We start from the raw sequence: 72,089 nt of genomic DNA on the forward strand, positions 1-72,089 counted from the left end.
ATGGTTGGATTTTGTTTCTTGATCCATTCTGCTAGTCTGTTTCCTTTGATTGGTGTATTGAGACCATTTATATTAATGGTTATAACTGGTTATTGTCGGTGTCACTCCCGGCCGGCAGGAAGGACACACAACAAAGTCTGGCAGTGGACAACCTTTTCTTTTATTTTCCTTCTCCGTACAGCCTGCCCGGGAATCCTCCTGGCCGAAGCCTCTGTTGGTCCGCTCCCCGCGGCTCCTTGCGTGCTTCTCCCTACAGTCTGTCCCGAAGCCTCTACCGGTCCGCTCTCCGCGGCTCCTTGCGTGCTTCTTCTGCTTCTTCCGCTTCTTTTTTTGGCGGGAGAGGCACTCACTTTTATAGGGTTCAGTTGTTGCTAGGCAGACTATCTTACAGGGCGGGTTGTGAAGCAGGAGATCTTACAGGGCGGGTTGTTTACCAAGCAGGAAGCAGGAGATCTTACAGGGCGGGTTGTTTACCAAGCAGGAAGCAGGAGATAAGCGCCATCTTAGCACACTCGATGGGAGGGGTAATCTAGCTCAGGCTTTGCTCTTTCCTACAGGCCTCACGTCCGCCAAGTAAGGCGACCGGGCTCGGCCACGGCTCCCAACAGGTTATATGCTGGTTTATTGTTGACATGTTATCTCTCTGCTATTGCATTGTTATCTTTCTGTTCTGTTTAATTATCTGCTTTGCTTAGTGGTTTTTTCCTTTATCTAAACAGTCTCTCAATACCTTTTGCAGGGTTGGCTTCGTGTTCATGAAGTTTTTCAGCTACTCTTTGTCTTGGAAGTATCATATTTCACCATCGATTTTGAATGATAGTTTTGCAGAGTACATCAGTCTAGGTTGGAAATCATTTTGCTTTAGGATCTGGAATACTTCACTCCATGCTCTTCTTGACTTTATTGTTTGTGATGAGAAGTCTGCTGTGATTCTGATAGGTTTTCCTTTATAAGTGATCTGTCTTTTCTCTCTGACAGCTTTTGATAATGTATTCTTGTGTTGGATTTCTGGGATGGTGATTATTATATGTCTGGGTGTAGTTTTATTTTTGTTATGACTATTTGGAGTTCTATAGGCTTCACTGAACTCGATGTCGGTTTCTGATCTCATGCTTGGGAAATTTTTAGCTATTACTTCTCTAAATATCCTCTTGACATCCTTTATATTGGCCCCTTCTTTTTCATTAATCCCTATCAATCTTATGTTGTTTTCTTTGCATCATCTTGCAGTTATTGAATTGTAATTTCCTGACTCCTTGTTATTTTTAAAAGATCTTTCCTTTCCTGTTCACTAGCTACAATCCTGTCTTCAAGGTCTGAAATTCTCTCTTCACTTTCATTGAGGCAGTTTTTACAGCTTTCAGTGGAATATTTGATTTCCTGTATATCTCTGTGCATCTGCTTTATGTGTTCTGTTTGTTTCTTATAGTGCTCATCTAGGGATTCTAGCTTTTTTTTTTAGTTCCTCCAATTTTTTTACTGTGTTTTCTTTAGATATATTCAGAATCGCTTTCATTTCTTTTATCATTTCTTCTTTTACCTGGGAGATTATTTCGAGTTTGAATTCCTTTAAAGCTTCCTGGAGTTGCTTGTTTATTTCAGTAGCTATTATGTCTGATATTTGAGGTGTATGGCATATATTTTTTTCTATATATATAGCTCCTAGGGTTTTTGAGATGGGCTGGAGGTTTGAGGTTGTAATTTGGTCTTTCATTTTGTCATTTTCCCAAATTTCTGTGTTTCAAGAGTTATTCAAAAGCTTCCTCAGGGTCTGCTGGAAATCCACTTCTATGTTTGCAGCTCCTGGGACTCTGGCATCTAGTTCCCCCAGGCTCCTGGGCCTCTGGAACCAGTGGCTATCTTCTGCCTGTTTAGAACTTCATAGTTCCAGATAAGCTGAGCTCCAGGGACACTATGTGCCTGCCTGCTTGCTGGAAATGCCACAGTTCTCCGAGCACAGCCAAATGGGAAGGTGGGTGTAGGCGCCCCAGACCCACTTAGCCACTTCACTGCACCCAGAAGGCTCAAGGGTCCCAAACAGTCTGGGCTTGGGGCAGAGTGCACTGGGCACTTAAAACAGGCTGTGGGGCCTCTGGAACTGGTAATGCCTGCCTGCTTTCTGAGAAGTCCACAGTCCTCCAGGCACATGGGTAGGTAGATCTTCTGCCCCAAGTATTAACCAGCATCCCTAACTCTCAGCCCAGGGGCATCAGGAGCCTTTTCTAGTCAAGCATTGTAGTTCGCAGAATGGCCAGGAGGGGAAGAAGGAGCAGCGAGTTAACTCTAACAAGTTTTGTAGGAAGGCAGCAAGGAAAGTGCGGCTTTGATAAGAAGGAATAATAAAGGAACATGTTGAATTCAAAGAATTTTCATAAATGAAATTAATATCCACCTCTTGTGCTCTTTTATGCTGCTTCTCCTTTCCTCCTCCAAGATAAATACTATCCAGAGATTAATTTGTCCTGTTTTTTATCAGTGATACATATGCATGTGCATTTATATCTGTGTATGTGCTCTTACAGTTTGTACTTTTTTAGGGTCTGACTTCTTCACTTATCTTTATGTTTGTGAGTTTTACACACTGATCCATCCACAAAGCCATTACATCTATGACCTGTTTCATGTAGTTGTAGATGGATTTGTTCTCATGGTTCTGTGGTTCTCATCTTCATTTGTCCCTTTTCCTGGCTGGTCTCTTCTACTCACAGGTTGATGGATTTTGGGTAATTGCTAGTTTGGGGTAATCATGAGTTCTGTAGCTATGAAACTCCTACATGTCTTTTGAATATATATATGCATCTTTGGGCTATATACCTGAGTTATCATATTTTTTCCATATTATCTGATATTGTGAATGTATTTCACATGTCAGGGAGCATGTTTGTGACCTTGGAATGATTTCTTGTGCTTATTTGACTTTTGTTGTTTTTTGAGAGGCAAGCCTTAAACTCATAAACTCAAATGATATTCCTGCCTCAGCTTTCTGAGCAGCTGGGTCTCCAGGCATGTAGTAGCATGCCAGGCTAGATTTGTCCTTAACCTCTTCCTTCAGTAGTCTTTAGGCACTTGTGTCAGGCACATTGCTAAGTAATACAAGTGATGTTAAAAATCCTAGACACTGTTGGGCACATTGCTCAGTGGCAGAGTTCTTGCCTAAAATGTGCAGGGCCCTCAGCTTAGTAACTCATAACACCTGATTCTCACAACCTAGAGTGAAGATAGATTTTCAGGTGTGTACCTGACCACTCTGATCGTGATTCAGTGCAGGAACTGAGCACCATGGCCTGCGTGATGACCCAAAAGTCTTCAGGTTTTCCAGATCTTTAACTGCGCATGGGGTGAAGGGAAATCAAAGCACAAAAACTGACAGGGAGGTGAGCAGGTTGCTGAGCTATGATGCCTGACCATGCACTGCCTGGAAAAAGGAGCTTTCACTTTACACCAAGGACAGAGAGGGACAGGTCTGCCTCCCCCACTGAAGGGTCTTTGCTACTTTCCATTATCACCTGCAGTGCTCAGTACAGTGCCTAACACACAGTGAATTGTTGCATTAGCTTCCAAGGGATTGTTTAAAGAACCACAAACCAAATGGTTTAAAACAGCAGAAGTGTATTCTTTAAAGTTCTGGGAACTCAAAATCAGAGTCAAGGTGGTAGCATGGTCATTCTCCCTTTGATATCACAAAGGGAGACTCATTCTTCAGCTCTTCTGGTGACTGCTGGTCTCCTCTGCATCTCTTGATTTGTACCTGCCCCACTTCTTTCTCTGCCTGTTGTCACAGGGCACTTTAGCCTTGTTCTGTGACTCTGCTTGTACTGAGTGTGAGTTTTAGTACATCTGTTTTTACTAATGCAATATTTTAGCTTTGAGTAATCTTATGAAAAGTTGAAATAATATCTAAGATTTATCGAAGTGATGTTCTGGTTAAGAGACTGACTCCTTTAATATTATGCAGTCCCCTGGCACATTTAAATCAGCATCATGTTTAGTTATTTGTGAAAATTTTAGGAAAAGAGAGTTTTCTTGGCCTGGAGTGATATTAGCAAAAGCCCTACAGGGTAGAAAATGCACTCAGAGCAGGTCAAACTGTGGTGATAAATAAAACATTGTTTCCTTGTTCTGGTGGCCAGAAAATTCAAGAGGAACCCCAGCTGAGAATCACTGCCATAGATTGTTGATTCAGGTAACACCCATTTCTTTAGTGCTAATTAGTAGTGTTAGCTATTTTTGGTTTAGGGGTAATTTTGTATTTGGTGATTCATTAAAAAAAAAAAAAACTTTTATGTTTTTGTAGATGCCAAGTCTTAAAGACCCAAAGATAACTATGAGGAAAAAAAAGGCAAAACTGAAAATAGATGGTGGAGATCACCCCAGGAAGCCTGAAGAGAGACACTGGAGTGACTGCACAGGGTGGGACAGCACTGTGCACTCTGTGTGGTGAAAGTGCTGGGCACTGTACATCAAGTGTCACATGGCACTTTGACACCAACCACAAAAGCACTGCTAAACTTGGTGAAACTGAAAGGTGAGAGTGTCTTTTTTAAAATTTTATTTAAGGAGAAAAAGAAAAAAAAATAGAAAAAGGGTACAAGTTATACGGAATTTCAGAAAAAATAAGCAGTAGTAAATCACTAGTTAATAGATTACATATTGTCATCTTAGAAATCACTGTTCAAGTTACAAAATTAAAGCATATAAAGTGGACTTTCAAACAGTGAGAATGCAAACAGTTCTGTTCAATGATCCAACAAAACTCAGTAATATGATTATCTATCTTATACACTTAAATATACATGCAGTTATATCCTTTAGAGCACTTTCTTTTCCTCTTTTTTGTACAATGACAATTACACATTTTGGGTTTTATTATGCCCACAGTTCTTATTACTTTTTTTTGAAGAGAGCAAAACCAAATGTGACATAGCAGAACAGATTCAGTCAAATCAAAAGGATGGACATAACACATAAAACAAAATACAAGGTGATCAACAATGGTTACCATACTGCCTCTTGCTATCTTAAGAATTGCCTATATCATGAGTTATAATAAAATTGAACAAAACAGTAAAGAACAAAACCAATAAAACCAAAACACTGGAGACATTATAGGACTTCATAAGAAGATAATAGTCAACCAGAATGGGCATCATAATGAATCTTATTGTCTTCACAGTTGTTGCCTATACTCTCGAACTTGGTACTATCAAGCAAAACAGAATGGAGGAAAACCAGTCAAAACAAGATGGTGAGAGGGTTTCAAATCAAGTTAATAGGAAATCAAAGTGGGTTACGATAATATATCCTGCTATTTTTTATTTATTTTTCCATTAATTAAAAAGATAAATTTATATAATAAAAAAGGAGATTGAGATAAAACAGGGCATAATAACAAAACAGCACAGGTCAAAACATAACCATTTAAGCAAAACACTGTTTCAAAACAAGATATCCTGACATAAAAGTAGTTACCATAATGTCTCTTTTCTTGAGATCTTTTGACTATAATTTAGTATACTCTAGTATCGGAACTATTCCTAGTATCTTAGTTGTTGTAATTATCATTCTAAAACAAATAATCTGATAGCTGCCTGATTTTAGATTTCACTGTGTGTTGCAAAATATGGCACAGTGTAATGATCTACTTAGGTACAATGGCATCCCATGGCAGAGCGGAAGATGAGTCCAGGGAGATCTGCAGCTTGGATGAAATAAGACTGTTTATGAATGAAAAGGGGCAGAAATATTCACAGGTCACTGATGTGGCCTGGCATAACTATCTGATGGTTTTCATAAATTTTATGCTACATACACTTGAGTGTACTAAAGAAAAAACTGCAAGGTGTGGGGAAAACAGGTGAAAGGATGTCTTGTGATATCAATACATTTGAGAGAAAACTGCACGTTTTTGAATAAGATCTTCAAAGTAGGCACCTGAATTATTTTCCAAATCTAAAAATGCATTTAGAAAATTCTACAACATTTTCTGACAATCCTACAAGCCATCAGGAAACCTACAAAGAATTTGCTACAATTGTAGTAATCACAAAGGACAATTATAGTAACAGACTTTCACAGTTCTGTGCAATGGAGACAACACTGCAGGTTTTTTGTTTGTTTGTTCATTTTTATTTTTTGAGGCTATGTCTGGCTATGTAGCTCAGACTGGCCTCGAGCTCACTTTGTAGGCCAGGCTGGCCTCAAATTTGCAAGGATCCTCTTGCCTCACCTCATCAGTGCACAGATTATAGGCATGTGCCTCTATACCCAGCTCACCCTGTGTTTTCTTATTTCTCCAGATAAAGCCAAATTCAAATTTGAAGAACTTGATTTTTCATGGTAACACTGGTTAGATTTTGGAAGTATAGAAATAGAGTTTTGGAATTTCAAGAAAACCCTGTCTGGAAAATTAAATTCTATGATATATGAGCAACACTTGAGAAGATGGAGCATGAAAGGATGGTAAAGGACAGCAGTAGTTCTGAAAGTGAAATCCTGAGAAAAACTCCACAGATGAGCCATGCTGGGCCCAGGAAGAGCCCACCAAGAAGCCAAACAGCCAGGTTTTCTGGTAAGCTGCACAAGTCATGTGGGCCCAGGAAAAAAGTCAGCTTCTCCTGTGAGCCTACAGGCACGCGGGCTGGGAATCAACACCCCCCTCTCCCATAAGCAACTGGCTGGTTGGGGGGACACTGAGCTGATAGCAACTGAGGTCCAAAAAGCAACTGAATGCTTCTATTGTTTGGTTGACTTTGCAAGTCTGGGACCAGAGGTCTGAGCATCAGTTGGGAGGATACCAGCATTCAATATAGCAAATATGGGAGATTTTCTTCTGCCTTGTCTTTGAAATCCAATCTTGTTCCAATTGTTTTGCTTTGTTCTAATTAGTTTTGCTTTATTAAATGTTCCAGTTTGATGGGTTTTATTCTATTTTGTTTTGGTTTGATTTCGCTATATCTTATGGAATGGACAACTATTGTGAAGATAATGAGACTATGGTAGCCATTGTTTTCCTAGTATCCTGCTTTGAAGTTCTGTCCCAGTTTCACTGCTTGTTTCGATTGAGTTTATTCTGCTTTGTTTTGCTTTGTTGAATTTCATTATCTTTAAAGTGAAAATGAAATCCTTGAAGTGTGGAATTTTGTGCCAAATAGTTTTAAATCAGCCATGGATGGTGGTGCATGGCTGTAATCTCAGCACTCGGGAAACTGAGGCAGAAGGATTGTTGCAAGTTCAAGACCAGCCCAAGGCTGCAAAGTGAGCTTGATGCCAGCCTGAATTGCATAGTGAGACTGTGTCTCAAAAAAAAAAAAAACAAAAAACAAAAAACAAAAAACAATTAAGTAAATGAAAGCCCTGTGGGTGCTTGTTACTTTGGATTATCTTATACTTGTGAGCCACTGTTTTCAGCTTTGAATTATATTAAATCTGATACATGAAACAGACTAACAGATGACTTGAATATTGCACGTGTTGCTCTGATACTAAGGCAGTATGAGCCAACCTTTGACAAATTATTAGTATGCATACAACAGTAAAGGTAACATTAATTGTGTGAAAGCATACCAAATGTAAACTTTCACTTTTCAATAAAAGGTTGTTTGTATCATTGAAAGTTTTGTGATTGTGTTTTTCTTTCAAGAGAAAATATGTCAATGGATGAGGTGTTTTTTTTTTTTTTTTTTTTTTTTTTTTTTCTGAACTAAAACCTCAGTTCAGTATTTGGGTCTAATTGCACTGTTGTCCGTGCAATAAGTGATTGGGTTTTGGGTTGCATTTTGGGCCCTTGGTCTCTAAAATCTTTCCTATCACTCCAAGTGGTTCATGAGGCCCCAGAGTCAAGGATTCCATCCTCAGCTATCCTGTCTGGCCTCTGGCACTCACTGGGGTCCCAAGCATGGACAGGGCCTTCCAAAATGGTCTAGTTCCTCCTTCTCACCCAAGGAAGGAGCCAGAGACCAGATGGAGTACCTAGGGTCACTCCTCCATGACCCATACAGACATGCCCAGAAGTACACTTTACCAATCCCTTGGACAGCTCTGAAGCCCAACAAGTTGACAATGAAGATTAATCATCACATAGTAGAAGTTTTGTGATGTTAAAATTATAGGAGATTTACATATTTGCAAATATACAGTATTTTTGGGTTTTTTACACCTTTAAAATTCTATTCAAAGTTAAAAAAATGTTGAATTTTATGTGGTAGAAATAACCCTTCCTTAGGTAAATTTTATAAAATCAACTCAAAAAGACTGAAAAATATAAGAACAGTGTTTAAAAATACTCACAGGAGAGCCAAAAATCTTTGCTTTGAACACCTACTATGAAATTCAGTTAAACAATTTCTGAGTTAAACATTCAAGACCTGACATATTCAACTTCACACTTAAGTACCTTCCCTGGGGAAATCTGTGCTATATCCATAGAAACACAAGAATGACGGCAGAAACCTTATTTTTAAGATCAAGACTGAAAACAACACACAGGACCTCAGCTGATGGACGCATGAGGATCTGAGGTTCATCCACACAGTGTGATGTGATGGCTCAGCCACTGACAAGGAGCAGCACATGGGGAAACCTAACATGGTTATGAGGATTGAATAAACCCTACCAGCTAACCAAAACAAAAACAAAAACAAAATAAAACAAAAACATCCTGCATCCTGTGTGGTTACAGACATGTCACCAGCAGACACGTTGCTTAGGATGGAAGGAAGCAATGGTAAGGAGCCATAAGGAAAATGTGAAGATGACCTATGCATCACTACGGGGATGAGGGTTTTCAAGGGGCTCATGTGTGTCAAGATTCTCAGGGGTTTGTTTGTTTTTTAGTTTTTATTTTGTTTTGTTTTGTTTTATTTTGTTTTGTTTTGTTTTTGGTACCAGGAACCAATTTCAGGACCTTGTGCTTGTCAGCCAGACACATTGCTACTAAGCTATATTCCTGGCCCAGGTCAAGATTCATCTAATTTTGTACTTCAAACCTGTTAGTTCTTTCTATGTCAATTATAATGAAATAAAATTGCTTTTCAAAAACACTTCTCATCTGAGTTATCCAGTATAGCTTTTGTTTATTTATAGATTTATTCATTTTTTGTAGTGCTGGGGATTGAATCCAAGCTTATTTTCCTAATTTATTTCCAGACAGGGCCTTGCTAAGTTGCTAAGTTGTTTACTTGGATCTTGAATTTCATCACACTGCAAGGTTGTCCTAGGGCCAGCCAGTGCCCTGGAAGTCTCCACTGCAATCAAGTGATTCCCAACACCAGGGCAGCACTGGGCTAGGGCATTTGGATGCCAAGGTGGCCAGTCAGGTGAGGGGCAGCCCTGCCTGACAGAGCTGAGCAAATTGTCCCTCTGGGGATGAACCTCCAACGGGTCCACCTCACTTCCTTCTTCAGGTCTTGCAGCAAGGAGATCACTCAGAGGCACAGCAACACACTTGAAGCTTTGCTCAAACTAAATCTTTTAGCTTCCCTGGAGGAAATACTTGAAAATGCACAAGTTTTGGAAAAACAAAGCTGAGAACAGTGCTCTGCATGTTGTATAAATAAACTGACCATTTACAAGACATGAAATAATGCCTGTGGGTGGGTCTGTTATGGCAGAGGTGTGAAAGACTTATACATGCAAGTTTCACAACTGCAAAGAAAAAACTCCAAATAAATGCTACATGTACATTATTTCACTTTGGAACTGTACTACAGGAAGGAACATCCCAGTGGCAAGCTAGATTTATAGAGCCACCTCAGTAAACCCAGGGCAAAACCCACCACAGGATTCCACCACCCAAATGTCAGTGTTCAGCAGCTCTGCTCCCTGCTTGAACTGCTGCTGGTTGACAATTTCAAGGTGTTTCCATCTTCACAAAACATCTCTGCCTCTCTCTGCTCATGGCTGCCAGGGTGTGGGATCAGAGAGAAAGAGAATGTGCTTCAAGGACACCAAGCCTCAGTCCCAGAGCAGAAAGCATTTGTAGTGATCCTCTAAAGCACATGCTGACCTCAGTTAAAAAGCAGAGAATCTACCAGCAGTGTTAATGGGATTTTCAGTTCTGCTCACTGTGAAAGAACCTGCAGGTCAGAAAGGTAGTAGGCAGCTCAAATAGATTGACTCTTTCTGCAAAGTGTCTAAAGAGCAAAGCCAAATATTTCATTCGATGAACACACACAATTATGGCCAGTTACCAACTCAGGATAGTGTACACATCCAATCTTAGGACTCTGGGAGGGGGTGGGATAATGAATGAGGAAAGGTTTCAGCCTGGCCTGGGGAGCTCAGAATCTTTGTGAGACCATGCTTTAAAATTTGTAAAAAAAAAAGTTAAAATTAACAAATTTTACAAATGTATGAAACTATAGATCATTAAGACATTCAAGAAATCACTGTGCACAGTTCATTAACCACTGTTCTTCTGTCATTATTTTTCTGTGTAATTTTTTTAGCCTTTTATAGACTTAAAAATGGCATTTTATGTGGTCCCTATTAATATGTACTTGAGTTACATTAAAATAAAACAAGAAGGTGTTTTGAAAAATAGCAATTCCTTGCTCAAATCCTACTACCATATATAAATTTAGTACAAAAACCAAAAAAAAAAAAAAACCATTAAATTTTCTTCATACTAAGCTCTCCGAATCCTCAGAGGCATATCTACATTCATCTCAGTTAAAATGTTAAAGAAACTGAAGCAATTCAACTACCTGGCAGTAGATCAATGTCTACTTGATGGTAAACCCAATGATAGGTGTGCTGACTAAGTACATATGCAAGAAAAATTCACAAAGAATGATTTGTCAATCTATAGACAATTTTTGCCTCTGTTTTTAAAACATCTTTTACATTTTTTAATTTTGATTTATTTTTGAGACAGGGTTTTGCTATGAAGTTCAGGCTGGCATTGAACTTACATTGTAACCCAGGCTGACCTTAACTCACAGCAATCCTTCTGTCTCAGCCTTTTAATATCTGGCATTACAAACATTTACTATGAAACCTGCCTCTCTTTTCCTTTTAAAATTTTCTCCAAGACAAAAGTCCCCATGATTATGTGATATTCTCATAGTTTATCAGCTGAGTATTATAAAATGAAATCAGAAAACACTGAAAACACACTGAAAGAGACTCAAAATTCTCACCAACACAAAACATAGTGTAACATAACATAACATAGTAAGGCATAACACACACAACAAAACAAAGAAAAAAAAAAAAAAGAAAAAAGAAAACAGGCTCAGCAGTGTAATGGCCAGTCTGACAAATGTGAGGTTGTGAGTTCAATCCCCAGTAACAAAAAGAAAACAACCATATAACTTTAATTTTAAAAGAATGCTTCCAAGAGTTCCTTAACAGTTTCTAAATTAACCATACACAAGAAATATAATCTGGCAATTTCACATCTATATACTTTTCTTTGAAATAAAAGTGTATCTCCACTCAAGCCCATATATCTGAATGGCTTTGGCAGCTCACTTTCAAGGGTCGACTGGGAAACAGAACAAATGGCCATCAGCAGAGGAGTGATGAATGAGTGAACAAGTTAAAATTGGTGGGTTCAGCCCCATAATAGTTTGTGGAGGCTCCACCACCAATAAGAAGCAGCACAGGGTGAGCCCACCACAGAGAAGCTGCTTGAAGGAGACCAACCAAAAAGCATTGAGACTGAACAGGCTTAGTGCCATCACCTCTAGGAAAGGCAAATGACCAAGCAGGGACACAAAGCCCATGGTCTGTTTGGCATGGGAGGACTGGGAGTGACAGTAGTGGTTAGGACACAAGTTCCCCAAAAGTGAGGCTCATGTGTCCTTCTTCAGCATGGGGTGATGATGTCAATGGCCTTGCAAAGCCTCCCCTTGCACTCACCACACGCTGTGCTCCCTCAAGAGATGTCAGAGTACAGAGCACTACAGTGTGTGGCTGAGTTAAACATCTAAGGATGAATGAGGAATCATTCATAGACATGTGAATGTAAAACTTGCTAGGAATCCTCCTCCCCTAAACATACGGGGGTTATAACATGAAATATTTACATCCTTCAAGGAAAATTATTATGGATATTCTGGGAACAACCCCGGGCTCTTTAATGAAACTGAAATGAAACCAACAAGTTCAGAAAAGGAAGTCACCATAAACCTTGAGAGCTCTCTAAATGAAGACACTGTGCACCTAACTCTCAAGGGAAAGGATCTTTTGCATGGAAAAGTATACTTGGCACTGTGCCTGCCACCTCTGAAGCATCTACATGTTTGTTTTATTAAAATCTTCAAAGTGCAGCAAAGTCTAAAAATACACACAGTTTTTTTAGTTTTTAAACTTGCTGTTTCTAAGGAGGACACAGATTATTTCCACAATAAAAACAAAGGAGGCATCAGAGGGGGAGACCAAACTGGGGGCCCCAGCACATGATCTCACTTCCTTAGCGACAGGTCCAAACAGAATTTTGATGGCTCTGGTCACCAGGCACCTTGGTTTGGAGACAGTTGGCCCTCACAGGCAGTTGACTTGAGAGAGTGAACAGGGAACATCCTGTGCTGCTTTCCCAGGTCTCCAGGCACCAGCATCAGGACCCCGCATGGGGGAATCAACTTGGAATGTATGAGAGGATAATTCACTTGGCCCAGATAGTTCACGAAGCTCACCTGGAAACACCCAACTGTCATGAGTAACTCAGGTCAAGACTCACCGGCCCCGGAGGGCAGTTGGGAAGGGAGATCAGACCTGTACTGCTGCTTACACCTGTGCTCCCAAGTCTAGAGCCTCCCTTCTTGGCTCCTGGCAGGTGCTGCTGAACAAGATGGGAAACCCACCCCAAACTAACCTGGCTGGGATGGAAAACCTGGGCTCACTGAAGCTGAGACCTTCAGTCAGGACAGTATGCCCTGCTTCTGTGGAGACTCTGGGGAGGGCACAGGGCACTTGACACAGAGAAAGCCTCCCATATTTGTGGCCTTGTGCAACCCTGAGTCATGCAGAAGTAAGTTGGTTGAGACAGAATGGGAAGCTTCGCTGGGGGGACTTGTGCCCAGACCCTCTGTGACAGGTACTGGAAAGTTCTGGGGCCTGCAAGGAGCAAGGACATGTGGTGATCTTTTCTCCTTCTGCTGAGTCAGGGCTGGTACCTGACTGAGCTCAAGACCTACTTGCAGAACTTGTGCCGGCTCCACCTCCAGTAACCTCACCATCTCTAGGATCAATGTAAAAACTATGCTCAGCTCAGTACCTGTCTTCATGAATTTCAAAGCTGGGGCTGCTGCTGGCTCCATGGCAGGCATCCTGAGCTCTACCTAGGCCTGAGTCCTGCAAGTCCTTGCTTTCCTTTGCCCTCCCCTTGTATCCCTTGTATTTCTTTCAGTTTTGATTTGTTCTCTTCAGTGCATAATTTTTCTAAACACTAAATTGTAAGATTAATTTAATTAACAGTTAAGATTTCATTAGTTTCAACATGTTCAGTTCAGTAGAATGTAAGCACATTGTTAGTTTGTACAATCTTTACTTCTGTGGAGTTCCATCTCTCTGCTCAGTGTTTGACCCATTCATAGGCCTGTATTCTCCTGCTAGTCTCCACCCAACTCTGACCTTTCTCTCTCTGTGATTTCTACTATAGGTCTTTCATATCAGTGCATCAGATTCTGTTTGGCCAAACATTACTGGAGGAGACTGGCTGCTATTTCTCCTTGTTATAAGAGAAATTCCAAGATAGACAAAGTCTACAGGGAAAATGTAGAGACCATTGTGTATCTACACATCCTTTCATGTTGGAAAAGCTTTCCCATGATTTCAGTGATAGAAGAGAGACAGGAAGTTCTGATTCACTGCATTAAAAAAATGTAAACAAGAATAATGTACAAACCACAACACGAAACTTTTCCTTACAATCAACAGTCAGATAGATTGTGTATTACAGGTGTAAAAGGTGTCTCATGTGTCAATTTTGTGAGAGAAGTAACAAATTCTTCTAATTTAAAAAGGAATCACCACACTTGGCCAACAAATGCAGAAAACTCTCAGCCTCCCAAAACTGATTCACACAGGAACAGGTCCCTGAGATGTGCTGTGTCCCCATCTGAAGACAGGTTTTAAGGCATGTGCTGAACAGCACTGGGAAGAACATGGGGGGCAGAGCAGAGCCCTGTCCCACAGATCCCATGAGCTCTACACAGGTGTCCCTGGACTTTGCAGAGCTAAGAATATAGGGTAGTCCCACACTGAGAGATGCACCACTTTTCAAGACTTCTTTTCAGGGCTGTCATTCACAGCACTGTTAGAAGCAGGATGGAACTGGGAACCTCCCTACCCTGCACGTAGACAGTGCAAGGCATCAATGTGGGCCACAGGAACCAGGGAAAGTTGCAAGGATGCTCAGCTTGGCCTCTCTGAGCCCAGCAAAAGTTTCCAAGGAATGTGATCATGAAATAACCATGGATGTCAGATGAATGTGTGTGTGTGGAGGGTCTCAGTTTTTACAATGAAGCAACTCTGAAGTCAAAGTGCATCCACAAGGAGATGTTCATGAGACAGACAGAGTGAGAGAGGCAAAGCAAGGCAGAGCTTGGGAAACTTGCTCATCATGTAATGAAGCAGAGCTACAAGGACTGGATATGTGAAGGCTTTTCTTGGTTTTACTCTCAATGTCCTTTATTGTACAATGACATCTTTGGGTGGGGGGAAGTGCAACAGGGAACCAACAGGGACCTGGTGAAATAGATAAGTATACCCAGTTTTCCTTTGCTGAATCTGATATTTATAAAAGAGACAGCATACATTAATGTCATAAAAATAGCCTCCAATAACAGAGGCATTCTTGGGCTTGTCATTAGCAGGCTCAGAAAACGGAAGAAGGATGGGGAGAAGGAAGGGGTTATCCATATAGATGTGGAAATGGAGTTTTCCCTTAGTTGCAAAAATGGCACCTGAGACTCCTTATGTAAACCAAATAAAGGCGCACTCTCTTGCCAGGGTATGAGCATGGGGCAGGGAGGCAGCACAGCGTGAAGGCTGGGTTGAAAGTGGGCCAGGGCTCAGATATGGGAGAGGAGGTCACAGGATCCCAAGCAAGGCCATGAGGTCTCTGATTTTCTTCTGCAGTTAAAAAAAAAGCAGAAAACCACACAACTACCAAGTGAGAAATGTATCTGACAAATGGACTCACAATAGACACATGTAATATAAGTGTATAAAAATTTTAAAAAGTATTTGCGTGGTAGCTGTAAATGTATTTATGGCTATTTACATTTAAGAAGTATTTACACATTAGCTGTGTACCAGGCAGCTGCTCCACAGATACGAATGTTCTTACTGTTGTTTCTCTTCATGAAAAATCCCTCAGTGTAGAAATAGTGAGGACTTAGGTTGAATATGCAGTCACTGAGATAATGGAGTTGACACAAGGGGAGAGACAATCTCTCTTCTCCTCCTGCAAAGAAAGAGAACTTGAAGACTGTGTCACTGGTGGAGTCAGGCTTTGGCAGCTCTGGGCATGTCTGCAGTCTCAGTAACCCTACAATGAAGTGTCCAGGATGATCCAGAACCATGACACCTCCTACAAGGCAGAGACCATGGGTGAGGTGGAAGTAGGAGAGCTGTGTGGAGCGTGCTGTGCCTGGCTGCTGGAGGGAACCCTGCAGCATGGCTTTCCCAGGACCAGCCAGTGCACTGGGTGTCTCCATTGAAACCCAGTGCATCCCAACACCAGGGACAGCACCAGGCAAAGACACCTGAATGCCAGGGTGGCCAGTCAGGTGAGGGGCAGCCCTCCCTTACACAGCTGAGCAAAACATGTCCCTCTGGGACTAAACCTCCAGCGGGTCTGACTCACTGCCTTCTTCAGGTCTGGCAGCAAGGATGTCACACAGAAGCACGGCAACACAATTGAAGCTTGGCTTAAACTAAATCATTTAGCTTCCCTTGAAGAAATGATTGAAAATGTACAACTCTGGGAAAACAAGGCTGAAAACAGTACTCTGCATGTTGTGTAAATAAACTGACCCCTTACAGGACCTGGAAATAATGCTCATGTGTGGGTCTGCTATAACAGTGATGTGAAATCTCAAGCATGCAGGTTTTACAACTGCAAAAGGAAAATTCCAAACAAATGCTGTATGTATAGGACTTCCCATTTGCAAAACAATACAGCAATGTGGATCACAGCAGCAAACTAGTTTTACTGACACTGTGTCAGTCTTCCCTGAAGAAAACAGAGGTGTCACACCACTAAGCAAGGACACCATCCCAGTGGAGCCTCCTGCCAGCCACTTGAGGCTGCATTAGCCCATACTTCCCCACTGGGGGTGGGTGAGAATGGGGTGGACACTGCACTGACTGGTAAGAAGGCCCATATGTCCTTCTTTACAGGTGATCTACACAGGTAATGTGGGAGGAAAGGCCAGGCCTCTCACTCTGCTGCCTCCCTATCTGCCCCAAGTCCACGTCTTCTGTCTTTGACTCTTCATTGAAGTTGCACTCCGAGGTGAATCTTCAGCCCAAGCTTTTGGATCAGCTGGTATCTCCTAAATCCCATGAGGCTGATCCCCATGTTAAGGAAAACTGGGGTGTGGCCTGTGGGCTTTTGGGGAAGGCATGGGCCTTGGAACTTAGTAAAACATTCAGATGTTGAATGTCCAAGAATATGAGCCCCTCAACATTCAATGTGGTGATGCAGACTTGGAGGTTTTGATGGGCTGTGTTGGTGCACATGGCTACCTCTGTCAAGCAGTGGGAAAATTTTGCCCCAAGAAGTCCATGGACAGTTGGTAATCTTTTCTCTTCATGCAACTGTAAGGCCAGTTGCACCCCATGCAGAAGTTGTACCCAGGGAGCTCTTTCCAGCTCCACCTGCAGCTCCCTCACCAGGTCTGGCCCCACAGCAAGAGCTGGCACCTGGATTCAGTTCTCCACCAGCTGCAGAGCTGGACCTCCTGGTGGCTCCCCAGCAGGAGTCATCTCTTGAGTTCTACCTGCAGGGAACCCTTGACCCACACCTGCCATTCCCCTCTCTTTCAGATTTACTTATCAGTGTATTCATTGCTATCCTTATTTCCCAGAGTTATGGCAGTGATTGAACCAAAATAAATAAAGTATAAGATTTTAGCCATGTTTAAAATAATCAGCCTGATAGCATTCTATGTATTCTCAATGTTTTGCAAATTTAACCACTGTCCAATTCCAGAAAAATTTCCTCCTCAATTTGGTACAGAAAGGTGTTTTCTTTTCTTCACCCTCCTGCTCCATCCCAGCTACCACTCATCTTGTGTCCTCATAATTTACCTTGGCTACATTTTCCAATTAATGCAGTTAAGTTTTTTTTTGGCAGAGGATGCTGGATATGAATTTTTAATCTTGCTTTTTTGTCAGAAGGCAGAATCTTAAGTAAATGCCCTTGGTTAGTCAATCACAGAATCAGTAAATTATCCAGTATTCTTTTCTGGGGCAAGAAATATATATTATGGTTAAATACACAATGCAATATGAGTGAATAATTAAGGACATAGTGACTGTTGTTCCACCCAGGAACAGTGGCCCCCCACTGAGGTGCTCCTCTTTCAGTCTCATTTTAGGGTCAGCCTGAGTGTTTTAACTGTTGGGCGTGGAGTGTGTGTCAGGGAACAGCTCCTCACAGATTGCATGTAGGATGTGGAGACACAGTCCTGTCATCCTCTATCCCATAGGAAGCAGCCACCCTTATAAATCTTGTTTTTTGAGTTAGATTCCTAGCAGTAGAGTTTTTTGGTCACAATCATAGAACCTCTGGTCGGACCAGTTCTTGTACATGGATCTGGCAGATACCCAGTGTCCAGGCACAGAACTCCATGGTGACCTCTGGCAAATGCAGCTCTACAGGTTGTGCATCCCCATGACATCTCAGCAGACAGCACAACAGCATGACATGGCCTAACCTCTGCTTCTTGAAGATGGATGAACATTGCCTACAACTTGACTAACTTTCTCTTAAAAAATACTGATGCTCAGACCATTTGGGACACTAGGGGCTGAAGGTTCCCAGGGGAATTTGGTTCCATATTGCCCAAAAGAAGTTGAAGAATTCTCTTGATTCAGCTTCTTCACAAGGTAATAAGTTTTGTATTTGTTTTTTTGTTAAAGAAAACAAAACAAAACAATAAAAGGGCAAAAGTAATACAGAATTTCAAAAAAAGTAAGAAATCAATAGTTATTAGATTGCATATTGTCATCTTAGAAATAGTTGATCAAGTTACAAAATTAAGCATACAAAGTAGACATTCAAACAGTGAGACTGTGAACAGTTTTGTTCAGTCATACAACAAAAACTTAGTAATATGTTCATCTATCTTACAGACCTAAACACACTTGCAGTTGTGTCCTTTAGAGCACTTTCTTTTCCTCTATTTTTTTCCAATAACATTTAGACATTTGGGGTGTTGTTACTCCCACAGTTCTTATAACTTTTTTTTGGAAGAGAATAAAACCAAATGTGACAAAACAAAGCAGTCACTCAAAACAAAGGATGACCATTGTACATGATGTAAAAACAGAATACAAGGTAATCAACAATGGTTACCATAATGCCTCTTGATACCTTAAAAAGAATTGCCTATATCATCAGGTATAATAAAATTGAACAAAACAGTACAGAACAAAACCAATAAAACCTAAACATTGGAGACATTTCTGAAATTCAAAAGAAGATAATAGTCAAACCAGAATGAGTATTATACTGAATCTTATTGCCTTCAAAGTAGTTGCCTATACCCTCAAAATTGATACTATCAAACAGAACAGAATGGAGTAAAATCAGTCAAAACAAGATGGTGAGAGCAATATAGGGCTTCAAATTGATTTAACAGGAAATCAGAAAGTTACTATAATATATCCTGCTAATTTTTAAAAATATTTTCCCTTAATTAAAAAAATAATAATAATACGTAAAATTTTTTTTAAAAAGGGGGGAGAAAAATTTTGAAAAAGGGGGGAGATTGATATAAAAGAGGACATAACAACATAACAATACAGATTAGAACAGAACAACTCCCAGAAGAACTGAAAACATCATACCACAGTGATATATGTGCACCCATGTTTATAGCAGCACAATTTGTAATAGCCAGATTTTGGAAACAACCTAAGTGTCCATCAACTGAGGAATAGATATAAAAGTTGTGGTATTTTTATACAATGGAGTATTATTCAGCTATAAAGAAAGATCACATTGAGATATTTATAAATAATTGGGCACAGCTTGAGACCATACTCATAAGTGAAATAAATCAAACTCACATGTATGAATACCGAATAGTTTCCCTAGTGTAAGAAATAATATAAATACATAAAAGTATGTGGTAATCATGATTCTCCATTATATGGCTTTGAAGAGGTATAAAGTTTTCACTTGTTAATTGAAATGGTTTTATACTGGGCTGTTTGAAATCATTGTCTGTGATGATATGAACAGCTATTTTGAAGAAAACGAGACATCATAATAGCTAGTGCTGATTTAATATCATCTGTTTTGAAGTCCCATCAAACTGTTGTTCTTCAGTCTCCATTGCTTTATGATGTTGTATCTTATTGGATTTTATTATATGTGATAGTATAAACCAAATTTTATAGGCAAATAGATAATATAGAAACCATTGTTCATTTTCTGTTAGCTGGTTCTAAATACCTTGTAACACTTTCATCCTCTTGAAGGTTTCACACTGTCTAGATACGTTTCAAGTTATTGTATACAAAGTTATACTCAAATATTTCAAGGAAAGACACACTATGGTAAGTACTATTAAGTCAGGTTATCTTGTGGTGAAACTATGTTACTTAAATTGTTAAATTTTGTATTTGTATAGGAGGGTTGAACCCAGGGCCTTACTACAGAGTGATATCCCCAATCCTTTTTAGGTTTTGATATTTCAATTTGACCCTGGGTCTCACTGTGCAGCTAAGTTGTTCAGTCTGGGCTCAAATATGTGACCATCTTGCCCTAGTCTGGTAGAGCATGGGGATTACACAGATTCAAACCTCAACCAGTTTCTCTAGGTATTTTTAAAAACCAAATGCAAATCTGCTGCTATGGTCTGGCTGACCACTTTTAGACCATGGTTGATTGGTCTCTCTCTCCAGGCTGTACGCAGGGGTCATTCTATGAGAGGTCAATAACTTTCTGCACTTCAGGATACAGCACTTCAGGATTCTTTCTGTGGAATGTCTTATATCTCCACTAGTTGAAAATGGAATACACTTTGGTAAAAGCAGTTCAGTCAAACCCTAGAGACAAGAGGTTTTTCTTTTGTTTTGTGCTTTTGCTTATTCACTCTTGTTAGCTACTAAGTGGTAACTTAAACATTATACTTTATTAGAAGTAGTTATATCTTCATGGAAACTATATCTATAAATGGTATTTTACATATCACTGTAGTAAAAACTGCAAAATACTAGTATGAAACCTGTTTGTTTTTCTTCTTTCCAGACTATATTGTAGAATGCAAAATAATAACAAATTTCCAATGATTGTCAGAAAAATCATAAAACATACAGTCCACTAAAAGTTATTGAAGAAGGATGAAATTTATTCTGTGGCTTGTGTATGAATAATCATTTGACAGCAAAGTATGGAAAAGTCAGTGTTGGCAGGATGAAAGAGAGGTAAATAGCAAAGATACATTTATCAAAATTTATCACAAACTAAAACAATATCAAGAGTGCATAAATCTAACAGTTAAGAGTTGTTTTCCAAGGCAAATGTTGGGCACTATAGTATCATATCATCTTATGCTTACTTGAACTTTGGCAATATTCTTTTAAAGTCCCTCATGTGACATATCTGTATACTTCAAAAGATAAGGACTTTCTTTTATATCTTCTAAAGGAGTAATAAAAAACTTTTTTCTATTGTGCCATTTCTTATCTAGAAGTGTTCATCCATGCTTAATTATTTAATCTATTAAATAATTCATCCATGTCCATCCATGCTTAATTATTTAATTTATTATTTTTCTGGATTAATGAGGCACGTTACCTACAAACAAGTACATCTGTGAAGAGACCTAAGAACGGCACCAGAATCAGAGACATAACACATCTCTTTTCTTTACTCAAACACACTGAACTAAGGGAATCTCCTAGTATTTTCCTTAACTTATTACTTAAATCTCATATCATTTTTAAGATCATGTTAAAGCTTTTGTGTATATTTCTGTATGTTAAACCTCTCCAGATGTAAAACTCTACATTTTCCAAACAAGTAGAATGAAAGAAAATTTTGAGGGTTAGCAGTTTTCATGAATTTTCTTATCATTCAAAGACAAATCTTCCATCACAATGCAGTAAAATTGATCTGATTCCCAATTTACATTAAATTATAATCCTTGTACACTTATCATACTCAAGTCCATTTGAAGAGAAATTGTGTGTTGTGCTCAGTATATTTATAATGGAATAACACAGCATGTAAAATGATTTCACTTTTCTTTAGCTTTAATTTTTCTGGTGTTACATGAATAATACATTAAAATCATTTATACATATAAGATGGAAATGTTTTAAGAAGGTAATAAAGTACAAAAAACTAATTCAACAGCATTGTAGAATTGTGACTGTGATAATCTTTGAATACTACTAAAATATTAAAATTTTCTTCAAAATGTATTTTAATTAAGAGCTGATATTATTAAGAGATCTAAACATTTCTCTTGAATAACTTTCTCAGTGATTCCATCATTTGTCTGTTCCTCAGACTGTAGATAAATGGATTTAGTACTGGATTTATAATGGAATAAAATAGAGAGACGATCATATCTTTATCATCTGCTTGTGAAGATGTTGGATGCACATACATGAAGAGAAGAGGGCCACAGTATAATGATACAGAGAAGAGATGGGCTCCACAAGTGGAGAAGGGTTTGCTTGCACCCTTTTCAGATTTCATTTTTAAAACTGTAAGGAGAACAAATGTATAAGACACAAGAATAGTCACAATGCTGAATATTTGTATTGAACCAGAGAAAATAAAAACCATTAGATAATTAATGGCAGGATCAGTACAGGATATCTTTGTCAATGGAATTACATCACAATAAAAATGATGTATGATGTTGGAATTACAGAAGGTTGATCTAAATATAAAACTTTCATGAACTAAGGCATGAAGAAAGCCACCTACAAAAGATAAAACTAATAGCTGTCTGCATAGTATAATTGGTCATAATGACTGGGAAAAGTAAAGGTTTGCATATAGCCACATAGCAATCACAAGCGATGGCTGCCAAGAGAAACATTTTGTGGTTGCACTGACTACAAAGGAAAAAATTGTATCATGCATGCAGGGAAATACATCATCCTATATGTATCTAATAAGTTAGCTAGCATTTTGGTGTCACAGTGGATGACAACCAAGTATCTACAAAGGCTAAATTCCCAAGGAAAAAATACATAGGTGTGTGAAGGTGAGGCTCCTTCCTGATGAGAGTAATCAGACCCAGATTCCCAACCAGGATGATGAGGTATATTGCCAGGAATGCCAGGAACAGGGGGATTCGCCATTCCAGGTAATGTGGGAGCCCTGTGAGGACACACTGTGTCAGCAGTGTTGCATTTTTCATTTCCACATCCTCACTGGAAGTTGTCTGCAATGAAATGTAGTTTAAAAAACTCTAAGTTACTGAGGTTTTCCAGGGTGAATATTGTAGAAAAAGAATTGTGATAAAAATCACTTATCTAAAATGATAACATACATTTTTCAGAATAAATATAACTTCAGTGGCAGAAAAAAAGCTTGCAGGAATTGGAAGGAAAATATTTTGATTAATTTAGTTCAAGAAATGTACCCAAAATGTAAGGTTTAGAGAAAATAAGAGATTATCTTCCAAATTTATTGAGAACCCTTGAATATAGTAGTAAATGCTATATCTTACACATTCTGAGCTGAGAGTAAAGCAACTTGAAATTTCATGCTTATAGACTGAATTGAATGTCATGTTAAGGAATTTGAAATTTATTTCTCAAGTAGTGTATATATGTTAAGATTTTTTAAACTATGGAATAATATTTTATTTGGTTAAAATATTTAGCAGTATACATAACAGATACAGGAAGACAACACTGAAATTAGTGATAATACTCAGGATACTATTGCTATTGCCCAATACTTATCAAACCATATTATTCATCTCCATTGCCTAGGGGAGTTCACTGAAGAAAACATAGTCTGAGGTATTACTTGAGAAATAGTCAAAAGTTCAAGAATGAGTTAAGAATTGTATTTTTAAAATGTTCCTCTGATGTGAGCTTAAGAGTTATGCCTTCTCCATATATGATGTGGCATTTACAATAATTAAGAGAATGGAGAATCACTAGGATTAGGGTTCACTCTGGATATTAAAAGGTGGACAGTGAAGCAGAGACTGTCCCTTGGTTACTGGGTAAGTGATCAGTAGGAATAAAATTGTGAAATTGTCAGATTTGTAGAGGGAACATTTAGCTAAATGTATTAATCTATTAGATACTAACTGAAGAAATACCATGGATGTCATTGGAGTGGTGTGGCTGGAGGGATATAATGGGTAATCTGTACCTGAGCAAATATACACAAAGAAAAGAGATGCAGGCAAAATGGTGAAGAAATGTTATTAAAGAGATTGGTAATTAGAATGTGGACAAATGTCATTTATTACAAGGCCGCATCTGAACATTTATTTGCTTAGCAAAGGCTACCATTAACTTGAGAACCAAAAAAGGAAAAAGCTTTCTATACCATGCCCTATGCACTTAGATTGAGGGCCTTTTATCTAGATTTGTACAATGCAACTCACATTTTAGGACTTCCAAAATGCAGACATGTAGAGAAATATATAGAGACAAAAATGAAAAAGTTCCAAAAGCAATAATATCAAGATTCCAGCAAATACAACCCATCTCCTCCTCAATAGCATTGGTAGTGTGAGTGGTGACATCTAAGGCAATAGCAGCAATAGCAATCTGTTTTATGATAACATTGGGGCCTAATTTGGCTGCCCATGGGTGCCTTGTTTTCTTTTTGTCTACCCATTTCAAAGTGATAACTGTAATCTCTCTAGAAGTTTTTACTTTGAGCCAATTTCAATTTGAGAAACTCAACTATTGTTGGTAGCCAAAGCATTGCATAGGAAAAAGTGAGGCAAGATATAAGATAAAGAATCATGAGTAGCCTGACCCCCCAAACAGAAGGAAAAAAAGCAGGGTCTTGTGGACAGAAAGAGAAAATGTGTACTCCAGTAATACACGAAGTAAATAATAACACCCAGTACCAACACAAATGTTCTAATAGATGTGGAATTAGTAAAATTATTGGATTGTAGAAATGAAGAAATTTTTAGTGACTTCACTAACAGGAGTTTCTGTTTTGTAAAAAAATTAAGATAAGAGAACATTTGAAAGTATATAGGCAACAAGTAGCATAACAATAAAAGAATGAAAGAGGATACTCCATATTATAAAAATGTTTGCTATTTTCCTATTGTATGTAACCAAATTTAACCCAAAATTCCTGCACAGAATTTAATAAAAGTTTTAAAATAAAGAAGACAGGAATAAATAGAGAAAGAAACAGGACAGAAGAAGTTTGAAGTGAATTTGGGGTGAGTAAACAAAAATAAGACAGAAAGAATAAAGAAGACATCAATGTAGATAAGTATAAAAAATCAGGCATGAAAATATGTTTCTTTATAGTGATGTAACCAAGCTCATCATCTCACAAGGTTTCTGCCTGAATCAGAGGCTTTTAATGTCCCTTTCTAGATCATAGATTTTAAGTGATTTTTCAGTTTCCACTTTTGAGTACATCAACGTTTCCCAGCAAAAGTTGTAATCTGAATACAAAATGTGCTTCCTCCAATTTAAAAAAATGAATCAAAAAGAAATAACTTGCACTCTAAAATAGGAACTTTATAAACAAAAGCTCCAAAATTATACATTGAGCATATTTTTAATAGGAATGGAAATCTTTCTGTGAAATTCTAAATCACAACATAGTTAAAAATAATCATATTCAGTTGTGTGTGGGCACTGATTAATGCATAAAGGGAGCAATGTTAGCACTTTGTCATATTTTAATCTGCATAAAATAATAAAACCATGAAGAGTGGGTGAAAGGTCTGCCAGTATTTAAATGACATCTTAAAATGTTATGGCTCATAAAACACAATGAACCATTTTATAAATTGCAGAAATATTTCTTCTGTAAAAATCATTATATCAGGAATGCATCAACCAATCCATCAAACCTAGGTTTAAATCATTTAAGTTAAAGATCACCATATAAATTCATTAAATCTCAAAATCCTCTCAAGCGATATTGTTTGTCAAATTTTCCACAAAAGTAAAATAATACAATGCACTATTTAACAATTTTCATCTGGATCTTTTGGTATCTTGTACACCCCATTTAAATTATTAAAAAAAACACAATTTTAAACTTTTGTAAAAATAATTTTTAAGGATTATTTTTAGTTTACCTATATGTTGAAAAAAAATCATTGGAGATCTGTGAAAAGTATGAGTCCTTACAAAACAGAAAAAACTACAATAATTCAAAATGGAAAATAACAATTATTTTCATGTCTCACTCTTAGGAAATGCAGTTTATATAAAATGTTTTTTGCTTTGAATACAGGTGTCACCACTTATATCACTGTTTTTTTAACAGATGGAGGAAATATGGAACTGAAATTCTCCTAAGAGTACCAGAGCATCCCGGAAGGAAAAACTGAAATCATTCTACTGAGCTTTGTAAATATGAACCTGAACAAGAAGTCTAGGTTTTCCCCAGGTGTCACAGACTTCTGGAATCATAAACATCAAGTTAACATAGATAGTTACATTTTAAGAACTAACATTGCATTGTCACCCAATATTATCCATCTCAAGGATAATTCAAGTTTAATTATAGGAACCAGAGTGCATCAAAAATGTACTGCTGTGAAGGCTTTGATTGGTATGGTTCTGTCTAAGCTAATCAAAGCATGTTGTGAAACTGAAGATACAGGCTGCTTACTGAAACTGACTCAAAGTATATCTGTGTTCCTCATAAAAACTCTTCTCAAGCCTAGAGAAATACATAGCTTTTCCACTTTAAATTAAACTTGATGAGAAGAACTACTAGTTTAATATTAGAAGGAGTAGCTAAAGAAAAACAAAGACATTTCAAGGGACGGTGATCAATATCTACCCTTCTCAAACACAAAGCCCAATAATGACCTAGAGATTTTCTTAAAATGCATGCTTCTTTCAGTAGCTCTGGGACCAAGTTCTGGAGTCTTACTTTGTAAATATTCGATACATGTTGAGCCACCACCTATAGCATCCTGATCATTGAAGGACTTAGATTACAAGAGAGTCTTGATGCTAGAGAAAACAAAAATTACAAACATGACTAACCTGCAGAATAAGAAGTGAAAGAAGTTAGATGGCAACATAGGAATCAGGACTTAGGATCACCAAAAGCATGGGAGGCCAGGCCAGCACTTTTTCTTTTCCCCAAGTTGAAAGAAAACCACCTGGGACTGTGAACATGGTAGTAAAATATTCAAATATTCTTTTCATTGTAAACGAAAGACTTGTGAATAAACATTCATTTAGAAAAATAAAACTCAATATACACACTATGGAATTTATATTAGATTTATGAAGACTCTGATGTATAATTATCTCCACAGTAAAATGTTTTTGTTAAATAAAATATTTAGCTTCCATTCATCTCATGAATGAAAACATAGGGGAAAAAGTCATGCAAGGTGTTGTCACATATTACTGTATATCATTAAACTTACAACTTACAGTCAAAATACAGTTTGCAATTAATCCCCTCAAAAGAGTCTCTCTTGCTAGTGACACATTCATGCAGTCATCATTGCTCTTTCTAAAACGGTTCTGAAAGTTTTCTTCTGAGTGTCTCTATGAGATGTGATCAAACACATAGTTATATTCACTATAGTGAATACTGCTTTTAAAGGCAGTTGAACAGAAAAGCAGGTTCATAAAAAATACAATGTATCCTCATTCTTCACTGGAGCTGACACTGCAACTTTCTGTTTATTAGTTCAACAGGAAAGCTCAACAACCAATCCATGCAGTATTACATTGACACAGATCTTTTTATTGTCACACCAAGTAATAAACTGTGACTAATTTTGTTATTCTTTGAAAGTAAAATGAATATATAATAGGTTTATAAAAAGTTACAAATACTATATGACTAGGTAGAAAAATGAAGACTAGAATTGTCAGGAATATTTTCTTCTTTGTGCATGTGTCTCAATATGTTGTTTTCTTTGCTGTTGTATTATGTAATCCTGTAGAAAGCACAAGGTCTTGCTGCCTCTGGGTAGGCTTCATCTGATGCTTTGACAGACTGAAAAAAAATCTAAATAAATTTGAATTCACTGCTTTCCCATGTGGTATTTAATGGGTAAAAACTGAAATATTTAAACACTTTAGAAATAAGCCTAGATATGGAATGACAACAACTCTACAAGAAAAATTACAAGAGATTTAAAGAAGAAATTGAAAATGCTGTATAAAAGTGCCTTGTAATTTACATAAAAATGAAACAAGAGCCCACAGATTGGGTGAAATAAACACAACTCACAATATCAAATATCACATTTTGTCTCACAGGAAGAATGTAAAATAATTTTATAAAGAGAAAGAGATGATCTGAAACTGTAAGAAATACTATTAGAGAAAGATGTGGGGCTTAGTAGACTCAGGAACAAAAGGGAAGGGTAATGAGAAAATATGTTATACTCATGTAAACCCATGCCAACATGTAACCCACAACTCTATATAAGTAATATGCAGCAAACAAGAAAGATATAATATAATTTTTTTTGCTTTTTAAAAAAAGTTTTTTAATAGGTAGCAGGGATCGAACTCACAACGGTGCACTTGCAAGGAAGGTGCTTATGCCGCTGAGCTAAATCCCCAGCCCCGATATAGTATACATTAAAAGACAGAAACCACTATCATTAAAAAAAAAACATACTGTCACCATTACTATGGATATGTCAGCTTCATTTGATTGAGAAACAGGAAATGGAGACAGCCACACCCCCTCTACACACCTGCTGCCACTGGGACGCTTGCTTTCCTCAGGGAACCAGAACAAGCAGGGAGAAACAGCCAGATACACCCTGTGTTTCTGCCACCATTAGAGGAGTCCTGAGAAGGCCAAGAGAAGCAGCAGCAACACAGCCACACACCTATGTCCATCAAGGAAGCCCCAGTGTAGTTGCATGGGTCTGGAATCCCTACACACCCATGCCCCACTGCCTCCCCAAGAACTAGGGTTTAGAGAAACCCAGGTGGCTGGTCCATTCTTCTACACCATGGAGGGGGGGCCAATGTGGGAAGTGCTTTGGACTCCACAACCAGCTTGTCAGAAGGAAGTCAGGAAAATTTCAAAGTGAAGTAGCAAAAGGCAATCTCCGAACTACAGTCCACACAGAACAAGTCTAGGAGATACAGTCATAGAAGACAATGCAAATCACGTACCTGAAATCACTGAAAGGAGAGCAAATGAAATACAGAAACAAATTCTTGAGGCTGTAGAAGTAATCAGATCAGAAATAATATCTTAGGTAAAAGAAATCACAAAGGGAAAGAATTGCTAAATATATCTCGAGAAGACACAAATAAAAAAAGAGGAGCATAGGAAAATGAAGGAAAATTTGAATGAACACATAGGAAGGAATATAATGCATAAAACAGACTCAAAGAAATTAAAAACTTCCAGCAAAAACTGGCAAAAGAGATTGAAGAAAGACCTTCAGACCTTGAAGTCTGGATTGCATGTAGTGATTGTGAAAGGAAAGATCTCTTAAAAATAACAGGGAACCAGGAAAGAATAATACAATGGTTGCAAGACAAAACAAATAAAAATTTTAAGAATGATAGGTATCAGCAAATAAAGAAAGAGTCAACAAGAATAACATAAAAAGACTATTTACAGATGTAAGAGCCGAAAACTTCCCAAACATGGAAAAGGACTTGGTATACTGATAGGCAAGGCATATACAACTACAACTACCCATAACCAAAATAAATCTACACCCAGAAGAGTAATGATCAAGATCTCAGATATTCCTCACAACACAATATGAAAGGCTGTTAAATAAAAGAGACAGATCATCTAAAAAAGAAAATTCATCAAGTAACCTTCTCAACACAAACCATCAAGTCAAGAAGAGTGTAAAAGGAAGTGTGAAAATCCTGAAAGAAAACAACTTCCAACCCAGTGCTTTGATATACCTTGCAAAACTATCTTTCAAAATTAAGGGAAAAATAAAATACTTCCATGACACATAACAACTGAAGGGATTCATGATCGCCAAACCAACCCCAAGAGAGTGCTGCAGGATATTCTAGAGAAAAATAAAGATGACCACAGCTCCAGTAAAAGCAACAAAAGGGGACTGCCAAACAGGGCAAATAATTGAATAGAGGGGAGAAGTGGGGAAGCAACAGCAGGAGGTTAGCATGGCACTGACAAGCCAATGCATGCAAGTTACAACAATCATTAATGTAGATGGCCTCAGTTCACCATAAAAGGAAAAACAGGGAGAGTGTATCTAGAAAGAAGATCCATGAATATACTGTGTACAAGAAAACTTTTAACTCAGAACGAAATTCACAAAGCAGAAGTCGAAGGAGAGAAAACAGTGTTCCATGAGACAGAAAACCAAAAAAAAGGCAGGGGTGTCCTGCCCATCAATCACGGAATGGATAAGAAAGATATGGTATTTTTATGGGAAGTTACTCAGTATAAAGAAGGATAATTTCAAGGGTCTTTAAATGGATGCAACTTGAGATTATGCTTATGGGAGAGATGTTTCAAACTCATATGAGTGAGTGTTCTGTTATGGCCATACCATAAAAAACTGAAGGAGTAAATAGGTCCCAAAATGTACAATGGATATTGTAAAAGTGACAGCATAGGAAGGCTCTAAAATGGAAGATGATAATCATTGTTGATTTCCTATTATTTTATTATGAATTACCATATTGTTTTCATTGTTGCATTAGTTTTTGTTTTATTCTGTCTTGTTTTGTCTGATTTTATTATTTCACATGGTGTGGGCAGTTATTTTGAACACAACAAGAGACATTACAGTAACCATTGTTGATTTCCTATTATCTTGTTTTGAAGTCCTATATTGCTTTTATTGTTCTATTCCAATTGGCTTTATTCTATTTATTTTGTTCAGCTTTATCATCTTTCAAATGAAATATATTAAAATAAAACAAAAGAGAAACAGAAAATTAGTAGAACGTACTCCTGATTCATAAGAGTGCGTTGTGGTGGCCTGACCTAGATACCACATGTGGTCCTTCACCTGCTTCCCTCTGGCTCTATTTCTGTGCTTTTCTTGCCACCACTACGAACTAAGCAGCTTTGCTCTATCATGCCCTCCTGCCATAATGTTATTATCTTGGAGCCTGATGCTCACGTAATGGGATTTCCTAATACATGAGCTAAATTAAGTCACCTTATGTTTCATGAGTTGCATGTTATGTTCCAGTGACAGGAACACTGATTAATATAAAAGAATACTACTTGAGAAAGTGGGCTGTTGTTGTGACTGTATCTGGTCTATTAGTTTTGAAGCCTTTGAAACAGGTTTGTAGAAGGAGTATAGTAAGATTTGCAGATACAGTCTAAAATATTCTTAGTAGATCCTTATTCTTGATTCTTGTCAGAGAGCAAAAGATCAAATGCTGCCAGAAATGCTGATAATAATCATCAGATTTGGGGAGTTTCAGTGGAGAGTAGAGACTCCAATGGCTTTGGTCTATATGCCAGCTGTTTTACACTCTGGCATAAAATTTGTCTATATTTTATGCAAGACCTGAGACTATTGTGAGACATTGAGATTAAGGACTGTGGACTAATCAGTCTGTTAGGAAAAGTTTCAAAGAAGCACAACATTCAGGGTGTGGCATAGGTACTGCTGGTTGCCATTAGCCAGATTTACAGTGAGTATCAGAGATCAAAGCCAGATCAGAGAAATTTAAAAGGCGTAAAATTTGGCCCTGAAGATAGCATAGGTAAAATTGAGAACAAAACTCAAGGGTACTAAAGAGATTATTTCCTTTTTACAGAAATAAAGTTGTTTTTCCAGAATAAAAAAGAAAGATGCCACAAGAGTATTTCAAACATCAGCAAGGCCTCAGCCCCTAGAGGCTCATGTGTGCAAAAATGTCAGTGTTTTTTTTTTTTTTTTTTTTTTTTTTTTTTTTTTTTTTGGTATGGCCACTCCTTAGGTCCCTTTCTTAAAATGGCCTTATGATGAATGAGTTGCCTGTGCTTCATTTTACTGTGTTCAGTACTCAAGATACCTACCATCTGCTGCAACCATGGTTTAATAGACTATGAACACTAGTTCTACTGAGAGCAGAGATAGGTTTCTTTAGTATGATGCTGATTTTATGAACATGCAAGCTCTAAGTGTTGTGGGTTAAAGAAATGTCTGTGCAGATTTCAATGAAAGGCTGGTGAGGCCAAGCAGTGGCCTGAGAGGGGAAGATATAAACCTGTGGGAATAAAACCACAGATACAGTAGCAATCACAGGAAGTTGAAGATAGTAGGAATGTGAAATGTCTACTACAGAAAGCTACAGGCTGAGGGGAGCAACTCAGTAGAAATGCTATGTGGGCTGCAATCAGCAATGTCGTAGTGGTTACAACAGTGAACACTCTTGGAACTCACATTTTACGACGGTGTGCCTTGCATGCCAGATATGAATCAACAGTGCTTGATGATGTTAGCTGTATTCTAAAGTGGCTTTGATTCAGTTCTTTTCTATCCCCCTTCTGAATTTGGAATGGAAATACTTGCCTTCCGGCACTGCATCTTGTGATTGCATAACTTGAATTGCATTTTTAGTGTCTCACAACTAAGATTTGGCCTGTATCTTAGAAGACACTTTGAATTTTGAGAAACTCTGGAATCTTTAAAAATTTATAGCTGGTTATCTATCTTATACACTTAAATAGATTTAAGTGTTGTGGGTTAAAGAAATGTCTGTGCAGATTTCAATGAAAGGATAAAATAGATAACCATATTACTGAGTATTGTTGGATTACTGAACAAAACTGTTTCCAGTCTCATTATTTGAAACTCCACTTTATATGCTTTAATTTTGTAACTTGAACAACTATTTCTAAGATAACGATATGTAATCTATTAACTAGTGATTTCCTAATGTTTATTTTTTCTGAAATTCTGTATAACTTGTACCCTGTTTCTGTTTTTTTTCTTTTTCTCCTTAATAAAAAAGAATTAAATTGTACAATGAGGCAAAAAAATAAAATAAAAATAAAAATTTATAGCTGGGATTATAGCATTTTTTGTTATAAATAGTGTATTTTTTATGTTAAAATTATAAATCTGAGATGTCTTCACTTGTGGGTTAGCAATAATTAGGTCTGATATGTGTTGGTGTAGCAACAATGAGTTGTCTCTATTTATCCCGGTATGTTACTTCATTTGATTAAGAAACACCTAACAGACCTGTAGAATGTACGCTTTCTATGAACAAGTGAGTCAAAGAAGAGAGTGACATAAAGAGAGGTGCGTAAGTTTTGGGGGAATAGTTGGAATGTTATTATTAAGTTAGACTTACTCCCCAAAAAGCTTTCTTCTTAGCAGAGGTATGCTTTCTGAAAGTGGATTTGTACAGAGTCCCAGCTCAGGAAAAACCTCTTGGTGGTCATATCAATATGGCATGCATGACCAGGAATTGAGAAAGGAAGGAATATGGAAAGGAGATATGCCTTTCCAGGTTGTACCCACAGTGACCTTAATCCAGTTTTGTGTCATGTTCTAAGAACAAGTCAGCTGTATTTCCAAAATGAATCCAGTCATTTTTTAAAAGCTCTGCCTCTGTCCGTTGGAGAGTTTTAGTGATCATTCTTTCTATTTTACCCTGGGGGAAAGATTTATTTAGCTCATAGTTGGTAGAGGTTTCAGTTCATAATCAGCTGGCTCCAAGACAGAGTTGCACATGACAAAGGGACAATAGTTCATAGTGGTAGAAGAGAGCAAAAAACAAGAAATGGAAAGAATAAGCCTCTTTCTGTTTCTTATAGAGTATGCAGGCCAGGCACCCTAGGGTGGGTGTAGTACTCACACCCTTAATCCTAGCATTGGACCATGAGTCAGTCACAAATTCTAGATTCATCCTTCTCTGAAAAGCCCATCCTCCATGAAAGCATGGGAGGATCAAGAGATGCAGGGTGGGGATAACAAGGGAAAAGGGATGAAAAAGGAATTAAGATGTGTCATATATATGTACCAAATACTGCAGGGAAACTAAACATTGTATACTGCAAACATGTACAAGTTTAAAAACATTAAAAATTAAGAAGATTTAAAATCTACCTCTTAGCAAAAACAACTATACAACACAGTATTGCTAATTATAAACATCACATTTCACGGTAGGCATTCAGAAATTATTCACCTAATATAATTAAATATATTAATTATATATACAACAATTCCTCATTCCACTCATTCACTGCTCCTGGAAAACACTATCATACTCTGTGCTTCTATGAGATTCTTTCTTTTAGTTTCTTCATATAGGCAGGACCATGGAGTGTTTGTCCACTATATCTTTCCTACTTCACTAAGAATACTTTCTTCTAGGTTCTTCAGTGTTGTGTGCAAATGGCAACATCTTCTTTGTCAAGGTTGAGTACTGTTTTGTTAGATGTATATATAAATTTAACCTTTCATCTGTCAAATTACATTTAAGTTGTTTCCTTATTTTGGCTATTGTGAATAATGATGGAGTTAATATAGGAGCGCAGATCCCTGTTCTGAAAAAAAAACTTTAAAATTTTTGTGGATATTTAATTAGAAGTGGGACTGATTCAGTGCTCCCAAAATCCAGCCATGGTGGGACTTCACAGTTTATTCACCCACCCCCTTGTAAGCATCCAGGTGTGGGCCAGGAGGAGAACTAGTGCTCCTGAGATCTGGCCATGGTGGGACTTAGGTCATTTATTCACCCATCCACCCCTCTTGGTAGGCACCCCCAGCATGTGCCAGGAGAACAACTGGTGCCCCTCATAAACCTACTGTAGGCTCAGCTACTAGGCTGAGAATCAAACCCCTTGCCCCTATTTAGCTACTGGGGATAGACGTCTCAGCATCTCTTGAGAAGGATGACCATATGCAATACAGCAAATATAGGGGATTTCATTCTAACTTCTGTTTGAAGGCAAAGATTGTTTTCACTGTTTTGTTTTGTTTGTTCTATTCAATAATCTCGAATGGTTTTATAATATCCTGTTTTGGTTTGATTTCACTATACCTCATTGACTGGACAACTGTTGTGAAGATAATGAGCTATACCATAGTACTTATTACTACCTTCCCAGTATCCTACTGTGCAGTATCCTACAATGCAATTTCACTGCATTGTGTCAGTTGGCCTTGTTCTGTCCTGTTCTGTTGAATATTTACTATTTTAAAAATAGAATTTTAAAAAATCACAATCTCAAAAAAGAAGTAGTGGGACTGATCAGTCATATAGTAGTTCTGTTTTTAGTATTCAGTTTTTAGTTTTACAAAAACCTTCACACTATTTTCCGTAATTGCTATGCCTACTTACATTCCCATCAGTAGTGTGATCATTCTTGATCTAAACCATAATGATCAAATTAGGTAAAGGGAACATTATTATATGTAAAAAGACAGATAGATTTAAATCACTAATAGAGGTACATTTGGTTTAGTAGGCAGATCACACAGACTTCAACCAATAAAATAGTATCTCAGTTCATCAAAAGCATTGAAATTGTATCATGTTTTTACAATTCAAGAGGTGAAAATATCACAAGAACTTTATAGAATGTACAAATACATGAAAATTGAACCACCTGTGCCTGGATGGCCAGTGAGAAATTTTATAAATTCTTGAAAATTATGAAAATGAAAACACAACGTAAAAGAATCCATGGAATCCTAAAAAGCAATATTACACAATTTTAGAAAGAAATATTTGCCTTAAAAAAACAGGTAATTCAAAGCACTTTAATGAAATATACAAAGAAACTAGTAAATCAAGAGCAAAACAAATCAAAACTATTAAAAAGAAGGAAATAATAGAAAGTAGAGTAGAAAAGGAAGAAATAGAACGTATGGAAATAATGTAAATATTGTTTAACCACATAACTGGCTATTTGAAAGCATGAACATTCAGCTAGATTAAGAAAAAAGACTTAAGTAAAACATAGATTAAAAAGTCAGTAGTCTAACTGATAACTCAGAAACAGAAAGAAACACCAAAAACTACACATAAAAACTATATGCTGGGGGCGGTGGATTTAGCTCAGTGGCATAAGATCCTACTTGGCAAGCAAAGGTTGTGAGTTCAATTCCTAGTACCAAAAACAAAACAAAAAAGCAAATATAACCCTCCACCTCAAAACAAAAAAGCTAGAAGCCAACATAGAAATTAATAAACTTTATGATCCATAAAGCCGACTAATACTGAACTCTATATGCATAAAAAAATGAACAGAAAAATGAGTAATAATAGTACTCCATCTATAATATAATCTTTAGAAAAAGAAGATTGACGTATAAGTCATTTGCTGTTGCTGGGACATCCTACTCAACAGCCATGACCTGAATAAAGTGAGCTTCTAAAATTGTTGTCCTGTTCAAATCTGTCTAATTCGTACAGATGTTTATTTGGCTCACAGTTTCCACTTTATTTCGTCCTAAGTTGGCTGACTTCAAGGCAGAAAGGTAGAAGGGCTTGGCCTAGGGTAACAATTCATCTCAAGTAAACCCAGAAACAGAGAGAGGAGGGAGGAGCCAAGAGTGATAATGCACCATTCTAGGTCATTCCCCAGTGACCTGCTCCTGCTAACGAGATCCCAGCTCTGAATAGGAGCTTCAAAGGACCTTTTATATCAAAATATTAACAGTCAAGGACTAGTTGGCAACTCAGATTAATTTTATGAAGCTTCAAAGGAAAGCAAGAATCAGTAATGTTTGAAGTACCACAAAATATTGAAAGGCATGGAACACTTCTCAAATCACTCTGAGATGCCAGATTTACACTGATACCAAAATGACATCAGAATATAACAAAAAGTAAATCTTCAGATTAATATCCTTGCTGAGCACTAATGTAAACATCTAAATACAGTACCAGCAAGCTGACTCCAAGAGTACAGCTAATGGTCATACACTGTGATCTAAAATTTATTCAAACTATGTAAGGAAGCTTCAACCTATGCAAACCAGTAAATATAATTCATTATACCAACAGAAGGAAAAACAAAAAATGTGAACATTCAAGGTGCCACTGTAAAGGCACTAACTGAATTCTCCATTTCTTCATGTGGAAAACCCTAAAAAAAAAAAAAAAGTAAGAAAGAACACATCTCAAAACAATACAGGGTAACTATACAACAACCCATAGGCAACTTAATACAAAATGGGAAAAATCAAAAGGCACTGCCTCCAATCTGTGGAAAAAGGCAAGGATGCCTGTCCCCCATTGTTATTCATGAATGGTCTGGAAGACCCAGCCAAAGCAAGAGAAGGAAGTAAGAGTCATCCAAAGGGGAGAGGAGGAAATCAGCTTATCCCTACTTGCAGGTGACATGATTTCATATGTACAGAAACTTAAAGATTTTTTCAAAGGGGAGAACTAATGAATTCAGTAATAATATAAAATAAATGTGAAAAATAAAAATTGTTTTATATACCAATAACAAACTTGCTGAAAAGAAATCAAGAAAATACTAATAATCTTTTTTAAAAAAATTAAATACTTTGATTAATTTTAATCTGAAGACTAAGATATCTCCGACATGAAAAACATAATATACACAAGACAATTTGAATATGACAAAAAAAGTAATAGAGACTCTATATTTCTGGGTTAAAAGAATTAAAATATTGTACAACTCAGATATAAGGCAATCCCAATCAAAATAAAGATATAGTTCTTTACAGAAATGGAAAATATAGTCCTAAATTTTATATGGAGCACTAAAGACTTGAAATAGCTCAAGCAATCCTGAACAAAAGAGAAATTCACATACGTCGCAACTCATCAACTCAAAACATGCTATGAAACTGTGCTAAAGAATCCAAGTGATGCAACATAAAGCCAACATATAAACTAATGGAAAAGAATAGGAAATCTACAAATCAATACAAATGTGTAAGGCAACTGATCTTTGACAAAGACACCTAAAATATACATTACAGAAAGGACTGTTTTTTCTATAAATTATGATGTAGAAACTTAATATTCACATGCCGAATGAAACTGAGCCATTATCTTTCATTATACATTAAAACTAACTCAAAATAGATCAAAGGCCTACATGTAAAACTGGAAAGTACAAAAGTATTATAAGAAAACTTGCAGAAATGATTCAAAATATCAGTAGAGACAATTTTGGAGATAGATTCTTCAAAGCACAAATAAGAAAAGTAGAGATCGATTAAGAAGGGATAATATAAAACTCAGTCTTTAGCACAGGAAAGGAAGTAAGCAAATGAGCCAAGAGATAATCTGCAGAGTGTGAGAAAATATTTCCAACATTTTGATATGAGATAGGATCCTAGAAACTTACACATTACTAAAACTGAACTGAGAATATTTAAAAACCCAGAATAATCCAGTAACAGGCACTGACCTTCAGACAACAGTAAAAACAGTCAAAAATCTATCAAGAAAAAATCCAGGTCCTCATACACTCACTGCTGAATTCTACTAAGTTTTAGAAACAATCTAGTGCCAACATTCCTCAAACATTTTAGTAAAATTTAAAATGAAGAAATACTCCCAGAGACATTCAGGAGGTCAACATTATCCTGGTTCCAAAATCAGAAAAACAAACAAAAGTTACAATACAAATCCTTTAAAGAACCTAGGTGAAAAATGCTAAACAAAATACTGTTGAACAGATTGCAACAAATCATTTGAAAGACCATACTTCATGCCAAAGTAGACTACATCTGAGGGATGCAAAGATGGTGGACACACAAATAAATAAATGTAACCCACTGCATAAAGAATAGCTGAAACAAAAATCATACAATCATCTCAATAGATGCAGAAAAAGCCATTGAAATATCCAATGTCCATTAATTAGAGTAATTATGGACTTAATATCTGATAAAAGTCATTTGTTACAGACCTACTTCCAACATGATATAATAGAGGGAAAAACACAGAATTTTTACTATAAAATTAGTAACAAGACAAGCATGACTCATACAACTAGTGCAACTTTACCCAAAGTAATCAGGCAAGAGAACAGCAACAACAGAAACCATAAGAACAAAAACAGTAACAAAAAGACACGTACAGGAAAGGAATAAGGTCGTTAAAATATTAGTCATGGATGATATGACTTGCTACATAGTGGACCTAAAAAATTCTACCAAAACATATAGAATTAATAACCAAACTTAGCACTCTAGCAATAAAGTAAACAATTCACAAAAAACTCAGTACTGTTCTCATAAACCAATAAAGAACAATTTACAAAAAGAATTCCATTCACAACAGCAACAAGTAGAGTTACATACTTGAAATTTAACCTAACCAAGGAAAACAAAGACATCTACACTGAAAGCACTAGAACTCTGCAAAAGAATACAAAACAAAAAAAAGAAGAAGAAAAGACAAAAAGACATCAGAAAATGAAGATTTCCCTTAATCCTGGTTCACTAGAACAAAGCTAGACAAAACAGATATTTTGCCAAAATTGATATACAGGTTTCTCACAACCTCAATTAAAATACCAAAAGCATTTTTAAAGAACAAGAGAAAACTATCCTAAAATTCATAACAGTCCTGAAGAGATTCGAATAGGTAAAGTGAACTTTTATATAAAGAGTAAACTAGAGACATTACCACCCTATATTTCAACTTATTTTACTAAGATACAAACCAAGCATATTAATGGCACAAAAACACACGTACATCAGTGTAACAGAAGAGATGATGCAGAAAAGTGCCAAGCACATTCAGTTATGTATTCTTTCACAGGGGTTTCAAAAACAAACACTACAGGAAAGAGAGCCTCTTTGATAAATGCTTCTGGGAAAACCAGCCACCCACATGCAGAAATTTGAACCCAGATTCAAATCACTCACCATGTAGTAACTCAAATAAAAATGGATCAAATATCTAAATATTAAAACAGAGACACTTATCTGCTGGAAGATAAAATAAGCACAAATCTTGAGTATATGAACTTAGTATAAAGACTTTCTGAGGAGAATTTAACTTGTATACATAATACCATCAAGAATCCTACTAACAAATGGAATCATATCAAGTCAAAACCCATGTATACAACAAAGCAAAAGTTAACAGACTAAGGAGAGTCCTCCAGAATAGAATAAAAAGTTCTCTGCTGAACCAGATAAAAGACTAATATCTAGAATATATGAAACACTCAAAAAATAAAAAATAAAAACTGGCCCCTCAAAATACAAGGGCCAGGCAAATAAAAGCAAAATGAAAGCATGTACACTCATCATTACAGGAATATTGGATGGCAAATAAAAATAAATAATTGTTCAACAACTGTGATAACTAGAAAAGTGCAAATTAAAACACTGAGATTCTACTTTATGCTCCATGAAAGGATACCATCAAGAAACAAAATAACAAATGCTGAGTGGGAACTGCAGGTAAAATGTAACCTTTCTACACAAGAGGAGGCAATGCAAACTAGTACAACTGTTATGGAAATCAGTATGGAGTTTCTTCAAAAACTGAAACTACAAGCTACAGTTGACCTAGCTGGTCCCCATCTCAGTATCTTCCTAAGAGATAAGAACATCATGCTACACCGGAACATGCATGTCCATGTTTATAGCGTCAAAGTTCATGACGGGTAAATATTAGAAACAGCCTTTATTTACATCAACAAAAGAAAGGAAAAGAAAATGAGAAATTTTCACAATGGAATACTACTCTTTCATAAAGAAAGATAAATTTGTCACTTGTAGAAAAATGGATGAGCTTTAAAACAATGTTAAGTGAAATAAAATGAACATATGAGCTTAAATATCACATTTTCTTATATATGAAAATACCAGAATTTAAATGAGAAACAAAATAAAATTCAGACAATACAAATTGTGGAGATAGCTCTTTCTGAAGTAGAAACTGGGTTAAGAGCTAAGGGTATGGGGAGGGAGAGTAGACAAAACCTGGACCAACTACCTAGAATGAATGTAAGCATTATGTATTACAAATATAATCTAATAAAACTCAAGAGAAAGAGACAGAGATGAAAGGAAGTGGGAGAGTGAAGGGAAAAGGACACGGATTAGAGCAAGAGAAAGAGAGACCCCAACTAACATTACTGTACTGGATTTCCTATATTCTTCTTGAAAATTAATAGGCAATACTATAATAGAATTGTTAGTTATTGCTCCAACATAAGTCTCACATAAAATGCACATTTTCAAAATTTGAATGCAAAAGTACTTCAGCCACCAGAATATGCTGAATTATATACAAAATGTTTAAAATGATGCTCTAAATGTTGGGAAATCTTGACAATTAATATTTTGCAATTGATAGAAATCCTTCCCATTATTCTACTGAAATGTGCTTATAGTCTTGATTTGCTATCATTACTGTAGTGCTTCATTACAGATAAAAAATTATGAAGCACTGTAGTCTGCAGTTCAACCTTGAAATATATGTCCTGCTGAATTCTTAAACTATCTGTCCAAAATACAGACAAATGAGAATATTTGCATATTGTTGTTTAATCATAAACTAGAAGGAATATTGAAACAACATTTAGAGGGATCTTCAGCATTGCATGATATTATATTTTCCTCACTGAGTATAATGATTGTCCAAGTGGTGTGAAATCAATGACATTAACAGTGCTGACTCAGATATCGTGGCTTTGTGTTCAATTTTTCTGTTTTGGCACTAGCTTTTTAGATGATTCTAATGTTCACTAAACTTTGAGACCCAGTGTCTTAAAATGCCACTCCTGAAAAAAAATTAGATCAGAGAGGTTTTGACCCATGCCTAATTCATAGATATATTTTCCTATCACCTGGGTAATTTTGTTAATTTCAGAGTAAACATTTTAAATCATAATAAAAGTTCACATTGTATACATATAAAAAGAATTATGAATTCTTTTGAATATCCAAGTTAAAATGAACATAACATCACAAACATATTCTTCTGTATCATCATCACTTGCTATGAGATAATTCTAATCCAATGTCAGCAGAATTTTATACAATTTATCATGTGTAAATACCAATTAAATAATACCTTGGAGTTTCACAATTTAATGGAAAACAAAAAATGTTGAATATCTTGTCAAAAATAAGTGTTTGGCATTCTATCTTACATTTAAGAAAATGGTGGATAAAAAGAAAAAATGAAAACCGACAAAGAAAATGAGACTACAAAAAAGATAAGGATTTTGGCAAAGTCATGAAACATTAAACAATGAGTTAAAATCAAAAAGCAAAACAAAGACAAGGACTCTGTAGAAATGATGTGTATGAGGAAGCTGCACAGAAAGTGGGAGCTTCTGAGAAGCCCTCAAACTTGTTGTACATTTACTAAAATTAAAGTAAAATTTGAGAGGTTACAGACACTGCCCAAACATTCTTTTTTGATATCCATGTAAACGTAAGGAAAAGAAAATTAAACTAATACACCTTTGTTATAGTAGATGAAAGAACTCCAGTTGATTGAAAATATTTGACCTCTGTGCTATAAAGGTGAATGAACAAAAATAATTCTAGGTAACTAAAAGAAAATGATCATTACAATGGGGACATTATACAACAGTAAAAATCAATCAACTACAGCTGTGCAAAAATGACAGCTGGATGGATTTCTGAGTTGACCAAATTAAAGGAACAAACAATAGTAACTCAATTTGACTCTAGCAGACATTTTGTCTTAAGAACTATGTAAGAAATAATCACAAAGTTAAATCAAAATCTGATTTTTAAGAAACATGAATAATGTAAAAAGAGAACGTAAGCTATATATACATGTACATTTTGCATATTTGTGGTATTTGTGCACATCTATATGTAAATCATATTAGTTGAACCTACTGATGACCAAATAAAATTATAATGATCAAGATACATGTACAATAAATGTACATAAACCAGTAGCAAAGATAATCAACTGAAAAATATTAAAGTGAAATACAATTTAATGTGTGGTCTCTATGAAATATCACTTAATGGCAAAGTTTGGGAAGGCAGCATGTCCGCAGGATGGAAGATGAAAATAACTAGAATTTTGCAAACATAAGATGAGTAATCTTAGGATGAAGGACTCAGTAGTATCACTGTAAAAATGTATGGAATTCCACTGTGGAGAGGTAAATGGCAAATAATAGACTGCAGATGGATCACGTATTATAATAAAGAATGTGAGGAGAAAAAAATCTAGCATTCAGTGTTTTTGTCTCTCTGCCAGTCACTGGACACTAAATGTCATATCATTTTGCCACTACTTAAATTTTGGTAATATAAATTTAAATTCCTTCATCTGTACCAAACACTTCAATAAATTTTCAATGGTAGTATTTTTACATTTTTAAAGATTAAAAACCTTTCCTTCTTCCCACCAACTTTCTCTATGCCCACCCTTGCTTAATTATTTAATTTAATCTATTATTTTTCTGAGTTAATGAGGATTTTAGTTGCCCAGAAAAGAACCTAGACACTTAGATAATCCCTAAGCAGCATCAGTGACAAAGAGAGGCCACACTCCTCTTTACTCAGGAACACTGAACTAAGCTTAGTGTTTAGCCTTCATGTCGCTCTTTTAACTCCCTTCTCATTGTGTAAGATTATCTTCAAACTCTTGTTCATAATTCTGTTTGATATCTCAGAGCTGTTTACAGCTCCAAAAAATGAAACATCACTTTTCAAAATGAGTGGAATGAAAGATCTACCTCATGATCCTCAATACTCCTGTACTTCCTTCTCATTCAAACACAAATCTGCCACCACAATGGAGTAAATGTGGTAAGAGTCCCAACCTAACAGCATTACTATCTTTTTGAACTTACCACATCCAAGTCCTTTTGAACGGCATTTCAGTTTAGTGGTCAGTGTATTTATAATGCAACCTGTATATTGCTTTTACTTATTTTCAGCATTAAACATTTGGCATGACATGAATACTGCACTAAAATAATTTAGTTTATGAATGAAGGATGCACCCATGTCTCCTTTGTTCTTGAACTGGCTTCCTGGTACTTCTACCTAATGTCATTTTTTCATCGTCCTTGTGTTTGTTTGTTTGTTTGTTTACTTCTCTTTGATCTTCTATTTAGAGCCTTCTCATTGTGGTTGCCAGCTGATTGGCAAAGTGTCCCTCATTTATCATTATGTTAGAGTCAGTAAGGGGTCGATGGATATCTATCATAGTCTATATTATATAATGAATACAGTGACTCTAGACTGAATAACACAATGACTTTAGAGTAATTACATATGTATACAGTATGGGTGTTTGTATATACTGTTTTAAACTTACACATACACTTCCAGGTTGCTTCTCCTGAATTCTTTTGGAGGGAAGGGCTGCTAATCATTTGTATACTGGCTTTCTGTATCCTGCCTATACGCTCTTTTTCTGGTCTCCTGGTTCAACTCTCAAGGCCATTTTGTGTCTTTCTTTATGTGTTTTTTTCTCTTTCTCTACCCCTATCTATGACTTGCATCTTAGGGGAATTTGTCTAGTAGAATTTTTTTTAACTCTCTCTGGTAGACATTACATAAAAGACCTATGAAGGCCACTATTCTATTTTCTTGTCTACAGACTTCTTATCCTACAGAACTATGTAATTGAGAAGTAATGAAAATATAGTAGAATCTATTACACTGAGATAAAAATAAAACTAAGATGTGTGTACGAAAAACATCTGATAGAAAAGTTTGGGAGAGCAGAAGGATGAAAGTGTCCCCAGGATGGAAGATATAACAACTACATTTTCACTTAAAAAGTGATCCATTTTTATGGTAAAAGAATTTTCTATTATTTATTTTAATTCTGTATCATTTCTATGTTTTTTTCTGTTTTGATTTTTTAAAATAAAAAAAAATTCTTAAAAGAAAGAATCACTGGTATTTCTAGAAAAAATGCATGGAATTTCATTGTTAACAGATAAGTGGCACCACCATTTGCGCTTTTGCCCAAGATCAAGTGTGATAGGAAAACGGCCAAGGGAGCCCTGCAGCTTGATCACACACTATACTTAGAGAATCTGAAGAATATTCAGAGTTTCCTATCGCATCCTCAGAGGGGATGGCACAGCATTATACAATGTTATAACAGCTTGTACTTCAATAATATCCATATAAAGTTCCTCATGTGAACAAAACATTGCAATGAAGTTTGAATGTTAAGCATTATGATTTTCTTTACACTTAAGGAAGATAGATGTATACTTTCTATATTACTACTTTTTAAACTCTCACCATAAAAATTATTCACTTTTTTATGAATTTCTAGTTCTTACATCTTCCATCCTGCTGACACGTTCATTTTTCTGCCCTCCCAAACTTTATCAGATGTTTCTTCATACAGATTGTTAGATTCATTCATATCTCAATTTAAAACTGTTATTGGTTTAACATATATTCTTAATTGTTTAATTTGTTCATTAATTTTCTGAATTAAGGAGACTTTTTACATTGCCCAGAAACAAAGCATGACATCTATAAAGGGGCTTAGTAGCAATCAAGGACAAAAGAGGTGACACACATCTTCTTATTACTCAGAGAACACTGAACTAAGAACATCTTTTTTACTCTTAGCAGGGGACTCACTCTTTTAACTCATTTCTCATTTTTATAAGTATATACAAAGCTTAGTTGATAATTCTGTGATATGCGATTTGAATAATTCCAAGATGTGAAACTCAGCATTTCTCAATACAAATAGGAAAAAAAAAGACTGTTTTTATGACTAGCAATAATACTGTGCTTTTTTCTCATTCAAAAACAAATTTGCAGCCACAGAAATGTAAATGTGACATGAGTCCCAACTACACAATAGTATTATCTGTATAAACTTATCATACTCAGTTTCTTTGGAATGATGCATGGTTTATTGCTCAATATATAAATAATTCAAGAACACAAACTGTAAAATGTTTTCCTTTTTTCAGCTTTAAATTTTTTGGTATTAAACTCTTTATGAGTGAAGGGAATGTTTCAAGGACATAATAAAACACATAAATAAATCATTAACATTATAGAACTATAACTGCCAGACTCTCTGAATAATACTGATAACATTAACATTTTTCATGGTTTTTATTTTAGCTAACAGAGAGCAGATATCAATATGAGACCTAAGCATTTCTATTTAACATCTTTCTCAGTGAATCTATGACTTGCTTATTTCTCAAGCTGGAGATAATTGGATTCAGTGCATGGTTTATGATGCTGTAAAACAGAGAGAAGATCATATCCTGACCATCTGCTTGTGAAGATGCTGGATGCACATGCATGGATAGAAGGGGGCAACAGGACAAAGACATAGACAAAAGATGGGCTCCACAGATGGGAAAAGCTTTCCTTATGCTTTTGAGACACTTCTTTATTTTTTTTTTATTAGTACCAGGGATCAAATTCATGACAACCCGCTTGCAAGGCAGGCACTTAAGCCACTGAGCTAAATCCCCAGCCCCATGATATCTTTAAAACAGTGAATAGAATAAGTGTTCAAGAGACAAGAACAATCAAAATCTTGAATACCTTAATTGAATCAGAGAAAATAAAAACAAGTAGATAATTAAGAGCAGGTTCTGTACAGGAAATCTTAAACAACAGTGTAACGTCACAATAAAAGGGATATATATGTGGGAATTACAGAAAGTTAATCTGAATAAAAAGCTTTCATGAATTAATGCATGGAGAAAGCCACCTAAAAATGATGAAATTAATAGCTGTACATACAGTCTATTGGTCATAATGACAGTATGGATTGCATATAGCTACATAGCGCTCATAAGCCATTGGTGCCAAGAGAAAACATTCTGAGGTTATACCGATTGCAAAGGAGAAAACATTCTACCATGCATTTGGAGAGAAAGATATCAACTTGTATTTGTCTAACAAGTTAACCACCACCTTAGCCGTCACAGTGGATGATAAAAAAGCATCTACAAAGGCAAAATTGCCAAGGAAAAAAATACATGGGTGTGTGAAGGTGAGGGTCCTTCTTGACAAGACTAATCAGACCCAGGTTCCCCACAATGGTGGTGAAGCATATTGCCAGGAATGCCAGAAACATCCACTCTGCTTGATGTGGGAGTCCTGAGAAGTAAACCCTGTGAAAACATTGCATTTTTCATTTCTATGTCTGCACTGGGTATCTCCTGAAATAAAATGGAGCACATATTTTAAAACTCATGATGTTTATAGGGAGGAAATGAGAAAATAGGAGTGGAGAGTAAACCACTTGGGTACAATGTTGGATTGAGCATTTCAGGCTATATACTAGTATAATGTAAGAAGATAGTTTTGGGGAGTTAGAAATGGCAAAAAGTTAAATGAACCCAATTCAATAAATATGCAAGTTGTAACAAATTTAGAAAAGTAAGACTTTTTAAAGCACTAGTGACTTTACTGGGAATAATGAAATGTGACTGGAAATGCTGAGTCCTAGACATATTCAGAGTCCAGAGCTAAGGTACTAGAATGGCCATGATTTTAAACTGAATGGAATGCCACTTGAAGAAAGGTACATTCAATTTCTTAAGGAGCAAGTTTATTCTGAAAAACTTTATGTAATGATATGAGAAAACATTTTTTAATTAAATATTTCATGAAATATAAAATGCCTGTAGAGAGGAAATTTTAGTGTAGTGTTCACTAAGCTGTTGTTGCTCAGCACGACTAAACTTAATGTATGAAACAGAAACTATGAGGTAGAACAAAATAAGTGGAATAGTATTTCAAGAAGAGGTTAATAACGTATACCTCTAGAGTGTCCTGAGTATGAAACAAGCATAAGGGAGGTGCCTGCTCCATATATATCTCAAAACTTAGGAGAATGAAAAGTCACTAAGACTTACTCTCCAAGAGGTATAAAGGTCAGCCAGTTACCTAGAGAGGTGTTCCTTGATGACTGGACTGTGGTCAAAAAGAATGCAACTGAGAACTTTAGTTGTCAAAATTTTAGACGCAGCATCACTTTGAATACATGCAATATAATTATATGTATTAATTACATTCTAGCAATTTTTTACTGTAAGCATATTTTCATTTCTTATTATAACCTGAACACTGTGTTTAACAAAGGAGAGGCAAAATAGAAATAATGAATAGATCAATCTTAAAAGTAAGAGGAAAATAAAAAGCAAAGTTTTGTTGAAATTATGAAAGACAAGACACACAAGAAGAATACACCAAACTCAATTTCCTGTATAATACTTAATTAATAAAATTGATTGTAAAGCTAAGAAATTTTTGGTGACTTTAGTGAGAGCAGTTTGTTATGTATTAAAATTAAGATAGGAGAATAATTGAAATATATTGGAAGCAGTATAACAATGAAGAGATGGAAGAGTACTCCAGGTGACTTGAAAAACAGTTGTAATTTTCATATTGTGTGTAGTCAAGTATAACTTGTATTTTAATAAAAGTTTTGAAAGTGAGAGGACAGGAAGGAAAAGAGAAAAACCCAACAAAAGCCTTGGAATGGGAATTTGACACAGGTGGAAGTAATTGAGAAGATGGAAGAAAATAAACAGAACAGTATAAATATATGTAAACTAGCATAGAGACAGCAAAGACCAAGAGAGGATGCAGCCAAGAAAGACTGAGCTGAGATGAAGAGAAAGGCTTTGAGATTTAGATGCAAACGAACTATTTAATTTTGGAATATATTGAAAGTTATCTACCATAGTATCATTTTTCTCCTTCAATTGAGACAGGAGGCTTTTTTTCCCACATGGAATTTCAGTAGAATGTAGAGGTCTGATTACAAATTTTGTTAAATCAATCGTGTGCTTTTCATAAAGCGATTGCTATTCTTTCTATGTGTAAATGCTCTATTTTCTTTAAACAAGTGAAAACTATATGATAGCTATAGTTTTAATTCTTAATATTTTACAGTGTTAATTTTAAAATAGTACATTTTGCTTACTTTCAACACCAAAAAAATATAGTTACTATATAAAATAAAAGGTGCTGATTTGTTTTTCTACATTAGTTCCTTGATTATGGACATGCATACCAAACATCATATGCTGTACCTCAAATATATAAAGTAAAACCTTTTTTCTTTCTTTTAATTATTACACTGATGAAATAAAATGTTTCCAGATATCATTTATATATAGTATATACATGTATGATTTTATGTACTTCTGACATATTTCATTATATATATATATATATATATATATATATATATATATCAAATGGATATTTGAATGACCCCTTAACATTTTAAATCAGATTTATGATTAAACACAGTGGAACCAATTTATCAGAACTATTAGGAATGATATCTATGTAGAGGTAGTTATGAGTTTGTAAATCTTGGTGAAATTGTCTAAAGTTGTAGATGACCATATAAAATCATGAAAACGAGCAAATCACTCTCACCACATTATTTTAGCTCAAATTTAAATATGAAGATAATGTACTAGTTTTCATTCTTCACCTGGGTTTTTAGTATATTATAAAACCAATCTAAATTGTAGCGAATTAAACAGTATTTTTACATTATACAAAGTGTTTAAAAATAAAAATATATTAAAAGAAATTTCAGACGTCCTTCAAATATGTTAAGCTATGAAGCAGAAAAAATACACCAATCCACGATTAACAATAACAAGCATGATAATTCTTTAAAGCACTGATTCATTTTGGGGACTTCATTTATGGTGTGTGTCAGGAATCAAACACAAATCTGTGCTTGCCAGGCAGGCACTATGCTGCTGAGCAATATCCCCAGCCTGGGGGCTTCATTTTCAACACTCAGGAAAAAGGTTGTTTATAAATATTACTTTGAACACAAGATGTAACCAGTTGAATAATTGTAATTTTTCCTGAAGTAAAAGAAGTAGTGACCTAAAATTCCCCTAAGAATACCACAGAATCCCAGTAAGACAAAGTGAAGCTCTTCTACTGAACACTGTGAGTATGGACATATATGAGGAATCCAAGCCGTCTCCTGCCACTTCAGACTTCTGCAATCATAAATATCAAATCATCATAGGATTGTCTCATTTTAACAAGTAAAATTGGACTTTCATTCAATATTTTGTATCACAAATGATATGCCTGGCATATTGGAATAAACGAGCTTTTAAGACTCTCCAGAGGTTAGGTGAGGTATCTCGTTCTGTTCCTCAGGTTAAGGGAAAAACAATCATTATGAAATGATAAGTAACATGCTCAAATTTATTTTTGAGCATACACAGAACAACGTGTGATTAAACATGATGAAGTGTGATTAGTCATATGGTAAATGTAGCTGTCAAGTCCCATTCAACAGAAAGATAAGTTCATGAAAATATTAAAGTGTTCCCTCAACCACCTTATTCACCAAACTGGCACCACACATCTTCTGGTTCTTCTTCAAGTCAAAATGAACATGAATGGTAATTATTTTGAATTATTTCAGGACATCAAGTGAGCCATAACAGAGCAATTATAAACATCTCACTTTTCAAATGAAATTTGTTAATCCGTCACTTTACTTGCTTGGAATATTGCTAGTTAACAAGAATAATGTACAGTTAAGATTCCTGGTACAAAAATAAGCCATTTAAAAGCTCTCCAAAATGCATGTTAAGTAGTCTAATGTGTGAAAATACCTGATAGCATGACTGCAGCTAGATTAACTGACTGCCTTCTCCACTTAGTGTGCAAAATTTACTTAACTCATGTTGTTACCGGTCTAAGTGGACACATATAAGAAGGGCAGGCAACAGGCTTTCCTATGTTACTGGTATCATTTATTTAGCTTCTAATGATTCTTCACCTGTCAGTGACATATACGATGTTAGAGACTTTGATGGCCTTTATAGATGAATTATAGGGTAGACTTTGATTTTTGCAGCAAAACCCTTATGCTTTCCACAAATCTGAATTATCCTTTTGAGAAACACCTTTATTGGGGGTTAAATTCTTAATCATGGGTGCCAAGTTACCATGTGTTCTCTAATTTCCACTATGAAATGAATGCTGACTGACTCAGAAAGCCATACATTTGGACAGACATATTATCACTCTATCATTAAAAGCAAGAATATATGGATAATAACAATATGACATATAACAACCATTGTTAAATTCTTATCATCTTATTTTGAAGATCAATAATGTTATTGTTTTGGATATTTTGTTGTTCTTGGAGTTGCTGTTTGTCTCTTTTGTTTTCTGTTTCTTTCTCTTTAAAAGAAAATTTTAAAAAAAGAATAACCAGAGGTGAACCAAAGCTTACAAGCTCTGAAAATCCAATCAAAGGTAATGAAAGTGGAGCTACAATAAAAAACAAGCTAACAACAGAGAAATGCCTAGGACCTGGTGGAGTCAGAACTGAGATTCTGAAGCACTTCAAGGAAGATCTAAGGCAAATATGTTCAAAAAAATTGAAATACGATGAGCACTCACAAAGTCACTCCTAAAAGCAAGAATTACTGACTCGCCTTGACCATACAAGAATTCATCAAAAAGCAGACAAGGTTCATCTCTTTAACCAACTATTCTTCATCCCAGAGATTTAAGGATGGTTTGATATACACAAATCAATAAATGCAATCCATTACATAAACAGAAGCACCAACAAATTCATGCGATCCTCTCAAAAGAGACTGGAGAAGTCTTTGACAAATTGCAAAATTCATTCAAGAGTAAAACTTGAAAATTAAAAAATATAGGCAGACTTTATGTCAAAATGAATAAAGACATTCATGACAAACCTCCTTCTGGCATCGTATTCAGTGTTGCAAAATGAAGGACTTTCTCTCTGAGAGTAGGGACAAGAGAAAGATGGCCACTGTTTCCACTCTTCTTCAACACTATCTTCAGACATTAGCTAGGGCAATGTGACAGGGGAAAAAGATGAAAGGGATATGTACAGGAAAGGAAGACATCAAAGTATCACAATTCTGAACAGCATGACTCTGATAAAAGGGCCCCAAAATGCCACTGAATGACTTCTAGAATTAATAGCTAAGTTCAGCAATCTTACAAAATACACGTGCAAAAACTGTAACATTCTTTTATTTTTTTTTACTTTATTATATTATTTTTATCAATAAAATACCATAAAACAGTTTCAATTTTGAAAAATAACAGCATTATTGATATAGGGAAAAGATAGTCCCAAACTAGTAGTTTGATATGAGTTCGTGTTCTCTAAAATCAAAGAAAGAATTTTAGGATCAATGGAGGTTCAGAGTAGAATATCTTTTTGAGAGAAAGAAAGCTTCTGTCCGAGAGAGAGAGAAAGAAGGGATCCTGAGTGTGTAGCCCATTGTAATTTTAATTTTAAAGGATAAAATTCATTGATCTTAGGAACCAAAATTGGTGCAACTCCAAATACAAGTAATAAATTCATTGTATGCATTTTTTACTCATAGTTTTAAATGTGCATGATACACAACGAATTGCAAGATATATCTTTGGTGGTGAAGGAAAAACAGCTACCTTTATTGAAGATCCTGAACAAAGAAATAGTGCTGGGAGGACAAAGGCTCACTGAATGCCATACAGATAAATCAAGTGCTTAATGCTTAGCAAGAGGAAAAGAGGGCGTGCATGTGCTTTGATCTGGAGTTCACTGGAATGCTGTGATGTCTGAGCTCAATTGGATGAAGGAGAGCAAATTTCTTGGGAAGCCACCCAGGCTCACTAGGTTGAGTTTTAGGGGTCACAAGGAATGGTCTTCAATTTTTGCCTACCTTAAATTTTTAGGGCTATTTTTTCTGCCCATGAGAAAAGTTCAAAATGGTACAAAGGAAAGGTTTATTGCAGAAGTGATAGAAAGCCACTCTTGAAGTTTGGGAGAGCCAGAACTGGGTAGTTATATATTTTTTTATTTTAATAGAATAAATAAAAACAATAAAAATGATACACAATTTCAAAACAAGATAATAGGAAATTAACAATGGTTATCACACTGCATGTTATTATCTTCAAAATAGTTGCTCAGTTTACCAGATATAGGCAGACAAAATCAATCCAACAATATAAGCACTGATTGTTCCTTTCAACAAACTATTAGTAGTTCAATTATCTTAGGTATCTTGTAAGCATATATATTTGCTCCTTCTTCTTTTATCTTTTCCCATTCTTATACACAAATAAGGGACTCACTGAGAACAAAATTAGAAAATAATACCATTCACAGTAGCATCCAGATAAAGTAAACACTTAAGAATTCCTCTAATCAAAGAACTGAAAGACTTCTACAATGAAAACTATATCAATCGGAAAAAGGATATTAGAGAGTATATCAGAAAAGTGAAAAATATCTTATGTTTTGAAGAGGTAGAGAAAGGAGAATTAAAAGCACTGTATGCTCCAAACTGATGTTTAGATTTAACACAATTACAACAAAAATATAAAGGGTATTCATCACAGATTAAGAGAAAAAAGTCCTAAACTTACCATGGAAATGGAAGATTCTTAGAGTAGCAAAAACAATTCTCAGTAACAGAAGGCATGGAAATCCTAAATATAAACTTATAGTATAAAGTTACAATAATGAAAACAATATGATACTGCCACAAAAACAGAGATGAGGAATGGAATAAAGATTGGAGAAACAACTCCAGACTGTTGAGCTACATGATCTTTGAAAAAAAGACAAAAGGCATAATCTGTAGGAAAGATAAACTTTTTAATAAGTGGTCCAGGGAAAATTGCTCATCTATTTATAGATGAATGAGTCTAAACTCATATATCCCAGCATGTACTAAACTAAAATCAAAATGGATCAAAGAGCTAAAGGCTTAAACAGATCCACTTAAAATAGAAATATTTAATACAAAGGAAGGTTTTAGGGATAACTTCTAAAGACATAGGTGCAAGCAAAGACTTTCTGAATAGAAACTTAGTGTGTGAAGAGTATAACAAAAATTAACAAATGTTATCGTATCAAATTAAAAATCTTCATATCAAAGGAAATAAGTGACAGAGTTAAAGACAATGTACAAAATGGGAAAATTGTTTTGCCAGCTATTTCTCACAAAGAGGACTAACATCAAAAACATATAAAGAACTCAAAAAATAGACTCCTTGGAATAAAAGTTTCAATTAAAAAGGGGCAACAAAATGAACAGACATTTAGAAGAATAAGTAGGGATGGAGAATAAATACATGAAAAAAATATGCAAGACAGCTGCTCACTGGAGAAATGCAAATGAAAACTATCTTAGTTATTTTTTACTCAGAGAGAGAGAGAGAGAGAAAGAGAGAGAGAGAGAGAGCAAGAGAGAGAGAGAATTCCAGTAACATTGCTATACATTAAATGAACTTCTTTTAATTTTCTTGAAAATTCATAGACAATACTACAATAGAATTGGTAGCTATTGTTCCAGAATAAGACTCAACAGAAGGTATATTCTCAAAATATGTAAGCAAAATTATTCATTTATAATATACTGTATTATACAAAATCTTTAAATATGATGTTTCAGAAGTTGGCACATTTCTACAATTAATATTTTGTAACTGATAAAAGTCCTTCCCATTACTTTACTTAAATGTGGTCATAGATTCTTAATTTGCTCTCATTGCTGTCAGTCATCATTCCAAATAAAATGATATGAAGTATAATAGTCTACAGGGCTTCATTTTTGAAATATATTTCCTGCTAAATTCCTAATCCACATGCCCAAATAAAGAAAAAGAAGAATTTCATATTGTTGTCTAATCAGAGAATAAAGCATCATTGAAACATTTAGACTGGTCTTCAATACCTCTTGATATTATAAAGCTTTTCCTCACTGATTACACATGATTCTCTAACTGATTGAAATCAACAACAATGCTGACTCAGACACTGTGGAGAAAAATTCAATCTCTTTGTGCCTGAACAAGTTTTTTAGATGACTCTAATGTCCACTGAACTTTGAGATCCAGTGTTTTATAGTACTCCTAAAAATAAAAATTCAGTGCACAGGGATTTTGGCACATGGCTAATCCCTGCAGTCAGTTACATCTTGCCAAATCCAGGTTTTGAAAAAAGTTATATCAGTTTGATGTGAGCTTGAATCTACTTAACCTTAAATATGTTTTCCCATCATCTGGGTAATTTTTTTCATAACCTTCAGAAAAAAATTTTTAAGTATTTATAAAAATATATACATATAAAGAGAAGAATTATAAATTCCTTTAGATAGTCAAGTTAAAAGCTGAATACACCATTAAAAATAATTTGTTCTAATTCATCAGCAATTCCACTAGATGATTCTAATCCATACCAGCAGTGTTCTGTAAAATGTATCATACTTCATGACTGAATACCAACTAAGTAATACATTGGATTTTCATAACTTATTTCATGGAAAAATAAAAACATTGAAAATACTGTCAAAAATAAGTAATTGACATTCCCACCATCTCACGTTTAAGAAAATGGCAGATGTAAAGAATAAACATAAAATAGCCAAGAAATGGGGCACAGATAGGGTAGTGACTTTGGCAAAGTCATGGGACTCATAAATTAGTGAGTTTTAACTGTAGGAAAAATACAAAAGAGGAATCCACAGAAATGATTTGTGTGAGGAGGCTTCAGAGAAAATCAGGGTTTGCAGCAGTCATCAGCTCTTGTTTCACATCCACTTGTTTCACGTTCACGTTCACATTCTAAGATTTGGCAAGTTACAGACCCACTAAACACTCAGCTTAATATATATCCGTATAGTCAAGGAAAATCCAATTATAGTATTATAGTTTTGTTATCTGGGGAGAACTTTGGAGAAGAGCTACATGGGATACTGAGTTGACAAACCTTTAGTACAAAACATTTACCCATTATAGTGAAGTGTACCCAGAAAGCTAATAGTAACTCCATTTGGCTATAACACATATTTGATTGTAAGAGCTATGGAAGAAATAACTACAAAGTTAAATCAAAATTTTATTTTTAAGAGACAAAAATAATGAAACCATGTGCAAAAAGCAAGGCGAAGTTTATTTGTACATGTGCAGTTTTGTATATTTATATATACCTATGTATATCTATATGTGAATCACATAATCTGTATAATGTGATAAACAAATACAATTACATCAATTTATATACATATATCATAAAATCATATAAGCCAGGAGCAATAGCGATCAACTAAAATATTTTAAAGTTGTTTATGATTAAATTTCTGACCTGTATATGAAGTATCATTTGATAGCAAATTTGGGGGAGGCAGAGTCTCACAAAGAAGGAAGGCAAAATAACTTAAATTTTACAAACATTAACATGAGTAATCTTAGGATGAGGGACTCAGAAGAATCACTGGGAAAATGTATGTAATGCCACTGTGGAGAGGTAAATGGCAAGTTTCAACTTACAGATTGATCACACATTTCAGTATTTAACAATATAAAGAGAAAAAAATCCAATATTCAGAACTTATCTTTCCCAGCCAATCACTACACATTAAGTATTATATCATCTTGCTACTGCTAAAATTTTAATATGAATTTAAATTCCCTCAAATATACAAAATATTTCAATAATATTTAAATGTCAATGATTATCGTCACATCTGTAAAGAATATTAAAAATATTCCTTCTCGTCCTTCTATCTTTGCTCTATGTCTATCCTTGTTTAATTATTTACTTTAGTCTACAGTCTTTCTGACTTAGTATGTTAGTGATATAGAAAAGAACCAATACACCTGTCCAGGGTCTGAAAATGCATCAGTGACAAACGAAGGTGACTCTCCCCTTTATTAAAAGAATACTGGTCTAAGACCAACTAACTGCTTAACCTTTGCCTTAGTGTTTTAAATCTCTTCCAAGTCTTTATGATTACATTCAAATTTTGCTCATATTTATGTGTGAAATTATGAATTAAATAGCTCCAAAAATGAAATTTATCGTGTTCCAAAATAGGTGAAATGAAACACCTTTCAAGTGATCCACATTTTCTTCTCAAACACAAATATATGACTTTAATGCAAAAAAGTGATAAAATTCCCAAATTACATAGCACTATTGCCTTTATAAACTTATCACAACCAAGTTCATTAGAAAAGTGTTACACTGTCATGCACAGTATATTTGTAACAAAAGAACACAAAATGGATGCTCTTTTCACTTATTTTTAGCATTAATTTTTGGTATAATATGACATATACTAAGCTTATTTATAAATAAATGATACAAGTGTTTTACAAAGCTAATAAAGTACAAGAATTTATCAAGCATTATGGAAATATGAATGCACTTATCTGTGACTACTTAAAAACTCAAATTTACTTCAATATATGTTTTACTTAAAAGAGAAGATATTAATATGAGACTTAACCCTGGTCACAGAGTCTTAATCATTAGATAAATCAAAAATTTTAAATGAGATTATCTTTCAAAGGAAGAGGCAGGAAAGATTTAGATGTGAACAAGCAGGCAGCATAGATAACAGTACCCAAGGTTTGGAGGTTAGATGAGGACGTTTATTGCTTACACGAACATATTGCTTTTGAGAAACTATATCATGATAATGACATGTTCATGTTCTCTTTTTGAGAATTAACAATAGAATTGTTCAGTAAACATGTAGAAAATGCTGTATTTGTTTGGCATTTAAATTTGGTTTCCGAAGCATAATATGTAACTAAATGCATAGTATAAGATTATTTTTTTGTTAACTTCCACTGGCAAAAATTAGAAAAAAGCAGCGACCATCTTACTTCACCTGGCTCACATAGGCTTTCTGGAATAACAAGGAAATATGGAGAGAGAAAAAAGTATATATAAAAGTCAATTCATACAAATTCTCTACACAAAGGTGGAAAAAATATAATCTACACAGGTAGGCATTCCCTAGTCAAAATTTTATATAAACTAACTGATTCCTTATACTTTGGCAATTATCTTTTAGTCCACACAGTTGTTTATTTTTGGCTCTAAAAGTTTTAATTACTACTTCTGGTAAGGATAACTTTTACAAATGTATCCATTTTAGTATGATGTGATATCTCAGTGACATTTTATTTGCATTTCCTGATTACCAATGATGTTCAGTGTGTCTTTTTGCCCTAATTTTTCAAGTGAATTGTCATTTAAGTATTTGTTCATTTTAACTGAGTTTCTAACTGGGACCTTGGTCAACTTTTCTTTCATAAGGCACCACACTACAGCACCACTCCAATACCTGTATTTTAGTTGATCTATTCTCCAATGATAGCAACTACTCTTTCTTCGGGTAATCTAGAAAATACAGACAATATTAGTTTTATTACCTGCATCTCATACATATTTGAGGAACAAAGTATTTTCATGGAGGGAGTAACATTTGAGGTAGACTTAATTCAAAGTGTGTTATGCTACATGGAACTTTGTGACAAGAGCTATATGACCAAACAGTATGACAGGAATGAGATGTATCCAGAAGACTTTCAGTAACACATTTTGGTTACAGCAGCAATCCCATTACAATTGTAGGGGGAAAATGATTTCAGAGTTAAGATAAAGATTTTAGAAAAGTCCTTAATGTGATCCCAATACTGCAGGAGACTGACACAGAAGGATTGCAAGTTCAATCCCAAAATGGGCAACTTAGTCATCTAATGACATCCTCTCTCAGTTTTTAAAAATGACTGGTCACAGTGGTTCTAGGTTCAATTTCTAGAACCTAAACAAAAAGGAAGAACAGAAAGAAAGAAAAAATAAAACCAAAAATAATTCAGGATACAAGCACATTAAAAATATATGCATGTCATGCAACCTATATAGTCACATGAATAAATAAAAACATCCATATATACCTTTATTTATATATTCATATCTACTTACATATGACACATATGCACATGATCTGGTAGTAAAATATTTACTAAAGTTGTTGAAGAAGAACAAAAATTAATGAGAATTCTGTATAGAAAAAACCATTTGGCAACAATGTTTGACAAGGAAGCTAGTATTAGCAAGGTAGAAGATATAAAAAAAGAATATCCCAAATTCAGAAATGAGTAATTTTTAGATTAAGATTCTCATTCAGATCAGTAGGAATGTGTACAGAATTTCAGTAGGAGAAGAAGGGCAAGGATAACAAGGAATATTTCTCACTCACTGTACTTAAGGTGTAAAGAATATAAAGAAAATCTAGCATTTAAGAACTTTGCAGGCACAAAGTTTTCAAACCGGCTCATTTTCAAACACCCACTGGGTACCATAGCATCAAATCTTCTTCACCTTATCTGTTCTTTGATAATATGTGTTTCAAGTCATTTGTTTCAGTAATATATTTGAGTTGTTCTTATTACTGACTTGTTCAATTTCTAAAATATTGAGACAATTTCCTGTTTAATTCTGCCACTTTTTTCTCCACATACATAATAACTTAATTATCCATATCACCTGCTCACTCTCTAAATTACTAAAATTTTACACTTTGCCTAGTATTATCCAAATAAAGCCTTCAAAGAAATCATTTAAAAAGTGAGTCAGCAAGCCCCTTGTCATTATTCACAATAGCAGAATGAGCTAAGTGTGCTCTTAGAGTTTGGCCCTGCCTTCACAGTCTCTTATTTTTCATGGCTGCATTCCAATTTATGTGTACAACCCATTATGAAAAAGTAGGTGCATTGCTACAAGAAGTAAAGTTCACCATTTTCCAATAAAATCAGAAAAGGAAATTTAAAGGTTGAATAGGTTTTCTGAGATTTTCAACTGTTCAACCAAACAAAAACCCACAAACTGGAGCCAGTATAATACGAGTCCCAGGCTATCCAACTCTGTCAGATGTGTTATTTATCTTCCTAAACCATTTGAAAAGAAATTATGCTATTTTAGTACCTAATGCATTAATAAAGCCACACAGAAAATATATCTGCTCGTGAAATATCATTTGTCTTCTAGTTTATTTCATGTAACTTGATAAAATTTTATGTTGTAAAATAAAACATAATTTTAACACTTTGAGAGTTATATTTGTATCTCCATAAATCATTAAATTGTTGTATAGACCTATTTAATCAGAGAAAAAAGGAGAAGCAGGACAATTTTAATTGCAAAAATCTCTGAACACTTCCCCAAACATACACATATATAACTAGAAATTTTCTGTAGCAACTTCTCGGCTTGGTTATTTCCTTTTTTTTTTTTTTTTTCAGACAGGGTCTCAAGACATAGTTCATGATGACCTGGAACTCATAGCAATCCTCTTGCCTTAGTCTCCCAATGCTGACATTAGAGGCTACTGGCATGCAACACCATGCTCAGATAGCAGCTATATATCAAAATAGACCAGACATATTACATAGGAGATCTAAATATTTCTCTTTAACACCTTTGTCAGTGAATCTATTACTTGTTTGTTTCTCAGACTGTAGATAATTGGATTTAATACAGGGATTAGTACCATGTAAAATAGAGAATCCATCATACCTTGACCATCTGTTTGTTGAGACGCAGGGAGCACATACATGAAGAGAAGGGGGCTGTAGTAGAAAGACACAGACAAGAGATGGGCTCCACAGGTGGAGAAAGCTTTCCTTAGGCCTTTGAGAGAGTTCTTTTTTAAAATTGTAAAAACAACTAGTGTATAAGAAACAAGAACGACCACAATGGTGAATACTTGAATTGAACCAGACAAAATAAATACCATTAGAAAATTAATAGAAGGATCAGTACAGGAAATCTTAAATAATGGTATAATGCCACAATAAAAGTGATGTATTATGTTAGAATTACAGAAAGTTAATCTGAGTAAAATCCCTTTGTGAATTAAAGAATGAAGAAAACCACCTACAAATGATAAAACTAACAGGCGAATATATACTCTGTTGGACATAATAAGAGTAAAGGTTTGCATATGGCAATATAGTGATCATAAGCCATTGTTCCTAAAAGAAAGCGTTCTGTAGTTCCACCAAATGCAAAAGCAAAAAAACTGTATCATGCATTCAGAGAGAGACATCAACTTGCTCTTGGCTATCAAGTTGACCAGCACATTGGGAGTCACTGTAGAAGTTACTCATGCATTCACAAAGGCTAGACTGCCAAGGAATAAGTACATGGGGGTGTGAAGATGAGGGTCATTCCAGATGAACACTATCAGACCAAGGTTCCCCACGATGGTGATGAGGTATATCACCAAGAACACTAGGAACAGGGGGACCTGCAGCCCTTGATGATCTGTAAGTCCTGTGAGAACAAATTCTGTCATCAGGGATACATTTTTCTTTTCCATGTCCTCACTGGATATTCTCTGAAATTAAATGACAGAAGTATAAAATCATCCAACAGAATGTATATAGTGAATATTGGAGGATGTAAGTTGATGTAAAACCACATTATTAGAAGAACAGAGTATTTATTTTATTCCATATTACTGTAATGGATGGGAACAATTGTGCTGCAATTGAAATTGAAATAAATGCAATTATTTTAATTACACAAATATGATCAAATAATCTTTTTAAAAAGTGCTCCCCAAATTGTTAACTTTCATGTAAAGTGCCTACTCTATGTGCAGTACGACACTTGGTGTAATGATGAAGATAAATTTAAAAAATTTAAAGTTTTCAAAACATAGTCACTAACACTTATTCAAATATTTGGTATTTACATCAACATTTTGAGAATCATTTCACTTTATTAAAAATAGTTTATGAAAATTGTATCATGAATGAGACAAATTAAAGAATAAATATCAACAATTCTACTTTTAAGTAAAACTTTTTAAGAATGAATTTTCTTCTATATAACCCCTAATAAATGAAAAATTTTAGTGTTTTATATAAGTATTACCAACTTTAGTTATATATTTACAATTTTAAAAGTATTCTCATAAACAAAACTTAAGAAACATACACTGATACTATATATGAAATTCTTTTTTTTTTTGTTACTATGGATCAAACTCATGACCTCTTGTTCACCAAACATGCACTTATACTGCTGAGCTAAATCCCCAGCCCTGATATTATTCATGAAATTAATGTTGTTATATATTAAATATTCAATGATTTATATGTGTATCCACAGATATTCAATTCTATATACATGTATTTCTATATTTTCATCTCCTTATAAGTTATATTATAGTAATAGAAATATCATTATAGATATAAATATTACATTATATATATTTTAAGATCAGTAATATAAGTATGATGTATAATATGCAGTGTAGTGAAGTTATTGTCACAAATGGGAAGGTAAGGGGGAAATATTATTTAATTAAAATACCTTAAAAGATCTAATTGGGAAATGTGGTTTCACAGAATGAATCTTTATATCATAATAAAAATGAATATTTCTTATACAATGCTTATTAGTACTTGAATCTTTAAACCTAGTTTAAAACACTTAATTTTCTTACTTCATCAGAACATGTAAAGTCATTATGATTGTGTTAATAAGATAATGAATCATTGACACAAAGAACAATTCCTTTTATAACTATCCTGCTCATCCATAATTCAGTCATGGAAATAAAATATAAATATCATTTATTCTTTACCATTTATTCCCCACAATTATTTTTACATTCTGCAAAAGAAATGCAAAATAATTATAAATAAATGTCAAACTGTATCAATCATATACTTTTTTCATAAATAGTAATTAATATTGTAAAGTAATTTTTGTTACCAATATCTTATAAGAAATTATGGTGATCTTTTTAAAATGTCAGGCTTTCAAAAGCAGCAATAATACATGACAGCTGAGGAGTGGCAAAAATACAATGAGAAAGTCTTTGCATTAGATTATTTTAAAGATTTCATCATATATGCTAAGGAAATATCATTTATATAATCCTGTGTTGAACACAAGAATCAACCAGTTGTACATTTCAGTATTTTTTACTAGGTGAAGGTGATGTGGAGAGAGCTGTAATTCCCCTAAGAATGTCTGAGGATTCCCCACAGGATGAAGTGAAAATCTTCAAGTGGGCATTGCTGATTTGAATGTGTGAAAATAAATCTAGATCATCCCATAGGGTATGATAAATTTTAGAATCATAAACATTGACTCACTGTAGGTAGCTCCAATTCTAACTATTGAAATCACACTTTATTCCACCATTTTCCATTACAAGTGACGCTACTGAGAAATTTGTATACAAAATCTGATGCTCTCAGTGCCTTGATTTTTATGGCCTTATCTGTTCTTATCATAATATAATTTTAATGATTCAAACTGTCTACCGTCCTTCCAAGATGCAGTTGAAAGTTGCCCTCTTTGTGAAAACTTCCATTTAAATTTCAGACATATGTCTAGTTTTCTCACTTTACACCAAAATCTGATGAGAAGTTTTACTAGGCAGAGAACAAGAAAAATAGCAAAATAAAGGCAGAAGATTTTGGGGGGAGGTGGCCTAGATCTGTGCTGCCTAAACTTAAGATGTCTGTGTTTTCCCTAGATAGTTTTGTTAAGATACAGATTCTTTTTTCATTTGTTCAGGGTAGAGCTCAAAAATCTTCAGTTTTAGCAAGGTAATGTTTGTGGACACTTGCCATCTGTAGGACTATTGTGCAGTCTCATCATCAGAGAACCTTGTCACTGGAGACACAAATTCTTATGAATGTTTGTCTTGCAAAGAAATAAATGAGGAGAACACAGAGAAGGAGAAAAAAGTTTAACACAGATGTGGGTAGGTGGGGCCTTGTTGCAGGTGAGGGATTCTTTAACCCAACATAAAGGAAAACTATCAAAGGACATTGGATATGTTAGCAATATATTTAAATTATCTATTGAAGTACAAAAAGAGAATACTTCCAATGAATATTTATTTAGAAAAATAAAACTTTATGATATTTAAATCTGATAACTGGCATGTAACCATCTCTAGAGTAAAAAGATGTTTTAAAAGATATATGTTGTTCCCATGATGATGGTGATTTTACTGATATGTAACATGAAAGATTTGTGAATAAGGGTGGCTTCCATTCAGATTTCAAAACAAAAATTTTAATTATTTATATATTCTAGATATTAGTCTTTTGGCTAAGGAACAGCTGTTTAAAATTTTTCCGACTGTGCGTGTTGTCTTTTCACTATGGTGATTTCTTTCGTTGTGTAAAAGCTTTTTAATAAGAAGAGATGTCAGTTATTTATTCTTTATAGGATTTCCTATGCAGTGAAGGTTTTTTTTTCCCCTTGAGGGCTTTGCTACCCCTATGTCTTCAAGACTTGTACCTATTTTATCTTCCAGAATATTTAGTGTTTCTGTGTTGATATTTAAATATCTGATCTAGTTTTATTTTAGTTTAGTGTATGGTCAGAGACACAGGTCTAATTTTAGTCTTCAATATGTAGGACACATTTTTCTAGCACCACTTTCTAAAAAGTTGAAAAAAAGGGAACATATTTGGCCAATTTGTCAAACATAAAGTAGCTCAGTGTGTTTGGATATGTTTCTTCATCATTTAATCTGTTCTACTGATCCTCATATATGAAATGAAAAAATCAAACCCCTCCCAAATATAAGGACCCAATTCAAAAATGGGCATCTGATATGAATAGACATTTCTCAGATAAAGAAGTAGAAACAACAAATAAATATATGAAAAAATGTTCAATATCACTCATTTGAGAGACAAAAATTAAAACCATGCTAAGATTCCATCTCACCCTGGAAATAATTGTTACTATCAAGAAATCAACCAATAACAAATGCTGAGTGAACTGTAGAGATAAAGGAATACTTCTCCTCTATTGGTGGGGATTTAGAGTAGTTGCAACCATTGTAGAAACCAGTGTGAAGATTTATTCAAAAACTAGAAGTCCCATTTGATCCGGCTATTCCTTCTCTTGGTATCTTTTGAAAAGAGTTAAAAGCATCGTACCACTGTAATATATGTGTGTCCATGTTTACAGCAGCACAGTTTGTAATAGCTAAATTTTATTTACAGCCCAAATACCCACCAATCAATGAATGAATGAAAAAGATGTATTTTTAAATACAATTTAGTGCTACTCAGCCATAAAGAAAGAAGATCTTGGGAAATTTGTAACTAAATAGATGGGTCAAAAAACAATACTATAAGTGAAATAAATTGTACAGGGGCAAATGTCACATTGTTTCTCTGATGTAAGACAGTGAAAGTGTAAATAAGATCCAAAATGTATCATAGATATTTTGAAATAAGAATAAATTTTTCAAAAAGAAAAGGGAACTGGGGAGGAGGGAGTGGGGAAGGAAGGGTAAAGAAAAATAATGAGAAAAAAATAAAATGCAAACAAAGCTCTGTAAATAATGATGGGAAGAGAGGTTGAATGAAGAGAAGGAAAACAGGAAAAAAGAGGAATAAAGATACAGTATTTGTAGGTACAAATTCACTCTGAAGAATGTGATCGTTATGTATATCTACACAACACATTATATGTATCTACACAATACCATTGTAAAAAGAAGACTGGAAAGGCCCAGCATAGAGCTCCTAAGAAGGTTTAGGAATAAAGTTGAAAGTGCACTGGAGACCCAAGGAAGTCGGAGATGTCAATAACATGAAATGCTGCCAAGAAACAGTGAGAGTGATGAGTGAAGTCACCTGAAGAAGGTGGCTCTGTGGGTTACAACCACAAAACTTACTATTGTGGAGCTGCTGACATACTGTGGACTAACACTTTATCTCTGTGTAGCTTGCAGGATAGACATGGAACTACAGGACATAATGTTTGTCCCACTGGGTTTTGGACATGCTCTGTTCCTATTGTTTTTCCCCTTCTCTACGTACTATTTGGAAAGGAAATATTTACATTGCACTATTGTACCTTAGGGTGATATAATTTGATTTTGAATTTTACAGAATATCAGCTAAGACTTTACCTTGAGTCTCAGAGAACACTTGAAATTAACCTTTAAAATGCTAGAATATTTGATACTTTGGTGAAGGAGTTGATGTGTCGCCAGTTGTAAGCAAGATGGTTATATTTTGTAAAGTAGAATTATGAACTTGATGTTGTCTTTTTTTGGAATCAAGTATAATTTCAGATGTGTTTGTTGACAAGGGCTGGGATGTGTCAGTTTAGAGCAACAAACTGATTAGCTTTGAGTTTGACCTGAGATCTTGGTGGAGAAAACTCCTGGTTATGTCTGGGTGGGTCAAGAAGCTATGCCTCAGCGACTGTCGGGACACACACACACACACACACACACACACACACACACACACCACAGCACAATTTATCTGCTCTGTTTTCTGGCTGCCAAAAAGCCATGATGTTCTTTGGAGCCAGCTTACCAAAGACAAAATTTCCTGAAACCTCCTGTCCCTTAAATTTTGAGTGTCCACTGGGGATGTAGCTCAAAGGCTGGGGATTTAGCTCAAAGGCATAAACATCTGCCTTGTAAGCAGGCAGTCATGAGTTGGATCCCTGGGACCGATAAAAAAATAAAATTTAAAAAAAATTCTGGATGTCAAGTGTTTTTTCTCTGAGATAGGAAGCATCTAATAAATGCCCCTCAGTCCATAAATAAAGGAAATGTGGTACATATCCACAAATAATATTATTCAAATATATAAAAGAATGAAATTATTTCACTGATACAATATGGATGGCCCTCAAAGATATGTTAAATAAGACACAAGAAGGCAAACACCTCAGGATCTCACTGATATGTGGAATCTGGTAAAGTTGGGAACAGAATAATGGTTACTACAAACTAGAGAAAATAGGGACAAAATTTCATTTGACAGAGTCAGTGCTGTTGCTTGATAGGAGAAATAGGCTTTCTCTTCTTTGGCCTAGCAAGGTAAGTATAATTTACAGTAATGTATTCTATATCTCAAACAATTAGAAGAGGGAATTTGAATCTGTTCTTCATAAAGAAATGACTACAGTTTAAGGTGATGAATATACTAATCATAATTCTTTGTGCGTGCTGTGATCAAAATGAAACAATTTTCATTACATTTAGACGTTACCATCATTCCATCTCAAATACTGCCGTTAACTTTGTACACACTTACTCTTTCCACTTTATCAAGCAATTTTGAAAATTCTGGGAGAACATGGCGGACAGACAACAGCAACTACTGAAGCCTCTCTGAAAGGCTCGGCTCAGAAGCCAGGAATGATGCGGACTAAGGAGATACGAACCAGTAGATATATGCTCTGCTGACTCAGGAACGAAAATTCTGTTTTTAGTGTCTTTATGAAGTATAATATAAAAAACATGGTTAGTTCTGCTTCTAAATATCATTCGTGAAAAGGGTTTGTAAAAACGTTGCAATGTGTCCAGATTTACCTCATTCACTGGATCCAACACTTTATAAATCCTGATCCTTCCCCAACTTCAAAACTGCCATGAAAGGTAAATGCTTTGAATCCATTCTATACATTGAGGTGGCCACAACAGTGCAACTAAAGACAGCCACAACAAAGAACTCCCAGAATTGCTTTAGGAAAGAACAGTGGGATAAGTATTTTCAAAAGAATTGGGACTATCTTGAGATGTGTTAATGGCAGTATGTCTTTTTTAGTGTAATAATTTTTTAATTTAAAATTCACTCTGTTTTTATCATGTTGCATACAAACAAGAATTAAAATATATTGCGTCACATATTTTTGAAATTTTACGTATAAGATATTTTCTTAAATTTTAACAATAAAAAAGTTTAGTATGAGGTAGACTATGACTGGAAAGATAGTGTGAAAGCAATGAACTCATTTTAAAGTAGACTCAATTAACCTACTTTTCCAGAATTTTCTCAGAAAAAACTAAAACATTGTTACATGAGAAGATTAACTGAAAATTCTGCTTAAGTGTATAATAAATGATATAATATGGAGAGGTAGCTACAAGCATGACCGAAACTTGATTTATATTACATTTGATCATTCCTTTAATTTTTTATTACTCCTTAAATTTTTATTATTATTTTCTAGTTCATTTTGCTGCTTGTCTTTGAGTATAAAGATTATGAATTGCTGCCTTTAATGTTAATAGTCTTTTCAATTAGGAGCTTTGTAACTTCGTAAAACTTTTTGGTGCATAGTAAGACATCTTTCCTAAGGGTAATGGAGATTTATTTATTTCAGCCCCTGCTATAAGCAAAAAGAAAAAAAAAAGGCCATTTTCTTGTTACAGATATACTTTTCTCATTATTCATGTAAGTCGAGCCCATTTAAAAAGTGACAGAAAATGTGCTAATACTGACGAGCTCAGAGAATGGAAAAGCTCTCCGAGAGGGTTTAAGCTCCTGTGCCAGCTGCACTGCTGCCCATGCTTTGTAATTCACAGATCCACTGTCCAACCATCAGTGGCTGGAAAGATGCTGTTTGGGTGTGTGACAAATTTTGCAGATTAGTCCTAGCCTCAGACCTTAAAATATTGGAGCAAACCAGTGAAATTCTCTGCAGAAATGCTTTCCATCTTTTTTGTTCATGAACTTCAGTAAAGGCTGAATGTATATCCATAGGCTAATATAGTACTGTGTGATCTGTCTTACTCACCATGAACTTGGTGTGATCTAACACATGAAGACATAAAATTGGCCATGTATATCAAGGACTTAGAATTGGATTAAGGTATACCCTGATGATTTTAAAACATTATTTGTGTGTGTGTCTGTGAGGTTGTTTCCAGACAAGATGAGCATTTGTGTCACTAGGCAGTTGAAATCAAGGAATATTCATATCAAGGAAGATCTACTGTCATCGAAGTAGGTGGATATCAGTTAATAGATTGTAGGCCTGAACAAAAAAAGGCATAGAAAAGATGAATTTGCTTTCTCTTTTGAATGTAAGGTATCCATTTTCTATTGATTTCAAATATCAAAACTGAATTGTCTGCTCTTCGGACTCTGGGTCTTGTGTCAGTGAATCCTCCATATTTTCAGGTCTTGAACTTTGGACAGGGCATCTACCATTAATTTCCCTAGTTCTCCAGTATGTAGACAGCATATTTTAGGATTTCTCAGCTTCCGTATATGCATGATACAGTTATCTTAATAAATCCACTTTCATACATCAGTATCTATTATCCTGTTGGTTCTCTTTTTCTGAAGTATATTGGCTATTTACAAGATGTTAGCCTAGCATCTTTTTTTTGTCTTTTTGAGGCAGGGTCTCTCTATGCAGTTCAGGCTGGCTTTGAGCTCACTTTGTAGCCTAGGCTGGTCTGGAACTCACAATGATCCTCCTGCCTCAGCCTACCAAGTGCTGGGATTACTGGCATGAGCCACCATGCCTGGCAAGACTAACATCTTGACTGTTAGATTTTGTTTCCCTAAGACTATCTTTTGGTTAGTGTACATATGATGTAAAAATATTTCGCATTTACTTATTCCACAAATATATATTTTCTTCCCATTTTTCTAACCATTTTTGTAATTATTTCTCTTCGAGTCTTTCAACATCCTAACATAAATCTGTGCAAAATCAAATGTGATTTACTTGGGATTTCTCCTTATGGAAAAACTGAACATCAGGCACATCACTTGAAATTTTGTCTGCTTGAGGAATCTTCCTTCATTATTGTATTTTAGGAATGTTCTGGGAGAACCCATAATATCATAGATGTTTGCTTCTGGATGATGCCTACTCATGGTGAGGAATTATCTATTTCTAATTCCAAATCTTGTCTTTAATGACCAAATTAAATTGTAGGGAGATACTCACAAAACTGTAAATGAAATATGGCATACAGAAAGTAGTGTAACAAGAATGAGAACCATGAAAATTTTATCTACTTATTTCTGTAATATCTTTGTGTGTTCAGTGTCTAGTCTGAGCAAATCACATATACACAACTTCATTATTAGTTCATTAGATTCATTAAATATTGGAGTTATGCTGTCCATACTCAACTTAATCTTTCTGTGGTTGACTAACATTTAGATTATGATGGTCAGGTCAACCTTTATGATAACTTGATAAATCATGTTTAAGCACTGAATTGCTACTGAGGTCACATCACAAACAAATAGCTATTTCCTAAAAGTAGAGTAGACAGATTCCTGCCCCCAAATTCACAGATTTAGTCTATAATTAATCTTCACAATCTCTCCAGAGACCCCAAACATCACTGCATACCAGAGCCACTGCAACAAACATTGGCTCTGTTGAGCCAACAGAGCACAACACCAGAAATCTGTTGCAGAGCCATCTGCTGTATATGTAAAAGTGGGTAAGAATGACACACCAAATAAATATTTGTTTCCATAATCCATAGAATAGAATAAGTTTTGAACTTCCTTTTGGGTTGTAGGAGAGGCCGTAGCCAATAACTCAACTTATAGATAACATATGAAAAGATACCAAAACCTGTGCCACAACACTAGACACTTAAATTTTTCTCTAAAGTAGGAGTTCTGGGTAAGTGTATGACTACTGTTAAATGCTCTTGTTGTTCAGGTTTTGGAGGTTGTTCTTGCTAACTGCTGCATACACTTCACAGTGGGCTTTCTGTTTACAGGCTTTCTGTTCTGAAAAGAAACCTGGACAAGTGGCAGCAGAGATTTGCTTTCATCTTCATCTTCCATCTGCTTCAGAAAATTGAACATTATCTTCCTTCTACATAAGTACCTGCTATGCCAGCTTATTAAAGTACAGACTCTAAAGAAAATGAAACAGGGCTCCTAGGAAGATGGCAAAGGGGTAAGCAGCAGAGAAAGAGTCTCTCTGAGATTTACTGTCCAGACACTGGAATACAGCAAAGCAAGGAAGAGCAGAAGAAGGGAAGGATCTGAAGCTAGAATTGAACCTGACAGGGAGAGCAAATGGAGAAACTTTAGTGAAGAAGTAGAAGAGGTGGTGGGTGATACATTTTCCCTGAATCAGGATTCACAGTGTGGGAGGAGAAGTTCTAACCTGCAGACACACAGTAGCTGCTGGCAACCCCGGAGGCCTCCATGCAGCAATACAAAGAGGCGTGGATGATGTGAACTGCACAAGCTAGTGAGTACAGTAGATTTAGCCATCTCATGGGAGTGGGCAATTGGCCAGGAGCCATCTCAAAGACAGGCCAATAGTTTGGAACTCAGAACAACTGCTGGCTCCATTCAGAAACTCCCAGCTGAGGTCAAGCCCACAGTATGCATGTTGACTGCTGCAAACTGAGTGAGTTTAATTGAAGCTTATGGCAATAAATAAGACTGAATTTCAGGTAAAATAAAAGTGTGGGCTCACTGAGATTATCCACGACCCCACCATATAGCTATTTCTCATTTACTGGGATAAATAAACATGAATCTGGACTCTGTCTCCAAATGCTGTCTACCAGTAACAGCAGAGACACACTTTAAAGAGGACTTCTCTTGTCTCTGTCTCTGTCGCTCTCTCTCTCTCCCTCCCTTTCGGTTTCCCTCCCTTTCTAGTATGTATTGTTTCTTTGGATGGTTGACTGGTTGGTTGGTTTTGTTCTTCATTGTTTGATCTTATTTTTATGAGTGTGAGTGTAGTTTCTACGTGGATTTTTTTGTGGTTGTTGTTCTGTTCTTCGTTTTATTTCTTTCTTCTTTATTTTCTTCCTATTTTCTTCATCAATTCCAAAAGTTTGCATGACCCTCTTTTGTCCTTCAGCTTTGCTTCTAAACTTTTCTACTTCTATATCTCTATTTTTGCCCTAATCCTCTTTAAGTTTTCTCCTCTGGGGATAAAATTGGCATTTTAAAGGCTTATACACTATATACAATTTTCTGGTTTGTTTTAGATGGTGAAAGTGACAAATTAACGCTTACCTCACCACAATGCATTAAACTAAAATCTACATAGATTAAAGATCTAAATTTTGAAACAAAAACATTAATCTGATGGAATACAGAATAAGCAAAATGCCAATGGTATAGTCAAAGACTTAATAAGCAAAATTGCCATCTCATAGAAACTATCACAAAGTATCAAAAACTGAAATCTTGCCTTATTTAAAAGCTTTTTCAAAGTCAGAGTAACAACCAAAAGAGTAAAGAGACAATTTACAGTGTGGGGAAAAATTTTACCAGATGTTCCTCAGAAAAAGGATTGCTTTCTAAAATATACAAAAAATTAAGCAAATTATAACTTCCAAATTTAAAGACCCAATCCAAGAATGGACATCTGAGATGAACAGACATTTCTAAGGTGAAGAAGTACAAACAAATAATACAGAGCGTCCCTACCAATCATCATCTCAGTCTGGGAAGCTTATATTTGTAATCTCATGGGAAAATTATTCAAATTCCAGAGCAATTCACAGAGAGGACAAAAAGACACTAAGACATACTCATTGTTATGGGGACCCAAGGGGTCCTAAGTCCACCCAAGATGAAGCTCCATTGGAAAAAATGCCTTGACCCATGCTCACGCCCAGATTTTACTGGTTCCTGAAGAAGAGAGTGGTGGAGAAGCAAACATGTTGGATATATAAACGCAGGCTACAGAGGCTCCTTGAGATTGTCAACTTAGAATTCAATATAATACAGTGTGGGGAGTCCTGAACAGAGGGAGATGAGTTCTCTCATCCCAGGAGGAAACTAAGGTGAGAAGAACTAATCAAACATACACTCCTGGTGCTACTATTGGAACAGATGAAGGTTCAGTGCTCCTGCTGCAGCACCCAAATCCAAGGGGCAGCGACTTACCGAGCTGTCAGAAATCCCGCTGCTTCGACTCACTGGCAATGCAGTCACTCCGTGGTTTGGGGTCGGCAAGCCAAACAAAGAGCTGAGCTAGCAGGGAAACTACATCACCTGTGGTGAGTGACAGTAACAAAATCATTCCACAGAGAAAGGGGCTACAACAGATGACATTCTGGGATTGGACAGGACTGACAGGAATGAGGGGCAGCAGTAACTTCAGTCATCTGTTCCCTTCCTAAGCGGGATTGGTGGCATGAGTTTGGCCTGGGTCACACGACCTGGCTGAGACCCAACGGGTTATCCAAAATCAATTCCCTTTGGCGGTGGTGCACACTAACACAGTGAAGGCCTCATTAGGTG

General features: G+C 35.4%; 3 pseudogenes; all 3 read right to left on the reverse strand.

Annotated features, from left to right (window-relative positions):
- Window positions 1-21,643: 21,643 nt before the first annotated feature.
- Window positions 21,644-22,565, reverse strand: LOC106025129 (olfactory receptor 5H17-like; annotated as a pseudogene).
- A 22,808-nt stretch (window positions 22,566-45,373) lies between these two features.
- On the reverse strand, window positions 45,374-46,317 carry LOC106026310 (olfactory receptor 5H17-like; annotated as a pseudogene).
- Window positions 46,318-59,485: 13,168 nt separating this feature from the next.
- On the reverse strand, window positions 59,486-60,418 carry LOC100731609 (olfactory receptor 5H18-like; annotated as a pseudogene).
- Window positions 60,419-72,089: the final 11,671 nt, after the last annotated feature.

Source organism: Cavia porcellus, unplaced genomic scaffold (assembly GCF_034190915.1).
Source record: "Cavia porcellus strain 051 isolate PalLab524CR breed Dunkin Hartley unplaced genomic scaffold, mCavPor4.1 scaffold_34, whole genome shotgun sequence".
Classification (NCBI taxonomy): Eukaryota; Metazoa; Chordata; class Mammalia; order Rodentia; family Caviidae; genus Cavia; species Cavia porcellus.